This window comes from Tiliqua scincoides, chromosome 8 (assembly GCF_035046505.1).
Source record: "Tiliqua scincoides isolate rTilSci1 chromosome 8, rTilSci1.hap2, whole genome shotgun sequence".
Lineage (NCBI taxonomy): Eukaryota > Metazoa > Chordata > Lepidosauria > Squamata > Scincidae > Tiliqua > Tiliqua scincoides.
Window position 1 is genome coordinate 32014556 of NC_089828.1, and position 72089 is coordinate 32086644.

The window sequence follows — 72089 nt, forward strand, 5'->3', positions numbered from 1 at the left end:
AGATGAGAAGCATCCCTAACCTCAATTATCAGAATTTGGGAAACAATGATTTATCTAGAGTCATTCCACATATTTGTGACTTTGTGACTTCTGGAGCCATTATACCAATTCCCAGTTTGAACTGAGACTTACAGTCCAATCCTATGGGGGTCTTTACATCAGCAAATCTTGTGTTCCACTGTTGTGAAGCTGCAGAGATGTCATAAATGGTGTACCGCTGCTGTGCACATCAGAGCCAGCGGCTCTATGCATCCACCATTAACAGGTCCAACCTGAGTCTGGGCAGGTAAGGTGGGGGTGGGTTGTGGGTGGTTTGAGGGAGATCTGAGCTTGAAGGGGGGAAGGCAAGGAGCTGTTTTGGGGCTGGAGAAGGTGGTTCTTGGAGGCCACAGCGTTCACGAAACTCACAAAGGTGACCTTGTGACCAGTCACTCTATCCTAGCCTAGCCTACCTTGCAGGATTATTTTGAGGAGAAATGGGGGAGGAGAATTATATCTCCCACCCTGAGCTCTTTGGAGGAAGAGTTAGGTGAAAATGTCACAGAAATAACAGCAGAGAATTTGTGAAGCACAATGACAAATTGGCAAGCAAAAAGCTGTCAAAGGAAATCTATGAGAATACCAGTAGGGCAAAATGTACAGTTAGAGAAGGTCTTGTTTAAATAGTTATTTCTGGTATTTAAGTTGGCAAGAAAAGGGAGATGAGTTGATCACTGAGTCTACTAAGGTTATGGAGCAAAAATTTTAAACTTCCAACTACTTAAGACTGTCTGTTCCCCCTAAAGGTTGAGGCTCAAAAGTGAAGCCATGAATGGTTCACAGTTGGAGCACTGTGTGCTTCGGGACTGAAATTCCCGCTGTCATCAGAGCAAGTGGAAATGACACCCTGACTGCCGCACTTGGAGCTGCCCAGGTTCTGCAGCTCTTACCAGGATCCTTAGTATTTGCTACCTGACCAATCTCAGTTGTCTTCACCCTCTTTTGGCTTCTGTGTAGACCATTTTTGGCATGGTCTACACAGCATTCAAATCAGTGGGGCCAAACCTCCATCAAAAATATAGAGTTTCACTTAAATATTGAGGCCAGTCCACATGTTCACCATTGCTAACGGACTCCTGCTCATGGAATGGTGACTTGTGTGTATGAATGTGCCATCCTGACCACAGCACCACAGACATGCCTGACACATCGTCTTTTGCACATTTGGTTGTTGTGAGTCATCAAGTGCAACCAAGGATGCTTCTGAGACTCTCCTCTCACTTTCACCCTGGAATCTGGAATTCCCAGTTCCTTGGCCTCATTAGGAAACCTCCATTGTTATGTTCTGTTTGTTTTCATTTCCGGATTTTGCACTGCGCAATCCATGACTTGCCTCAGCTTTCAGTCCACTTGTGTCTTTCCCCCTGCTTGATTACCAATAGACAGGGTACATTGATAAAACACTACAAAAAAGCAACAAGTGTGGCTGTTCATCAGGTTTAACAATAATCTTTGTGTGTGGTGTTATACTGATGCATAGGAGCACATGAGTGCTGCTGCTAATTGTGCTAAAATACACCTTTTTAGGGGTAGTTCTCTTATATTTAGCAGAGGGAGAGCTATTATTGTTTCTATTAACCCCAGAACAGCATCTTTTCCAGTGAGTGTTTCCTGGTGTCTCTTTTGTGCTTTTCCCTCCCCCCATTTTCTGAGACATCATTTCATTTATTTTGTTACATAAAATGTTTTGAGAACTTTTTTTGGTTGTAAAGCAGATTTTTTCCCCAGTTTTTAACAATAATATTAAAAATAATGTGTGGTTCAGTAACTCACTTAGTAAAAATAACGATGTAATTTTACATCCAGTACATATGACCACATCCAGATAGCTTTTCTGTTATGTTTTATTAATACATACATATACACCTGTTATGGAGAGTGGGGAAAAAATGCCATTGAAAACTGAGATAAACTTTGCATGTGTTAATGTCATAATTAATTTTAGAAATGTTAGAGTGAACTCCCAGAATAAATAAATGAAAGGCAGGACCTTTTATCTGTCTTTTTTTGTATTGTATGACTGGCTCACTCAATTACTTTATAGGCAAAGGCCACAATGGAAGAACCTACTCTTGGATGAGGATGTCTGCTGCATCTCTGCATGAGTCACTTCTCAGATCTTCCTTCCTTTCAATTAACTTATACCAGGGATAGTTAATGCAGCCCTTTGGTTGTGGTCAGATCACTGAATGCAATCTGCTCTAGGAGGATCCCTGTATGATTCACTGCCCTGGTCTTGCCTTCCTTCAGTCTCTCTCTCTCTCTCTCTCTCTCTCTCTCTCTCACACACACACACACACACACACCACACACACACACAGAGAGAGAGAGAGAGAAAGAGAGAGAGAATAATTCTGCTGTCTCAATATCAGCTGTAATCGTATCATTCAAACAGTCCCACATTACGTTAAAATTATCCATCCTCACAGGAGGTTGCTTGTTGCAACTCAAGTCACTGTTTGGAGCTGATGTCCTTTCTGTCAAGAGGCAAGCACAAATCAGAGGTATGCAGAAACACAGGGGATTCACCCCTGAAGATAGCACCAGGAACCATTTATCACAGTCTATTTTAATTCAGAAAAAAAATGTCTCTTAATTCAGAAGTTTGGGAAACAGTGAGCTAAATAACAGGAAACCCCCCCCCCCTTTTTTTTTTTTTGCTGTAAGAACCTTAGAATAGACTCCGGTGCAGTCCAATCAAAATAACAATTTGTCTGTTGGTCAAATCCATCTCTTGGATTTCCTCTACTGTTCCCAAAATAGCCTTCCCAAATGTCAGCATCTTTGAGCATAACCATCACATGTGAAGGAAATCTCCCTTTGCATAACTTCCATCTCTATCTGAACTTTGAAATCGGGAGGGAGGATTTTTCTTTTCAAAAGATGCCAAACAATCGCCAACATTCAAACTTGGTTTTTTAAGAAATACCCTTTAATATATTTTTTTTAAACTTGCCATCCTCAGATGCTTTTTTGCAATGGCTCTTGTTCCCTGGAATAGATTCTGTTGCTAAGATACCAAGTTTGCATTTAATGAACTCTGGAAAATTAATGGCATTCGGCAGATAGTCCTTAAAGTGGAACCTATTTTAAGATGTTCTTTCTGACTCATTGGATGCTACTCTGCAGAAAAAATAAAAGCGCTCTCTCTTCCGCCTTCTTTCTTCTGGAAGTTGGTCTTTAACTACCTGTGCACCTAGTCCCTGGGAAAATGCCCACACATGATCACAGAACTGATTGCAGATTTGAGAGAAATAATTATATCTCTGCTTTGTGTGGCTGAGGGCGCAATCCTAACCCCTTATCTGGGTGCTTTCCAGCACCGACATAAGGGCAATGCAGCTCTGAGGTAAGGGAACAAACATTCCCTTACTTTGAGGAGGCCTCCGTGAGTGACCCCCAACTGCAGGATGCAGCACATGTCCCATTGGAAAGTCTCACATGTCCAGTGCTGGAAAGTTCTGACATAAGGGGTTAGGATTGCGCCCTATGGGATACTTCTGAAAATTCTCTTCCTCCACAATTCTCACTGAATTTTAGAGGTCCCGATTCCCTGCTGTTGTTTCCAAATGGAAACTGATGCATCAGAAATACATTGTTTTGTGTTTAATTTTCAATTTTTGGACATGTGCAGTTAGCCACAGCTTTTAGTTCCTACATGTCTTATCCCTGCAACAATGCATTGCTAAAACATTGGGAAAAAAGCCATCATAATGAGATCATATGCATATATGATCGCATCAAGATTTCTCTTTTTTACCTGGTATTTTGCCTATTAGGAGCACATGTATGCATCACTAAAACACTGCACAAAGTCTGTCTCGATGTAGCCTTGCATACAATCACATCCAGATTTCTTTTGTAATGTTTAATCAATGTGTACAGTGGTAATACAGAGTGGAAGGAGAACAAAACTCAAATTCACAATAGAGTAAATTGGGCATGCCCCAGTTAAACCAGAACATAGGAGGAATGGGATGCAGGACAGAGAGCAGTTCTGAGATAGGAAAGGGATAGAACAGGGCAGATCTGGTTATTCCGAGAAAAAGTCATCAAACAGTGCTGTACTACTGCCTATAGGTGGGATTTGAATCCAGCACACTTCCCGGGAACCAGCTCAGGAGTGCATTAAGGTCTGTGAGCCCTTAATTTCTGAGATGAGGTTACAGGCAAAAGGAGATGAAAGGGAGAATGAGATTCTCACTGATTACTGGTACTTTGCATGAATTGTACTGAACAGAAATTCTGCATTGCCATCAAAATTCTGCAGCAAAAAAGTAGGTTTCTGCCACAAATGAATCTCTTTTTCTTTTGTGTCATATTTTCCAATTCCTGCTAATCATGGTAGAGAGCAAAGAGCTTAGAGCACTGAAACCTCACTCCCATTGGAAATCTTATTCGAGAATCTCTTGGGCTTGTGAGATTTCACATAGCTTTGCCCACACATTTTCCCGTCTGTCTTTGGCATCTTGATGGCTAGAAACATGCTTTTAAAATACGGTTACTTTTAAACAGAAAGCTGTGGTTTTTCAGAATTCCAAATTCTACATCCAACAACAAATTCTGTGGTAACAGAACCATAAAAGACACACAACCCTAACTGCAAACATGGGAATTACGATGCCTAGATTCCAAGGGCTAAAGGGCTCCTGGCCCAGTCCTGAGATCATAAAAATGTAAGAAGAAAAATGTAAGAAATGTAAGCTTAGACTAAGGCTGCTGTCCCCTACGCACTTTCCTGGGAGTAAGCCTCACTGAACTCAATGGGATTTACTTCTGAGTAAACATGTATAGAATCATGTGGTAGTCCATCACCACATTTCCAAGAATGGCCAGCTAGACGCTTCAGGAAAGCCTACAAGCAGAGCATGAAGGCAATAGACCTTCCATGTTGCTGACCTCAACCAACTAAAATTCTGAGGTAAACTGCCAGTGCACAAGGAGGTTCCATTTAGCTGCAATTTAGTTGCAAGCAACATAAGAAGAGCCCTGCTGTATCTGATGGAAAGAACACCTAATCCAACATCCTGTTTCCAATAGTGGCCAGCTAGATGCACCCAGAGAGCTCACAAGCAGCGGACAAAGGAGTTGGCCCCCCACTGTTGTTTGGCCCAATAGCAACTGCTATTCAGAGTATAGTACTTCTGAATATGGAGGCTCAGTTTAGCCATCATGGTTAACAGTCATCAAAAGGCCTTTCTTTCTCATCTTTTGTGAATTTGTTTTGTCTCCTTTCGGAGTCTTAAGATGGTGGTTGTCACCAGCCTGTGGGGTAGTGAGGGCCCAATACTATCTAACTTTCCAGTGCCAATGCAGTTGGACAGATCAAAAGTTCTCTCACCTAGAGGAGGCCTCTGTGACTGCCTCCCAACTGCAGGATGCAGCGTACATCCTGTTGGCATGGTTGCATCAGCGCTGGAAAGTTGAATAGGATTGGGCTCTGAGTTCTATAGCTATGCAGTCCCACAAAGTAGTCATGGCTTGGACTGTAGTGCTGAAACAGGAAACCAAGGTGGCATCAGGAGTTTAGGAGGCTCTTGGATAACAGACCAGTGACTCCCCAAAGGAAGGAAGGAAGGAAGGAAGGAAGGAAGGAAGGACTAACTGGGCAAGCAACATAAATGTATGCTTTTCACAATGTATACATAGCCATACCTTATTTCTGTGGATATGTCTACCATGCAAATGAATTATAATTTTTATGGCCCAATCTTATGGGCCAGTTATGGCAGTGGACCTAGAGATCCGCTGCCATAAGTGACCTTGCAATGGCACAATGTTGCACCACCATGGTGCACTACAGAGCCATCAGTGGAAAAGGCTGGAGGCTCTCTGTGTGTGCCAGAGCTGCATGGACATTCCACTGGTTCAGGTGAAGTGGTGGAGGTGGCAGTTCAGGGTGCGGAGTGGGCTGAACTAGGGGGCAATTTGAGGAAGGGAGGATCTTGGCAGCCATCATACACACCGGATCCTATCCTCCTTTCGTGGCCTGAACCGAAAACCTTCCTCTTCTTGGACTTACAAATTAGCTGGCATGGATCTGAGGAGACCCACTGGCAATCAGACAGACTAATATCTTTTGTGTATCTCTTGCTGGCTGTCTGATCACACACACCCCCATACATGCAATGGGCAGTTTATTGGTGCCGCTGCATGCTATGGACTTGTGGGGAATAAGATTGGGCAATAATTTGCTGAATAATCAGAATAAAATTGAAAGCCAGAAAATGCAAGAACCTTTAAAAGCAACCAGCAACAACAAGAAGAAAAGCTCAAACATCATATTCTGGCTCTTGGTGGTAGAATGGATGGGAAGCACATGTCATTCCTTATGCCCAGGGCATGGATCTCACAAAACCAAAGATGAAGAAGGAAATTTGTGTGTGGGCTGTACCACTTCAGAGCCAATGTAGGGACTTTCATGATTGCATGCTTCTCCATGAAGAAATAGCCACATGCACAGAGACCTCACATTCTAGCACCCCAAAGTACTATTTATTGTTCTGCAGGAGATGGGGGGATTTTACACAGAGGGACATTCAAGGTCTTCGCTTACAGCAGGGCTATGCAGAAATGCCATGGATGGAACCTGGGACCTTCTATATAAGGTACAAAGCCAACACTCGACCCACAGAGCCACATGCTGGTTCCTCTAATGCTTTCCAAAAGTTGTAGGTATGAAGCTGCCGTTTACTGATTCAGACTCCTGCTCCATTCAAGCCTCTATTGTCTATGCAAAGTGGCAGCAGCTCTCAAGGGTCTTGCGCATGGAGAAGTGCCTTCCCCAGCCCAGAAACTGAGATCCTTTAATTGGACAACCAAGGCTGTAACCCTAACCAACTTTTCAGCACTGACATAAGGGCAATGAAACTCTGAGGTAAGGGAACAAGCATTGCCTTTCCTTGAGGAGGCCTCCATGACTGCCCCCCAACTGCAGGATGTAGCACATGCCCCACTGGCACAGATATGCCAGTGCTGGAAAATTGGTTAGGACTGCGCCCCAAATCTTCCAAACCTAGCAAAGTATGTGCTCCATTACTGATCAGCTGGCCAAAAACTGTCAATTCTTGCTCTTCTTTTTCGATTCTAAATTTTATTTTTATTTTTTTTTAATGGATCATCTAACATTATTTTGAGCATTATGGTGCATGCCAACTCGCATGCTTGGAGTCAATGAGTGAATTTGTAAAAGTAAGTGTTGATTCCAAGGATCTCAGAAATAATCTGTGGGGTGAGCCGAAAGTATTTGGGGAGTGGAATTGCACCCGACAACCTCCAGAGAAGAGCCAAACCCTGTTTGAGGATCAAATCTTTTGAGCCATCGGAGGTAAATCACAACATACTGAAACAATTCAATGATTTCCAGGCACATTCTGATGGTTTGCTTTCTACCCTGACAAACAGACCTGGAGCAGTTGGATCTGAATTGCCAGATCTGTCTCCAAGAAGGTTTAGAGTCCTCAGACAAATACATCCCTGCCTACCTGGCTTGCATCCATTGACTTACTCACGCATGCATCCCAGACCCTTAAAAATGGTTTTGCACAGGGAAGGAAAAGATGCTCCCTCATATCATGTTGTGTGGCTAATTTGTCAAGTCCACCCATGAGCCACTGTTCCTCAGTCGGATGATGTGAGAAAGTCTTGGGTTGCGAGATGCCCTGTTGAATAGTGGGAAGGTTTTTACATTCGGTTATCTAGCTTTATGACATCACATACACTCATACAGCTAGATAACCAAAGAAAAAAACCGACCCTTTTCTGTAGGCCTTTCCCGAGCTCTGATGTATATAGACACGCAGGCACACATAGAGACACACACAGACACACACCACATTAGGTCTTTCAGGAGGATGTTGTGCTGCTTCCAGGAGGACTGCGAGCAGATTATTCTCTTCCCTTCTCAAAAAGCCAAAAGAAGACCTGGGAAATGGTGGGCAGTGGGGAAGAAATGGGAGTTTCTTAGGCTACGTGCTCATGTTGGCGCATTCACAAATATGAGTGCTGTAGGGCACCTCCGAAAGCTCAAGACACCCTGTCATCTGAATGCCACGTGGACATGTGCCAAACAGGCTGACCCTCAAGGAATCACTTTGCCTCTTACACACACACACACCTCACAGATATGCCTCCTTTCCAGATCTGCAAAATCTTAAATTGTTTCTCACTCCTCTCATCCCTCGCCCTCTTAGCCACAGTATCCCACTCATTGCAATGCCTTGGTTGCCTTTACAGTAATTCTGCCCCCCCCCCCTCCAAATTACTGACACTACAAATGCTGAGTCATGAAGCACAGGCGGGGGACGGACGGACGGACGGACTGTGTATTCATCTTAAAGGAGCCATTCGGGATTTTGCAGGCTCGTCTCCCTATGTTTATCATTATTTCTCTCTCTTTGAAATTTTCACAGAAAATCTGGAAATTGAGACTTGAAGCTGGGCATTCAGCTTATATAACTGTCTTTTCATCTTCCATCTATTGTTTATTTCTTATTTTCTCTGTGATTTTTCTCCTTTCATCTCTTTGAATGGTGAAATATTCCATCCCAAAACTTATTTGCTTCTTTGCATTTATCTATAATTTTTGTTCTGCCTTCTTTCTATGAAGATGAATATTTCATTGCAAAGTTGACTTTCGTTGGAGATGTAAAGTAGAAAATAACTCCTCCACAACATATGTGATCAGCACGTTATGTTGAGATACCAGTTCTGCTACCTATCCGAACATAGCCAACAAAAGCCAAAGGCTATCCAAGAAGAATAGTCTGCAGTGCACCCTTCTCCTTACTAAACAATAAAACTTCTGACCACTTCCTACATTCAACATCTATCCATCTGTTTATCTGAAGAAACGCCAGTTTTGCGGAGTCACAAGCCTAGTAATGAAATACTGAGTATTTTGGAAGCGAAATTTCGAAGACAAGATTTCCGTAGACCAAATTATACTTTTGTGGGATTGTGAATCTTCAAATTGAGTATTAGTTACAATGCAATCTTATGCGTATTTACTCAATAGTAAGAGCCACTGAATTCAACTGGGTTTAGTCCCTGGTAAATAGGAATAAATTGCCATCTATTTTCTCAAAGCACAAGTTGAGCCTTTGGAAATTAAGGAAGGGGAAAGTTGTCAACTTTATATGAGATATTTAAAACCAACAAACCCAAATTATGAAGCCATTTTAAATTAACCTTGGACTCTTACATACTATAACCGTTGCAACATCAGCAATCATGTCTCTCATACAACTGGAATAGACTGAGCTCTTTTTTTTTTTTACATCTGATTTTGCATCTGGTTTTACTCTTTCCAGTTTTGCAAAGTTCAAAGCATCAAACAACACAAGAGGACTATTTAGGAAATAAAGTTATCCACTTACTTGATTCCCGCGTGTTTTATTTGCTTTTCCAAGAGAGTTTGCAATCATCATCATTTTTTAAAAAGAGAAATAAATTGAAGTTGTCTTCTTAACATCTTCCTTTCCGACCCATGGAACATCAAGTTGTAAAGAAGGAAAGAAAAAAAAAATTAAAAGAAAACTTAGCAAACTCTTTTTACCCCAGATCCTTTTCAGAATATGAGTTGTTGGCTGTGGCCGCTTGCCTCTCTGGCCCTAAATGGTTTCAGATCCTTCACGGCCCCTTCTCTAAACTTGATTGATTCAAAACAGCTTCGTTTGGGGTAGGCAGAAAAGAAAAAAAAAATCCCAGAACACAAGCCTGGGAAAAAAGAGGGTGGGGTGGGGGAGAGTGGGATGGAAATGGAGGGACAATGCCAGATTGGGACAAGACGACAGTCTCTCTATGCGGGACGGCCAGACAGGGTCAGAGGTCACCCACCAAAGCCACTGATGATGTCACTGCCATTTGGGGATGCCTATTGAGACACGGGTGAACAAGTTTCCATGGAACTGCATCCAAGGTAGAGGTCTGGGTGAAAATCCCTCGCCAGCCCCCGCATGGACCCCTTCTGTCCCCCCTTTCCCATCAAAGTTGTATCTGCTTCCTTTTAAGCTGTTCCCTCTTGTTTCAGCCACCCTGGCTGGGTGGTGATAGTGGTGCTGATGGGGATATTATCTTACAGAGCAAAGTTGTTAAGCAACATATTATAATCCATCTCAGTTGTTTGCTTAGTACTGGACCTTTAAACTTCACCATAAGAATACAGGATGTTAACTTGCTGTATCCGACCAAAGGTCCATCTGTTCCAGTATTCTGTTTCAAACAGTGGCTAGCCAGATACCTGGCATGATGATAACAGCCTTCTTCTGCTATTTACGCCCCCTTCACATATAGTATTCAGGGGTAGACTGGCTCTGAATACGGAAGTTCTGTTTAGCTATAGTAAGAACATAAAGAGAGCCCTGCTAAAAGGTCCGTCTAGCCCCAGCAACCTGTTTCCAATGGTAGTTAGTCAGATAACGCCAGGAATTCCACATGCAGGGTATGAAGCCTTCCCCTGTTCTTTGTCTCCAGCGCTTGCTATTTAGAGACAGACTGATTCCAAACTGGGATGTTCCATTTAGTTAAATAGGCAAGTAACTCTGAATCAATCTTTCTTTCTTTCTTTCTTTCTTTCTTTCTTTCTTTCTTTCTTTCTTTCTTTCTTTCTTTCTTTCTTTCTTTCTTTCTTTCTTTCTCTATACTATACTATACTATACTATACTATACTATACTATACTATACTATACTATACTATACTACCATCAGACTTGAGAAAGTACATTTATTCTTATTTGCCTGAAAACTGGAAATCTGGATAACTTTTCTTTACCAGGGTTTTTCTTTTGCAAAGGGTTTTTTGAGCCAAGCTCACCCCACCAGTTGTCATGCTCAACAAAAAGAAGCCCAAGTACGTTTGGTTGCATTTGCTTGCATCTGTCCCTTTTTATTGTGCCTTTCCCTTTCCAGTCTTTTCTGAGTGCTTTTGAGATGCCTCCAATATTTCCTTTGACATTAAACATGAATTGCAATTGTAAGATCTTTGGGGCAGGGACCTGGCCCTGCCTCTTTTTTGCTCTGCAGTGAGCCATGGCATGAGTGGCTAATCCTAATCTTACAAAGTTGATCCAAAGGTCCATGATACGGTCACTTGCTGAAACTCAGTCTGGTCAGTGCTCAGAGGAGAGACCACCTGGAGGCATCACATCTGCTGCTTCAAGTTTCATCGTGGAAGAAAATGTGGGGTGTAAATGCCGCAAAGGAGAAACAGCAAACGAACAATACTTTGTCTGTGTCTCATCCCATGACAAAAGAGCAGGAAAAATTGCAGCCTGTAAATCTTCTGACAGATTGACTGCTTTGTAAAGTTTGGATTTGGAATAATGTAGGTATTAAATCTGATGCCGACTAAGGAAGAAGGTGGTGAAGGACAGTGTGTGAAGATGGAAAGAGGGAGAATGTGAGAAAGACAGGCAGGGAGAATGGAAGAAAGACAATGGATGGAGAAAAATAAAGAAGTGGATATGGATGTGTGGTAGGGAGGCAAATAGCAACAGTCCTGAGCATGTGCAGTTACTGGAGAACCAGTCCCATTGAATTTCAAGGGCCTTCTGAGTACGTGCGCTAAGGACAGGGCTGTGAGAAATCCTCTGTATTCATTCATTAAAACGATTGTTTATTATTTATATAACACCTTCAATGGACATGAGAATGGGAGGACAGAGCCTTCGCCCCCCCCCCCAAGAGGCGTTCAATCAAGATCTGGGTCAAAAATAATATAGGGTGCAATCCTCACCCGCTTTCCAGCACCAACATAAGGGCAATGCAGCTCCGAGGTCAGGGAACAAACATTTCCTTACTTTGAGGAGGCCTCCTTGAAGTCCACCCAACTGCAAGATGCAGCACATGTCCCATATGCCAGCGTAGGAAAGTTGGTTAGGATTTGGGCCACAGTATCATAAATGACATTCTGGCATGTGGCTTGATACTCACAATGAAGAAAAAAAAATTCCTTTTTTTGCCTCTAATATTTCTTCCAGGACCAGAAAAAAAGTAAAACCTCCTTGCTCTTCCCCTCCCTCTGACCATCCCATTCATAAACTTCCTAGATCAGAGAAATTGATTCTGTAGGGTGAAAATTCTTCTTAAATCGCAGCATGATCTTTTCTCTTTTTGCACCATACCCCATTTTCGGAAAATTTTTTGTGTCATAAATAAACAGAAAGGATTATGTTTAAGTTGCCTTCCAAGCATCCAACTTAAATTAAAATAAAAATCTGTGCAGTATAAGATTCTACCCCCTTGCCATGCCCCCTATTGGGCCCAAATACCTCATAATGAAAATATTATTAAAAGTCAACCTTCCACTCATGTATAACATAGAAACATTTGCAATAGACCTCAGCTCAAAAAGAAAAAAACTAAATAAACTGTTTAATAAACAGCCATAGTCCATAAACCATTTACTCCAACATAGGTCCACTGAAATCAATATTTCAGGAAGGAAGGAAGGAAGTTAGATTGACTGATATATAGGTAGGTAGATAGGTAGATCAAGCAGAGAAGGAAGAAAAGAGATACATAAAAGGAAAACAAGAAAAAATATTCAAAGAAGGCAAAATGCTCAAGCACAATGGGCTAGTTTGGAAAACTGAATTTTAGATGAAAAATATTAGCTTTGGGACTAAATGAAAGGAATATATCATACAATATATTTTGAAAACACACACACACACACACACCCCACATAAATAACTGGGGGGGGGGGCAAGAAAATGCTCTAGTTTTAAACAATGACCTCTTATATTTTTGTACTATTTCTCCTTTATTTAAAAAGAGAAGAAGAGGGAAAGGAAGAGAAGAAAGGAAAGAATATAGAAGTGTTGGGAAAGTAAACTTCTGTGGCGTGTGAGATGTGCTAACAGAACAGCCGTTTCCAACCACTGTGCCGCGGAAAACTGGTGTGCTGTGAATGGTCCCCAGATGTGCCGGGGGTGGAGGGTCATTTATTAATAGAACCATTGGGGATATGAACCCCCCCACCAACAGCAAGGTGTGCCTTGTCAATTGTCCAAAAACCAATGGTGTGCCTTGACAATTTTAGTACCTTGTCAGTGTGCCATGAGACGAAAAAGGTCGAAAATCACTGTTCTAGAATGTAGAAGACAGTGTGCGTGCGTGCGTGCGTGCGTGTGTGTGTGTGGGAGAGAGAGGTTACATAAGACAGCACAACCACCACCATAAATGCTATAACTTTTATAAAACGCAGCACATTACGAAGCTAACATTTTAACCCGTTATACACCCAGTTTTCCCACATGCCCAGTTCACAGTGACAGCAGTCTGTAAACTAATCCTATCCACCCCCATGGCTTTGGGTGCTACACCACCATTTGATAGATAGGAAATGTACTTCTGTGAAAGAATTCCTTTCTCGTTCCTTCATTCCTTGCAGTTCTGGGACCCTGTTACAGTACACTCGCCCACCCAACATATTTCACCTACCTGATACAATTATTCTTTTTTCTATTCTTCCCAGCGGATTAACAGAAATATCGTTTTGTGCATTTTTTTACAAGATTCTCAAAATACAGTATTTTACAACAGTATTATCATTCTTACAATGATATGATGTATGACAATTTATCTGTTGCCAATGGGAAGAAAGAAATTTGAAAGGAAGGAAGGCTGGAAGGACAGACAGCCAGACAGACAGCTGAAAGAAAGCTTGTCTCAGTAGCCATAGGTCACTGTTTTCTCAGCTTCCCCCTTTTTAATCTGCAAGATGGAAATGATAAAACAGCAAGCTACTTTATATTGTTGTTTTAAGGCTAATTGAGCTAAGTTAATCCACTGTGTTTGCTAGCTGCAGAGTTTATTGGGAAAATGAGATCAGGCAGGTTAGACTACTGTAATGCATATTATATGGGGCTGCCCTTGAAGACTGTTTGGAAATTTCCATAAGTGCAAAATACAACAGTGAGGTACAGATTGAACTGGTACAGATACTAACATACGGCACCAGTATAGGAATGTACTTGGCTATTAGTTTGTTTCCAGGCACAATTCGACCTACAAAGCTCCAATGTTTATGGCCTGGGACCAGGGACAAACAACTGCTTCAGTGTGAATCAACCAGACTAATAAGCACTTCTTCAGATGTCCTTCAGATGCCCCACATCTCTGAGGTGCATTGGGTGGCAACTACAGACAGGTCCATTTAGGTTGTGGTGCTTTGAACTGGGGAATCTCACTTCAGGCATCTGGCTTTCTTGTTTACAGTATCCAGATACCTGCTGAAGACCTGTGTTCCCTTGGCCTTTAAAAATTGTAAATTGAATAACCTGGTTAGAGTTTTCCTAACCTCAATTTTTGTTTTATTTTGATTTTTGCAAATGTGTTTTTAATCAGAATTTAATTCTGTAACTGCAGAATTACATTTTGTAACGTAATTCTGAACACATTCTTCTGTTCTTTTCCTCTGTCATCTCCCTTGTGTTGAATTGCTGAGGGTTGACCTCTTGGGGAAGGGATCTGTCCTCTTGTATTGAAGTAAACATAGATTCTTCTCCTGTCTGCCCTGCCTCCATTCTCTCCCCTTCTTCTGTTCTTTCTCCCTGTTGATTTCGAGATTTGAAGCCCCTCCGTCAGTGGTTCCCAAACTTTTCTGATTGGCAGCAACTGTGACCTACTGGGCCACTGGCCACGGCTCCCCATTAGGGCTACAATCCTATACATTGTATAAGGTGTGGGGGGGTGTTCATGGGTATTCCACAGCTCCCCTGGCTGGTTTCCACAGTTCTCCGGGAAGACACAGCTCACTGTTTGGGAACCGCTGCCCTCTGGACATCAGGATAGAAGCCTTTGCTTTCAAACTGTTTGTATAGCACCATGCATGTAATAATAATAATAATAATAATAATAATAATAATAATAATGATGATGATGATGATGATGATGATGATGATGATGAGAATGAGAATGAGAATAGAGAACAAGAAATAATGAAGATTTGTGCACGCACGCACAAGCTGCCTCAGAAATCTTTTAAGATGGGTGTGTGAAAATATATCAGACAAATTGACGAATAAGTGGAAACAATAAGAACACTTTAAAAGTCAACTATTAGAAAAGTAGTTCACGGTGATGATTGTGTCCCGATTTCTTCAGTTCCCAAACCACACATGACGAAACCATGACTCAATCCCCCTGCCTGACTCCCCCATCTTCCATCTCTTGCCTTAATTAGGGGAGAAACCATAGCATAGTATGGTTTTGTGGCATAGTACTGGTTTTCCCTGCACAAAGTCCCGATTTCAATACTGGCTTAGATGGCCTAGTGGTTCAACTCAGTCAAAAGCACCTTCATGTCTTTATATACATCCCTATCCAAATTTAATCTGTAAATGCTATCTTTGGATTATGTTACTCTGTGAAATTCTAGATACTAAACGCTGCAACAAAATGAAGGGAAAAATAAATACTCTTTACACAGAAACAGTACTTTTTTTTTAATGTGGCAGTTTCCCATATCGTCTTGTACTGCTGGGTAATATAAGCAGAAAAGGGTAGACACTTGCCCCAAGCAGCATACAGTCTAAACATACTGTAGATAGTTGTCAAGACAACACAGGGAGAGAAGGGACCAAGATTGGAAACAAAGGACAAGTGTTGGAAATGGACAAATATAAGAGCATAGGATTCTGATGCTAAGGATACTTTTGAAATTCTCCTCACCTGACATTTGGAGTGCCAAATTACATGTTCTTCTTTCCCAAATGGAGCTGATGCACTTGGAACCTTCTATTTTTTAAAATGAACAATTGCTGAATTTTTTTTTACAGAGGCCTGTGCATGTATGGTTTGTCATCGTTTTTTAGCTCCTTCTTGACATTTGTGATTCCACCACTGCTCTACAGTACTGATCAGCCCACATGCATTGGTAAAACAAAGCAGTTATGACATTATTATCAGGCTTTTTTAATGTCATGTTTTAGCCAATGTGCAGGAACACATGCACACACATCAGCAAAATGCTTTGAAAAAACAATCCTGATGTGATTGTACACAATAATTTATTAAGATTCTTTTTCTGTGGTGTTTTACCACTGCATACCATATGTTTGCATTGGTGAAACACCTCACAAAAAGAATCTTGATGCATGCATACATTTTGCAGTATTTTAGCCACATACATATGCACACTGGTAATATGGAAAGGGAGAGAATATGACAGTGAAGAGAAGGAACTGAAATCTGTCACAAACTGTCTATGCTCCAATTCTGAAATTAATTTTAGAAAGTATCTTAGTTAAATTGAAATTAAGAGAAATTGAAATGTAACACACAGGCAAAGTGGAAAAATAATAAAAGAGTAACATTAAGGATGTCCTCTTATCTTTAAAAGATGCTGGATTTCTGACCTTAAATCAGCAGGATCTGTGTCCAAATCTCATACAGGTCACCTGCTCATGCAACTAATAGCCCAATCCTATGAGCCATTCATGAAAGCGCATCTCACGATCCACTGTTGTAAGTGTCCCAATGATGGTGCAAACATCGCACTGTCATCACACGCTGTGGGACCGCAAGCAGAAATGGTAAGAGCCTTTGTACGCTTGCCAGGACTGCCCAGATCTCTGCCAGTCCAGGTAAGGTGGTGGACAGGACAGTTCATAGATGGTTCTGGGTGGGGAGTGGGCCAAAATGGGAGGCAGTTTGAGGTCAGGAGGGGAAGGCCATAGTAGTGCACATCAAATCATATCCCTCTTTCCTGGCCTGGACCTGCCTCTTCCTCTCCCTGGACTTACACCAGTGAACAGCTGATCAGGCAACCTACCAGGAGATAAATAAAATATATTTTTGCTTCTCACTTGTTGTCTGTCTGTCTCCCCCCTCCCCAATAGCATGCAGTGTGCACTGTGTTTGTGTGGTTGCATGCCATAGGATTGATATGGAACAGGAACTTTCTTAAAGCACACGACTGTAGGGAAACAGAACACAGAAAGGTGAGCTTTGAAGAGGGGGATGGGTTGTAGGGCTGTTAAACTCTTATTTAGCCCTTTTCACAGTGTTGGGACATGTCATTTCTGACGGAAATTCTAATTAATATCTCCAGTTATAAAACACAAAATTGGAATCTTGCTTACAGACAGCCCAATCCAATCCATGCATTCCTGGGAGCAAGCCCCGTTGACTCTAATGGGACTTACTTCTGAGTAGACATGCAGGATTGGGCTGTTACTTAGCACAATGAAATAAGATATAAACACAGTAAATAAATAAAATAAGCTATAATGTGAAATCTCAGTGACATAAGATTGGTGGCAAGAAAATGGACCACGCAGACAGGCATGGATCAGGGGGGATTGTACTGTCCATGGTGCTGAAATTCACGTTCTCAGTCTTGCGTTTACCAAAGTCCTCAAACTGGGCACTGCACATTCCTAAAGCTCTCCCCAAGGGGTTTAAAACCCCATATCTTGCTGCTATGTAATGACCCATGCAGCCCCCTGTAATAAAATGTGAGCAATGCAGAATGAACACTTGTCATGAAATTCTCCCCTCTCCCTGTGTAGGTAAGACTAACATGAAAAGGAGCAGGTATCTCTCATTGTTTGTGAAATGCCATGTACAGGGATGGTGCTACATTAAAACATTGAATCACAACATAAACTAGGCTTAGGAATTGTCTCCATGACATGCTATTTTTCCATGAGGAGGAAGAATTTTAATATATAGGAGAATTTTAATATAATTTGAATATAAAGGAGAACATTCTATTATGTGATCCCACATGCACCCCCATCTGCACTCTGAAGTGGTACAGTTCCAGGAAGACCACATTACATGCAATCCCAGAATAAGCAAATGTAAGTACTGTATAACTGAAATAATCTCATATTCTTCCTTTGTTTAGTCCCTGCCTCAGTTTCCCAGATTTCCTCCATTGTTTCCCTGTGTCAAATTGAAGATTGTAAGCTCTTTGGGGCAGGGATCTGTTCTCTTTAACCGACAGAAACATATTTGCAATCCTCATTTACCCCTCTCCCATCTCTCTCCCCTTCCTCTGTTGCCGCCCTGGTCTCTATACAGTATTCTAGGTCATAAGCTCTTGGGGCAAGGACTTGCCCCTCTTATTCATAAATACTGTACATTTATAGCCACCTCTACAGTAACAGTAACAGAACCAGTTCTGTGCCACTTTGCACAGCTCCTAGCACATCACCATGTCTGGCATAGGATTTCAGCTTATAATGCACATGTCTAAGACTAAAACAATAACATGGGAACATGTGCCAGCAAATTTATAAAAGATAACAGGAGTCAAAGTAAGCAGCTGAAGATGGAACCATGTCAAAAAGCAGGTCTGTTGAAGGGGACTGGTCTAATCATGTTTGAGAGAAGGTTCTGCAGTTGTGGGGCTGCCACTGAGAAGGCCCAGTCTCTGGTTCCCACCAGCTGAATCTCTTTGAATCAAAAAACTGATTCCCATCAGCTGATCTTGAAGCTTGGACAGGTTCACAGAGAGTAGTCCTTAAAAAGTCATGCAGATATCTTCAATTTGCATTAGTTATAGAAGTCACTGAATCCATTTTTTCTTGGGACAGGGTTTCAATTATTTTTCCAGCATGAAATCTCACAAGCCCTTATTTTTATCCTAAGAATTAGAACTGCCCTCCATGTCATGGTTGTGTTTATGGAAGCTGCAGCTGATAGCAGCGGAAACTTATACAAGAAGGTGGACATTATGATATTATTTTAAATTGCCCAGGTAACCACGAACATTCAGTTGGCATTGTGCACTTGTTAAATATAAAATATTTGGATCAATGAATAGAGTAATGGATTAAAGATGTTCTGATCAACTAAGGACCCAATCCTATCCAATTTTCCAGTGCTGGTGCAGCCATGCCAATAGAGCATATGCTGCATCCTGTGGTGGGGGGCTATCATGGAGGCCGCCTCCAGGTAAGGGAATATTTGTTCCCTTTCCTCAAGACTACATTGCAGTTGCACCAGCACTGGAAAGTTGGATAGGAGGGCCCTAAGGCTGCAATCATTTCAAGAATAAGCGTCATTGAACACAATGGGACTTACTTCTACGTCCGAGTAAATATGACTAAGATTGTACTATAAGGTTCCCCCTGATTAACTGGGACAATAATAACAATAATAACAATAATAACAATAACAACAACAATAATAATAATGGTTATTTCAAATGCTTATAAAGATAGCAGATGGTAAGCACCAGCATAGAAGAGGGACTCCCTCCTGCCTGAGAGAAAAGGAGGATATTCATGAGATGTTGTTGTCTTTTGGGACACTCACAGTAGCATGTAACAACCCAACATTGAATTAAGCAATCCTGCAGTGCAGTCATCCTTGTTAGTGTGTATAGGACTGCATCCTTAAGCCCATTAATTTCAAATCACTGTTATCTTCTGATGGATTTATCTCTGTCTTTATATAACACACACACACACGCATGCACGCACACACACACACACACACACACAGTTATTGTGCACATCATACAAAAAACAAAATGCAATCAAACTCATTGAGGTTTCTTGGGCCCTTTCTCCCTCCATCTCTACCCTCCTCTTTGATATATGCCAATAACGGTTTACCAAAGCAAGCAAAGCAAGTCCTCCTCTTTGAATGATTTTGGTCCTAAAGTACGACTATAAATGTAAGGGTTTCTCCCTGCCCTCCCACCCCAGTCACAGGATGTGAATACTCTGATTTTGACCGACTGTTGTATTAATGAAACTCTTTCAGATGGTTTGGGATTAAGAGGGAGGCTAAGATTCAAACCCCCCACCCCACCCCACCTTTCAGTGTTGAATACACATTTTTGGGAGGGCACTAGAAGAGACCCGTACCAGTATCCATGTGTGTGTATTTATGTGTGTGAGTGTTGTAAATTCAAAGCTTCCCCTCATATAATCTCTCAGTTCATACTTATGTGTTGGGGGTGGGGTTGTTTCAGAGATATGAAAGATTCGAACAAGATGTTTTTCTCCAGTTCCTGAGCAAAACCATTTCGAGACTGCCTAAACATTGTGACAACATTTTCAGTTGGATGCAGAAATGTATTTGTCTTTAAGGCAGTTACAATAAATTCAGTTATCTCCTGGTTTACACACACACACACACATCCTCATAAGTGCATATCATAGAATGATAGAATTCATAAAGACTTCAATTTCAATTAAAAATAAAAGAGAGGTAGCTTAAAATTGGAATTACCTTCTTGTAGAATTGGTTACGATCCTGGGGATTTTTTCCTTTCATTTCAGCTTGCCTGGTAGAGGGGAATAAATATTTTTTTTAAAGGATGAAGAATTTTGCTTTGTTTGAAGTAAATAATCAACAAGAGAGAGGCATTTTCTTGCAAAACCTAGAGAGGGTTGCATAGAACGCAGTTTTGGGGGGGGGGGTCAACTCTCAAAGTGTATTAGAAGAATTAAAATGGGGCATTACAGGTTAATTAAAAACTTACTGTGGGTTCCTTTCATTTTTGTTCTGTTCTCAGCAATGTTACTGAACTGCTTTCCAACTGATTATAAGAAACATGCAGTGATTCGTGCTAAAGAGAATTGCTGGTTGAAAACAGAAATTTCATACATGTACCTTATATGTGTGCACCTGCGTATGAGTAACTAATATGAAACCTTTGGGCTAATAGAATCCCTCTCTCCTAAATTTCATTCAGAAGGGTGGCTCTTGCGTCAAGGGATAGGGAGGAAAAGAGAGATGAATCAATCTGACATTTAAAAAACACGCAAAATCGCTCACATATATACAAGAATGTTTGGTCAATTTCATTGACAATCAGCTCAAGAGATCAATTCGTTCGAGTGAATTCCCTTAATGGGAAGTTTACCTGGAGTTGTGGGAGGGGAGGGAAGGGGGGGCAAAGATGGGATTTAACAAAAATCTGATGTGGAAATGCATTTTCCTGTCTTTGTTTCTAATGTACTCACAAAGATAACACAGACAACTCAATTGTCTTTGAAGGACACAGGCATTTTATTTATTTATCAATTTATTTATTATTAAGAAGACAATGACAATGGATTAATGCCCTGATTTAATTTGGGGGGGGGGAGGGAGAGGGAAGTATGGCGATCTACTAAATTTCCAAGTAAAATTTCCCAAATTTTCACTCAAACTTGGTTAGGATTCTAAGTTTACAGAAGATGTTTTGAAATCTCATTCAAGTTCATGAGATGTAAGCATCTCTAGTTCTGGGCAGGCAAGATCATAACCCCAGTGTCCATTAACATGCACTCATAGAGACAGAAAGCCATATGGAATATCTACGCGTTTTGTTTAAACCAGCAGAGTGTAAAATAAAGAGGCGTTCCAGAGAAATTCAAATTCCAAGCAGAAAGAACATTTCCAGAGATAGTGCTGGTCTTTATTGGCATGTAGCTATATAAATTTATTGTACTGGCATACTCAGGAGGAAGTTCCTCTAAGTTGAATTTGAGCTGTTAATACTGTATAGTAGAATGACAGAGAAAGCTGCAAGCAGTATATTTTTCTCTCTGTGTTAATTAGCGAAAACAAAGTTTAGCACAGCTAAAGAAAAAACTTTCTCAAAAGATAAAAGTCAATTTAAGTCAGATCTGCTCATCTATCTATCTATCTATCTATCTATCTATCTGAAGGTGGGGTGAGGTGGGAATCAGAAGGGGAGTTCCTCTGAAAAAAATGTTCCTAGTGCTGAAGCAATAACTTGGGAGGGGAGAAGGGAGGAGAAATCAGATCACGAATCCTGATCTGCCTTCTTCTTGCCCTCCCTTCCGCTAATCGATAATCCACCTGCAGTATTTGAATGCAGCTTGTTAGACCAAAGGTAGAGGGGGGTGGAGGTTGCTTCCAGGAAGCTGATGACAAACATTAGAAAGATGCTGAAAAAAAGATGGCATAATTTCTTTGTACGCTTTTGTAACGACGATGATGATAATGATGATGATGATGGTGATTACGATGATGATGATGATGACGATGACATCGACGACGATGATTCTTTCCAAAGCAAAAAACAAAACAAAAAAAGAAGAAGAAAAATGGACAACATAACTGAAGCAAAGAACCTGGGGAAAAAACCAGTTCTAATACGGACTTTTCAGACCTGAATCCTTGTGATCAGGAGTCCTCAAGATTTAATAGAGGGAATTTTGAAAAGGAAAAAAGGAGGGGATGGGGAAAGTTGCCTTCTGGCTGCAGAAGGGAGCCAGTCAAATCTTCCAAAGTAGGGATCGAAAGTAGATTGTACTTTTTGGCAAGAAAATGATGCTTTAAAATAATCTCACAATGAAAAAAAGAAACCGTTTTGAAAGAGTAAACGGTTGTTGATGATGATGATGGGGAGAAAACCGCCCGTGGCAAGCGTTTACTGGCAGAAAGAAAAGAGTGGAGAACGAGGGTGTCCAAGATATTCCGAGAAGGAGGAGACGATCCTCTATAGGGCAACTTGGCGAGCAGAAGGGCCGAGGCCTCGAAGATCCTCATTATTCTGGATTATGCATACAGCGCCATCTGTGTGGCGTTTTCAGGGGAGGGAGGGGGTCCGCTGGAAAAGTTTGTGGGCAGAAAGAAAAAAAAAGGGGGGGGGTCTAAATAAATCTGAGAATGCTCGGGAGAGAAGCCGCCGCAGCCCCTCTGGCCAGGCAAAGTTTGCAAGCAGTGAAGCAAAAGGGACCTGGAGGGGAAGACCCAAGATAATGTTTTTTTCTCGGCAGGAATCCGGTTCCTTTTTCCCCTTGGAGGGATCTCCCCGAAGGAGGTGGATTTTGTGTATCTGCAGGAGCCTTTGGGCCTGCCCCGTCAGTTCTGGGTGCCCCCCTTCCTCCCTCTCTTCCTCCCTCCCTCCCCTTCCACCTTTAGTGGCCTAGAAAAGCCTGGGAAGGTTCTGATGAATTGTTTTTCCGCGGTGGAAATATTGGGGGTCTCCCCCCCTCTCCTCCACAAACAAGGAGGGGAAAAAAATGTCTCAGACGACCTCAAGTTCAACAGCAGGCAGGGCTGCATTTCCATGACAATGAGTCTGGGAACACGAAAATTCGACTCAAGCAGGGACGATGGAATTGGGGGGAGGTGAGGGCGAGTGGGGGGCGAGCGAGGCGTCCGGGGTTTCTCTATTCAGGCTCCACTCTGTGCCTTTCTCTTTTTTTTCCCAGGGTTCCAACAATCGACCCACTGTGCCAGGTCGAAGAAGCTGCTTTGGAAAACCCCCAGAAAGAAAATATGGGGCCATTGATCATGCCATTTTCAAGAGTGGGGGTTCCAGGCAGCCCCCCCACCCCCCTCCCACGCTGAGGGGGGGAGGAAATGAAATGTGGGGAGAGCTGGGAAGAATGAGTTCGAAATGACCCCGTTGAAAGAACATCTGTCAAAATGGGGAGCTCTCTGGGGCCGCCAAGGCAGACCCCACAAGCGTCCTGTGGCACCCGAAGGATGGTGTCCCTTCACCCGGTAGATCTAGGTACGTGAGGATAGCGATGGCTGCAGAAAGCACAAGGTTGCTGAGTGAACCCTTAGCAATCTAGAAGGGCTTTCTGTTCTTCAACCCCCCCAACATTGATGCCCCCAAAATATTGTGACAAACACAATCTGACCATCTTTCGCGAAGGTCTGCAACATGAAGACACCGTCCAGGCCCACTGAAGCGCTCTCAAGCAGTCTGGGTTCCAGAAGAGCGCAGCAACGCCCAAGGCGAGGCGTGTTTACTCAAGAGTAAGCGCCCTCCACTGCCAGAGGGCAAGCTGGCCAGCCATTGGGCAGCCTTCAGTACCTCTTTGCCCTAGAAGTCAAAGAGACTAGCAATTTCTTCAAGGGTGGTGGGGTCATGCCATAGGAAACCAGGCCGTCCCCTCCAAGCCCTCGGTGCCCCTCCCCGAAATTGGGGCTCGGGGGGACACCTGGAGGTCCAATGCGATCACTTACTTGTCAGTTTCCAGTCGTGCGTGTCATCCTTACTGGTCAGTTTCACCCTGGCTTGTCAGTTTCATCCACTGGTGGAAATCAGCAGTCCTTTCACAAGCAGGTTGAAGGTGAGAAAGAAATAAAAAAAAAGAAAAAAAGAAGCCACCCAATTCCTAGAATGACCCCCTCCTCTTTTGGGGTAGTGGGAGGGGGGATCAGGAGGGGGAGGAGGGTCAGTGGAAAACTTTCCTGAAGTTCCCCAGAGCTCGGAGTGCGCCACGTCCACTTTGGTACTTTGCAGAAAGTTCATCAAAGCGCTGGCTTGGATGCTTCAGCTTCTCCAAATCATGGAGGGAAAAATATATTCCCCCCCCCCCTCTAAAAATGCGGTTTCTTTTGCTTGGTTGAGCGGCAAAGAGGGGGAGAGGGGGGTGCCAAACTGAAATGGGGTAATGGTGGGTGGGATCCGAAAGAAGAGGAAGGTTCATTCCCCCCCCTTCTCCTGGCCAGACACATTTTCTCACAGATTCGAATCGGAGGGGGAGACGGAAGGAGAGGTTGGGGGGTGGGTGGGATGGTTGTTTACCCCCCTGATTCTCTCCCACCCACTCCAAAGCAGCTCTCAACGTGTCTTGCAAACTAAGCAGAAGCTGTTCCCAAAGACGTATTGTCCACAGTTTGAAAAGGTTCCCGATGGTGTGTGTGTGTGTGTGTGTCCCCAAGGCTGCATGAACTGAAAAGAGGAGGGGGTGAGGTGGGGGGGGTGAGCAGTTCTAGCGGAAGGAGAAATATTTGCTCTCTCTCCCCCTCCCACACTCTCGAGACAGGAGGGGAAAAAAAAAATCACCCATCAGGAACCCTTTAAAAAAAATCCACAAGGAAAGCGTTTTTTACAACACACCAACACGCAGCACGAATGAATCTGGGAAACACGTGAGGTCCAAAACACCAAAGAGAGTTGAGGTTGGGGAAAGGGTAGGGTGGGGGGTGGTCCTGGAGACGCTTCAAGTTCAAAAACTTTGGGGCATCTGACAGAGGGCGAGAAAACTCCACTTCCCTGTTTCATCTGGTTTGCATTCATATTTTCTCGGGGCGAGGGGGAGAAAAAAAAATACACAAACACCCAGATACGGTCCCCTGATACGGATCCAGGTCCATTGAAAAAGCCAACCAAAAACCATCTCCAAATATTCCAGGTTCCCGTCCGGACACCAAGTGGTTAAAAAGGCATCATGTGTGTTGGGTCATCTACGCCCCATCCCGCCATCTGCATCCGTAATGAGTTGGGTACCACTTTGGCAGAAGGATGCTCAAGACGACAAGAGAGAGAGAGAGAGAGAGAGAAGGAATGTTTAAAAAAATAATCATAATATAAGAATAGATCTTGGTTCCAGCTTCTCAGTTCCAGACCTGGGGGCTCCCGATCAGCAGCCCCCAGTTGTAGTCCAAAGCGTATTCCCCCCCCCCCCAGGAAAAAAAAAGATGCAGGAATGACATCCAGTAAGCCTGCTAGAGAAGCGGGCAATCCCCATCTCTCTCTTCTAGAGAGAGAGAGAGAAGCAACCCATCATCACGTCGACTTTACGTGGGGTTAACTACGTCTGTCTGCTGATCCCCCCCCCCCCCCAAAATTCCCAGCCTTTGGGCAACTGACATGGGAATGTCAATTGCCTCGTCAGTTTCACGAAGGGGGAGGTTCAAAGCAGTGCAGGTTGTGATGACGCCCCCCTCTCGGTATCTCCATATTTAAAATCGCAGAAGCCTGGGGAGGGGGTGGAAGGGGGATAGGGAGGTGCTGATTTTAAAAGGGGGGGGGGATTTTCTCCATATTTTACCACGCTGAGCCGTGACGTCTTCACGTTGCTGGCCGAGGATAGGCTGGTTTCTCCGTCCTGTTCTTTTTTTAATCGGAGATTTATTTCGACGTCTCCGCCGAGGCATGTGTAGTCATGAAGGGGAGCCTGTGGGAAAGGAAGCAGGGCTCTGTGGAAGGGTGGGTGCCTTGCGCCCTGAAAATACCTGCTGTGTGCTTTTTGGAAACACTTGTTGGCAACCCTCAGTCTCGAGAGACTCTGGTATCGCGCTCTGAAAGGTGGTTCTGGAACAGCGTCTAGTGTGGCTGAAAAGGCCAATTCGGGAGTGACAATCCCTTCCACACCGGGAGCAAGTGCAGTCTGTCCCTGGTCTGTCTCCCTGGCTATGGGCCTTCCTTCTTTGCCTCTTAGCCTCAGACTGTTGGCCAAGTGTCTCTTCAAACTGGGAAAGGCCATGCTGCACAGCCTACCTCCAAGCGGGCCGCTCAGAGGCCAGGGTTTCGCACCTGTTGAGGTCCACTCCTAAGGCCTTCAGATCCCTCTTGCAGATGTCCTTGTATCGCAGCTGTGGTCTACCTGTAGGGCGCTTCCTTGCACGAGTTCTCCATAGAGGAGATCCTTTGGGATCCGGCCATCATCCATTCTCACAACATGACCGAGCCAACACAGGCGTTTCTATTTCAGCAGTGCATACATGCTAGGGATTCCAGCTAATTCCAGGACTGTGTTGTTAGGAACTTTGTCCTGCCAGGTGATGCCTGGCAACACACACAATTTTCATTTTTTTGGTGCGTGTGTGTAAGGCCCCCCCCCCCCCCACATATATCCATCCATTCATCTATATATATAGAGAGAGGTCTATTAGAAGAGAGTGGTTAACCCTTTCCTAGCCTGTCATCCGATAGTTTGTCAAATCTTAAAAGCTGCAGTTACCTGAGGCCAGGTTACTCCTATTGAACTGAATGGGGCTTGCTTCCACGTAAAGCGTTCCTTGAAACGTGCTGTTCAGGGAGTAAAGGAGCGTGGGAACTCTTGCAGTTTTTACAACCGTGTAGGAGAGACTATTGGGGTGTGTGCGTACTTGCGAGCACAGGTGTAGTAAGGCGGAGAAAAGGTGGTAGCGTTCCCAATTCCTCTTCTACGCAACCCTAAAAGATACACGTGAACAACCTTCACGTCCTGCGTTGTGGTAGGCGATTCACGATCCGCTGTCAGTATCTCACACTCCCCCCCCCCACACCTTTTAAGATTACTCTTGAACCAGTGGCATAGCTAGAGGGGGTGCAAAGCGCTAAGTTTTGGAGGGAGCCTCCCCTTCAGAGCCATTCCAGGCCGGGGGGGGGGGAGAGAAGAACAGAGGCATACCAATGTCTCCGAAAGAGAAGGTCCTTTCGCACGCTGTGCTGAAGCTCCCTACAAAACTTAGTGCTTGGCCCCCCTCTAGCTACGCCACTGCCTCGAGGGATGTTTAGGGTGTCCTTTAGGCATCTTGAAACGATCAGTTTCCAAATATGGAATGGACCCTTTCTCTCCTTGGACCACGTGAAGATTATCTGTAGAAACTGGGGGGCAGGTTGCAAAAAATGAGTCCCTCCCCCCACAATGGAATATTGGGCCTGAGGTCCTTAGGGGGTTGGTTGCTTGCAAACCCCCCACCCCACTCCATCTCTCTCTCTCTCTCTCTCTCTCTCTCTCTCTCCAAATACTTCTAGTTTCAAGTAGGTTCTTCTAGGTTTCCATGCCTTCAAAAGCTTCCCATCCACAAGCTTCTCCAAACTATTTCTCCAACACCTGATCTTCAGGGAGCCGAGACCATCAACCTGGACATCTCCCCCATCTTTCAGAGGCACCCCTGTGTCCATTGGGGTTTTCAGTTGGGTGAATTTTAGTACATTTCCTGCAAAGGAGAGAAATGGATAAATACCCCCCCCCCCATTTACTCGGAAGGAAGTCCCACCGCAAGTGTGCACCAAGGGCGCAGCCTGCGTGGCCTCCCACTGAAATCCACAGGACCTCCAAGCGCCTCGGCTGGGCTGGAACCCCAGGAGAGCTCACCTGGAGGTGAAAGTGGTGGAACTGAAGCTAGATAGATAGATCGATCTACCATGCTTTGGGGAGGTTTCATTTGGAGGGCCAAATCTCCAGGTCCCTATTGGTGGGTGCACCTGGAAGCAAAGATGGACCTCATTTGAGGGTGCCTTTAGGAAAGTTTTGGATGGGATATCTGCCTGGGGGTGTCCCCAGTCTCATTTGGGGTGCTTGCAGTGAGAGCTGAGAGCTGGCATTGCGCCCTGGCTGGGCAAGATGTCTGATTGCCCTCCCCCTTTCCTACAGGCTCCTGAATGCATTGGGGTAATAGAAGTGCATTGAAAGTGGATGATAACTGAAGTGGAAACGGAGCCCTGGATAGGCTGAGATGGAGGTGCCCCCATTTATTTTTGAGCTGCCCGGTTTAGTCCTGGCCCCAGCAGCTCCTGGAAGCCCCCTCCTCAGGCCTGGCTCTCAGTTCTTCCCACATCAGTCTATTGGCATTGGGACATCCGTTCTGAGAGCAGCTTGAGCAAAGGAGGGCTGTGTCTTGCTTGACACGAGAGGAAGGAAGGAGGACTTTCTCTCTTCGACAGGGTGAAGCTGTGTGGTCCCAGCGTTGGTTTTGTTGCAAAGGTGCCAGAGGGCATTTCTAGGGAGGACACAGCCAGGCAGCCTTTCCAGAAGGCAGGAGGAAATGGCATTCCGGGGGGGGGGGGAGGCACGATTTTCAGCCTGTTTCATCTTCCTAGTTGACTCCTGAGTCACACACTACAGCTGGCAAAGTTAGCCGGCCATCCTGTGCACGCTCTCCTGAGAGTAAGCCCTACTGAAGACCATTGGGCTTACTTCTGAGTAGGCTTGTGCTCTTAGGTAACTTACGCAGAATACTTTCGGTGGGTGTTTTCCCTGGGAGGTGATCCTTATCGGTTTATTGGTGGGTTTTATTCCTGCTACAGTAACTGCTGCTCTCCCCTCTGCTGGTTTTCTGAGTCTAGCCTTGGAAGGGCTGAGGACGGTTGGCATCCTTCAGTCTCGGAAGACCAGGGTATCACGCTCTGAATGGTGGTTCTGGAACAGTGTCCTCTCCAGTGCCTGGATAAGGTAGATATGGAGGATAGACTGTTTCCCATGCAGCAAATCCCCACGTCGCTGAAATGGTCCAATGGAAAGGCAGAGGCCAATACGGTTGGTTCCAGCGGCGTCGCAGGAGTTGCCAGAACGTGGCTGTGTTCAGCCATGAACTGCCTCAGGGACTCCGGCTCCAGATTTTGCCTCGAGGTTGACTGCTGAAGCCTTTTCCACAACTGGATGTAGCCACAAGGCAGTGGAGGGTTGGGATCAGACTTTTCCTTCTCTCAGATGAGCTGCCTTCCCAGGCTAAGGAGTCCCATCTACCCTTGAGGGTTAACCTCACAATATTCCTCTCCATGGAGAGGAATAATTGTAGGCAACCTTTAGTCTTTCGAGACTGAAGGTTGCCTACAATAATTCCTCTCCATCAGTCCCACAATCTCCAGCAGCAAAAGTACAGCCACAGAGAGAAGGGGGGCTCCACCCCCTCATGCAAATGCAAACTTGGAGGTTCTGGGTTGCCAACTTCAATTTCTGACAAGGGCTCCTGTGCCTTGTAGAGCCAAGGCAGGCCAAAACCCAGCTAGTAAACTTTTCTGTAAGAGTTAGAGCCTCAGTATCTCTATCGAACAGATCCCAAAAGCCAGAAAATAAACTTGACAAGCAAGATTTTCAACATATAACATACGTTATAAATATAACACACACACATATATAACATATGTTACCATAACATATTATAGATTTTGAACAGATTTGCACCCCTGGCCCCCAGAGGCTGGTCCTCTGGTTCTCAAAACTTTAAATGTTATGAAATTAAAAGTTCAAATCTCTCTCTCTCTCTCTCTCTCTCTCTCTCTCTCTCTCTCTCTCTCTCTCTCTCTCTCTCTCACACACACACACACACACACACACACACTTTTAAACACATGATTAAACATTAATGTATGAAAGCATGATCCAAAAGCTTCATTATATACAAAAGAAACACACACAGAGAGAGAGAGAGAGAGAGAGAGAGAGAGAGAGTATGAATGATAAATCACTACTGTCACATTCAGAGCTTTGAAATGACCACTGTTCAAAGATAATTCATTTAAAATCTTTCCCTTTGCTCCAAAGATGTAGAGGTATTTCAGTTGCTGTACGTGTTGGGCAGAGGGAAAGGTGGATGAATGGGAGGAAAGAGAAGGGAGACTATATGTTATGAATGAGGAAGGAAGGAACTGATGTTATGAATGAGAGGGAGAGGAAGGAAGAAAGTGATGTGAGAAAAGAGAGAGGGTGGAGAAAAATGAAGTGATGGAATTGGATGGTGTGAAAGAAAGAAGAAAGGAGTAGGATACAGGGGCACCAACACTTCCCTGTTGTTTGTCCTCCATCATTTGGTATTTAGTGGTAGACTATCTCTGCCCAAGGAAGTTCTATTTAGACTTCAGGGTTGATAGCCATTAATAGACCTTGCCTCCTCCTCACTAATTCCTCTTTTCCAGCCATCTAAACCAGGTAAGAACACCTGAATAAGAAGCAGTCACACAGCCAACTTTTCCTCCCCAGTTTCCATAGGTATAATAGTGGAGTTCCAATTCTGACCGAGTCAAAACAATAGAGAAGGTTATAAATTGAATAAACAAGCAAATCAAGAAATGCATCCAGAATTTCCGAGGGCGGCTCAGCTGTCAATAGGCAAATAAGTCCGTTGGCTACAAAAACCTTCCCTTCTCTATTTTTATTGGCCCTGTAAACAGGAGCAGTGCCTTTGGAGGGGAGGGAGAAACCAGTCCCTTATAGAAAGTTTGGGATACTACCTTCAGTGCTGCTGGAGAAACTGGGTTAATGGTCCTGGAAGTTCATACCCTTCCAAAGGATGCCTGAACTAAGAGACTTTTTTAAATTTTAATTTTAATATTTTGTCTGAAAGACATCTTGGATTTCTCACCCTCCAGCATATTGCAGATAGCTATTATAATAATACATAGATAACAAGCTACTTTAAAAATGAAAGAGGTATATCTTCGGGATTAATTTGTATGTTTCAATTTCTGGTGTAGGGATGATGATGATGATAAGTCCTGTGTACTTATACAGTACAATATAAATAATATTGAAATAATATAGGCAACTTCTTTGAGTATAATTTGAATCCAGTCTCCTCTTTGAGTTCTGCTATATTATGATCTTGACGCAAAAACAAGAATCCTAGCAGATCATTTTATATTTGGTTAAACTCTGTTCTCACTGTCTAGGTGCTAATAATATCTTGCTAGCTAGCTCAAAAATGCAACCATAAAATCTGTGTCATTATTATTATTCGACTTTTTGAAAACAAACAACAACAAAAATTTCATCAAGTGACAGACACAAAATGAAAGAAATGAAAATATGGATCTTGTCCCAAAAGGGACTCCTGAAAAAAATATACCAGAGAAACAGTAGCAGAGAGTCATTGGAAAAGATGACGTCACACTGGGATGAACTGGGACAATTGCTCTTCACCTACTAAATCTAACAGAGCCACTAGTTAACCCAATATCTGCAGGCCAATAGGATATGTAAGGTTCAGTCCTACGCCTAAGAAAATCAGCTAACCCAAGTCCCCTTGTTTATAACATCTCAGGTTAATAGCATTCTTGGAATGACCCAAGGAAGAATGAAGAGGAAATGCAAGAAATGGGATGAAGTTTGGAGATTGATTGGTGATGGCACGTTGGCTGAAGTCTCTTCTTCCTTTGGGACAGCGGTGGAACCAAGGGGTTTCATCCAAACCCCACAACATATCCATAATGGATTGTTATTATTACTATTAAAAATGCTTAGGATTTACCTGTTCAGTGTGTGTTTTCCTAACCACGCATATATGATATACAAGCAGCAGATGCTTCATTGGACAAAATAAAGACCAAACACCCTACTGTTAAGAGTTTCAGATATTGATCTATTAAGCAGAAGGGAAATATTCTTAGACCTGTTTTTGCTCCCTGTTTCTCCCATTTTGTTTTGTTATGCTATTGCTATTATTGAAGATTTTTCAAGTTTACAAACCAAACAATAACCAAGACACCTGTACATGACAGGTTATAGGCAGTGGGTGCAATCCTAACTCCTTATGTCAGTGCTTTCCAGCACTGGCATAGCGGTGCCAATGGGACATGTGCTGCTTCCTGCAGTTGGGTGTCACTCACAGAGGCCTCCTCAAAGTAAGGGAATGTTTGTCCCCTTACCTCAGAGCTGCATTGCCCTTATGTCAGTTCTGGAAAGCACTGACATAAGGGGTTAGGATTGTGTCCAGTGTCAGATAGTACACAATGAGTTGCCACTCAAAGAGGTGCATGGCAGATGGATTTTTTTTAAAAGGAGCTTTTCTCCATCTTGCCTCTTAAAAAAATAATAAATCTATTTTTCTCACCTACAGTAAAGGGAGAAAACAAGTCAAATAAAAGAAAGGAAGGAGGGGTGTGTGTGTGTGTGTGTGTGGGTGTAAAATGGCTTGCATATATTTGGAATTCCCGGTGATGTTTTGATCAAAAATTCATTTAAAAAGAAGAAAGAAAGAAAGCTCTATTGCAGCTGCAGCTATGAATATTTGAGTGTTTTTTGCCAGCCAACAAGGATTGGTGGGCTAGATAAGAGAGGAAGAGGTGGGGGTGTGGGGAGAATCTACAGCATAAATAGGAACTGAAAAGCAAGGATGAGGTGAGAACACAAGGAAATGGACTCAGGTGGCATATGCATGCCTGCTACCCAGAATTACATGGAACAGTGTTCTGGTCCCCAGCCCTGAGAAATCACGATCCCAATTTTGGGGGCCTTTGGGGGACAGCCAGTTACAACATGGTTCATTGGAGTTGTTGTGATGCTCTAGAATCCAGTAGTCCCCTCCCCAAAATTGTCAGAAGTGAAATCTCTAAGTGGGCAGAATGGATACCTTTTCTCTCTCACACACATGTGTGTAAATGAACCCTAAAAAGACCCTGTGCAGTGCTTAACCAAGCTATGCGTGGAACCAGTACAAATCTGGCATCCATTCCAGTTCAGGTTATTTTTCCCCTCTCAGTTTTGGTTCAGACACTCACTTTAAAAAGAGGTTTGGTATTTGGACTGGCTATTTTGAAACAATTGAGCTCTATTTCGTGCAGAACAACATCAAACACTCATGAAAATGAATATGGCTTCACTTGAGGGAAAAAAATTATCATTTATTTTTGAACTCTTTGGTTTTGAATTTCTTAGAAAGGTTTTTACAAACATAACACAGGCAACAGGATTTAAGCAGAGCCGGAAAGCCAAACATGAATCATCTGTCTGAAAGCTGAATGCTAATTCTTCCACTGCTTATTTCAAACAGGCCACCGCTTTTTGTGTCTAGGGTTGGCTTCCAGTAAAAGACAACCATGAGATTTTAGACTCAAGATGTCCACTGAAAAACATCTTTGAACCAGTTCGGGTTCAGGTTTGGATCAATTCTCAGATCTGAACAATTGATCAGAATGTAGGGCCAATGATTCTGGCTTTTACCATGGTTCAGGACAGGTGAGTGAATGACTACAGTAGCCAGAGTAACCAGCAATATGAAAGGGCTTTGGGGGGGGGGGACAACACTTGGGCCATGATTCATGGAGGTATGTCCAGGTACACCTCTATTTTAATATATGATATTTGGGCATATGAGCACACTGACTTGGGGGCAAGTTCCACTGAATTCTGAGTACTTGGGAATGAACAGGCCTAGGATTGTGAGCCCAACAGATGACAAGACCCCATGCACTTTCCTGGAAGTCCCCTTCAAATAATTTAGTCATAAAAGAAAGTTTTCCTAGTGGGGTCATTGCCCAACGAAAGGCACCCTCGCTGATTGAGCAAGTGCACCTTAAGCCATCAACTCTGCATATTAAACCGATCCATGCAATTCTCCCTAAGAAAATGCCGCCACATATTGATTTGAGCATGGGCATGCTTTGTGGAGCAGGAAGCACCTTCTTGGAAGAGGCATTCCTTCCTGCGCAAGAGGCAAGGGGGAGAATGCCTCACTTTAGACAAAAAAGAGAGTCTATCATCTTAGACGAGGTCTTCCTGACTTCCAATATGAAAGTGGAGCGGGACATCTTAGAAGAGGCATTCCTTCTCGGTGTGAGAAAAGAGAAGAACATTTTCTCAGCAGGGAGCAGTTGGGGAGATTTTGAGCAGTAAGTAGCCCACAGGAAGGAAGAGCCCTGTTAGCCTTTTCTTGCTCTCCCTTCCTAGGAAGACAGATTTTGCTCAGCCAGTTGCTGAGCTCAACAGCAAGCCTTCAAAGCAAGGCCTTCAGTGCCTCGTCCCTACTATTTTTCATGGCTTCTCTGAATATATGAAGAGAAGCCCTCCAAATATTCCCCAAATCAATCATATTTGGAATTCCACCCTCTTTAAAATGGAATTATTACAATTATTTAGATGGATACCGGAATGGACGTATCTTCCAATCCCCACCATGAAATATAAACAGAACCCACAAAGAGCCAAGCTGTTCCTGGTCACATCGGGCCCATTCTGACCACGTTCCCATCAGTGTCTGGCATCATTTTTAACCAACTGGGAACCTTGTTGCATGAGTCGCAAGCAAAGTTTGTTTGCCATTGTGTGTCTGCGTGTGTAAAAATTCTTTTAGATGAGCTTTCTTTCTCACAGTCTCCCATGCGCACATACCCACAAGGGCCTTGTCTGCTAACCGCCCTCCCTGACATTCCTCCAGCTTTCTTCAAGGCCAGCCGGTTGCCATAGCAAAAACGGTACATACACAGGGAGTGTGGGAAAGCCTGATTAGCATATATGCAAATGAAGCATGCAAATTGCACACTCCATAAATCAGCACTGAGGCTGCTATTCAATCAGTGTCAAGCGAATTGGCTTGCAGGATGACCCACCCAGCCTTTTTTGTTTCTGTATTTTCCCCCCCTCCCCGGCAGGATCAAACAGGCAGTTATTTCCCCCTCCAAAGCATCCCCCGCCATGAGAGACATGGCATATTAAAATTAAGCCATCTGGACAGCCATCTCACATCCCAAGTGGCATTCACACACACCCCCACCTACTTCTTCATGCCAGGGTTGCCAGTGTAGCTTTTAGGAAGGAGCAGAGGCAAAAGGTTTTCGGGAGGAAACAGGATTGCAACTATATTCAAAAGCCTGCTCTTAGATAGATTTCCAGAATAAGTTATCCTTCCTCCCCCAGGTATTGTAGATATGAGAATATAAGCCCTGGGAAAAGACTCATTTTTGCTTCTAATATGCACAGTGTCTAGCACAAGTACTGTAATACCATACAGTTTATTTTAAGAGCACTGATTGCAATGACTTTTGTGATGGGATGAGCAGAATTTTGCTATCCCTTGGCCCAGAAATGCACTTCCTGCTGCTTTCCATTTCCCCTTTGTTCTGTTTTAAGTAGGCTAATTTATAACATTAATTTCAAAATTGGTCATTTGCTACAACCTGAGTTTCCTCCAGTTCTTCCGTACCTTCCCCTCACCCAGAATGACACACATATGAAAAATGACATGCATACTGCATGCAACACTGCAAAAATACAAGCAAACCTGATGTGATTGTATGTATGATTGGATTAAGAGTCTTTATGCATAGTGTTTTACTGATGGGTAATCAAAACACAAAACCACACTACTGCCTCCAGATTCTTAGCTTTGACGCTCTCCTGTCTTTTCTTCTTCAAAAAACATCCATGAGCCAATGCCAGCTCATCTATGAGGCCATCTTTGATGGCTGCCTCAGGCAGCAGGTTGGCAGGAGGTACCCACTGGGCAATGCTTCCTGTATTGGGGATGCAGTCACAGAGGCCTCCTCAAGGTATGGGAACATGTATTCCCTTACTTGGGGCTGCATTGCGGCTGCACTGGTGCTGGAAAGTTGGATAGGATTGGGCCCTCATTTGCCCCCACTGCCCCTCCTCTCAACCCCTGGATTGGAAAAGGAAGAGGGATATGGAGAAGAAGAGGAAGTGTGAAGGAGAGTAGTGGGCTAGAGCAGGTAACTCCAAATTTTTCAGTGCAAGGGTCACATGGTTTATTTTACACATTTTCATGCCCCCCATCATTTTTGTAAATGAATGAATGAAATTTAAATGAATAAATGAGTTTTATTTGGATCTTTTTTGTAATTAGTATGATATGATTCAGAACAAAAGAGAAATATGACAATTACAAGGAAAAAATGCAGTGTTTAAACTGTGAAATGTTATATAATGAGTAAAAATGTCAAATGTAAGCAAAAACAATTATCAATTAAAATATTTTAAGTTGCCATGGGCGAGATAAAATCTTGTGGGGGGCTGGATAATAATAATAATAATAATAATAATAATAATAATAATAATAATAATAATAATAATAATAATACAGGTATTTCTATACCACCTTTCTTGGTCCTCAGATTTCTCCTTAGACTTTATTCAAGGTGGTTTACATAGGTAGGCTGTTTAAGTCCCTGTAGGGATTTTTACAATTTGAAAGAAGGTTTCTATCTTTAAAGAAACCACAACATTCAGGTGTTTCTTTCTTGATCTGGTCGCACATTCTGGCCTCCATCCTCCCATGGAATAGCTCGGCTCAGCTTGTCAGCTGCTTCAAGGTCGCACGGTGCCGGTGGCCTCGAACTGGCGACCTTCGGATGTTATCTTCAGGCAAATGGAGGCTCAACCCTCTAGACCAGACCTCCTGCTCTCCTGGATATGGCCCCTGGGCCATAGTGTAGAGATCATGGGGCTAGAGCACCTGAGACACTCCATCCTCCTCTTTGTTTTCCAATCCAGGAAGTGGTAGGAGCTAATGGTGGCAAGTCACGAGATAACAGGGGTAGTATTTGGAACACCACCTCAGGCGCTGGGAGATCTTGGGCTGATCCTGCCCAGAGCTCACTGTCTCAGATGCATGAGATGATCACCTGAGTGGGTAGGAATCTAGATGTTCCTCAGCTCTCATCCTCTAGTACAGCCATTTTCAATCACTGGTGTGCCACGAATGGTTCCCAGGTGTGCCGCAGGGATTTGGGAGAGGGTCATGTATTAGTAGGGCCATTGGGAATATGAGCCCCCCCCCGCCCCAGCATCATGGTGTGCCTTGTTAATGGTCAAAAAACAGATGGTGTGCCTTGACCATTTTAGTGCCTTGCCAGTGTGCCATGAGATGAAAAAGTTAAAAATCACTGCTCTAGTACCTATGTACCTGAGCTACATCCATGTCATCATTACCAAATGGACATATGGAGAAGGCATCCTTGGGAAATTCCACAGGTGCTGCAAACCACTTCTAGCTCACCACAGTCCTGATCCTGGATCACTTCAGGAAGCAAGGTCATTTTCTGGACATCAATGTGATGGACACGGAAACCATAAACACGAACAGCCTGTGCATTTCTGCCAGAAGGCAGGAAACCTCCAAATGTATTGGGCCATGCATTTCATTGGTTCTAACATTATGTGCAAGAGTCATCAATGAGTTCTGAATGCTGTTGCTTCATTTGTTTAAATTGGAACTCATTCAGAACTCTTTGGTGGTGTGTTACTGTTTGTCCCCTTCCCCAAGAGCTTTCTGGCATGCATGGTCTTTATCTCCTATTGAAGCATGATTGCACCATTGAAATTTATCAGGAGATAGAAGACTCTGCATGCTGGGAAATGACATGCCAATGGGATGAAAATGTCAGAGGCATGCTGAAGAGAAGCTGGGTCTTCCACTGAAAGCAATGGGAAATGAAAACCAATGGGAATAACCAAAAACGAATGAAATAACACCTCAAATGAATGCAGTTACAACAAATTAATTGAGCATAGGTAGTTTCAATAGTGAAAATGAACTGAATAACTCCATTGTTTTTCTTTTCCACATCAACTTGTTTTGGAAAATTATGGATCACAAAAACCATAGGTACATGCTTCCAACATCGAGAGGCCAATGGAAGATTTGCCCTAGATCTCCCCTAGCGAGTTTTCCCTAGATCTTCCCTAGTGGGTACCCTGACGACAGGTATCCAGAGGTAGACTGCCTCTGATGACTGGAGGTTCCACTAAGCTGTCTTGGATAAGTGGCATCAGTAGACCTCTCCTTCTCTGGGAATGTGGCTAATCCCCCTTTCAAGCCTTTCTAAACCAGTGGCCAACACCACATTGTATGGCAGCAAATTCCATTATGGCAACATAAATTAATGGTGCATTGTGTGATGTAGTTGTTTGTCCTGAATTTATGGCCAGTCCATGTCACTGGGTGACCCTGAGTTCCAGTGTTATGGGAGTGGGAAGTAAACTCCTATCTACTTGCTTAAGAAACCTCTCATTGTTTCCCCCTTGACTTTTTCTTCCGATAATCAGAAGTCCCAAATACTTAAGCTTTTCTTCAAAGAGATGGTTCCCCAATTCCTTGATAATTTGGGTTGTAACTTTTTCCAACCATGACAATGCTTGTGAAAGGATGACTGTTATCTCTGCACCACATGAAGCAGATTCCAGGCCCTGCAAGCATTTGCCATGACTAACCTGTTTGTCTGTAAGGCACCACAAGGCCCTTTGTTGATTTGGTCACAACAGCCGAACACAGCTACTGTCTGGAATATTTTTTTTTTTAAATGCCCCCATCAAAAGGTAGGACCAACTCTGGACAAGGCCCATCAGTCTACAAATTTACAGATTGAATAGAACACAACTAACTCAGCACATACCACCATCTAGTGATCAATATTTAGTACTGCAACCCTGAACCCAGACTATTGACTTGTGCATAAATGAGTAGTCCAGTTTCAAGGCAAGAATTTGTTTGGATGTGAAACCTAATCGAAATTATTAGCATTGACATGATGCAGAAACAGTCTGCCTCTGGGCATGTGAATGGACAGTGGCCAACACCAGGAGTTGATGTGTCCAGGAGATGGACCAGGACCAACACCAGGAGATGATGTTATGTGTTCTCACATAGTGCCAGAACCAGGGGACATCCACTAAAATTGAGTTTTGGAAGGGTTAGGACAGACAAAAGAAAATATTTCTTTACTCAGCGAGTGGTTGGTCTGTGGAACTCCTTGCTGCAGGATGTGGTGACGGCATCTGGCCTGGATGCCTTTAAAAGGGGATTGGACAAGTTTCTGGAGGAAAAATCCATTATGGGTTACAAGCCATGATGTGTATGTGCAACGTCCTGGTTTTAGAAACAGGCTATGTCAGAATGCCAATGCAAGGGAGGGCACCAGGATGCAGGTCTCTTGTTATCTGGTGTGCTCCCTGGGGCATTTGGTGGGCCGCTGTGAGATACAGAAAGCTGGACTAGATGGGCCTATGGCCTGATCCGGTGGGGCTGTTCTTATGTCTTTAACCAATATTTTGGGTTGTGTTTTGGTAAGAGGAAAGTGGCAGTTTGGGACATTAGAGGACATGTGACCTGCCTCTGCCCCAGCAAGGGACCTCCGTCTATGAGAAAACAAAAAAGGTTTCTGAGAAGGGGGAGGTCATAGTGTTGGGTCTGGGTTCTTATAGTCCATGGACAAGATGCTATCAATTAATCTCTAGTCTTCTTTTAACCTTCAGACACATACAAAAATATTTCCCTTGAGCATGTACAAAGTGCTTTACAGTTTGTTCCAATACATTTTAGGTTAGAAGAAAGATGTTCCAGTCGGTCCTCTTGTTTCATATAGTCAGGCAATCTATGCCTGATTACACCAAAAGAGCCCTGCGATGAGCACAGGTGGAGGATTGCAGCCCACATAGATGCACCAGTGAAAACAGTTGTGGGAACTTATAGCGGATCCTCTCAGCAGCCTCTGGGTCCCAGTAAAGTATAATGGCTGACACTAGTCATACCTTTGGCTCCTGGTTACTGGAAGCACAGTTGAGAAAATACTTGTCAGTGTGGGACTTGAACCTACAGGAATGGGGGTGATGCACCTCCACTAAATTCTGGTCAGATATTAGGACTGCAACATCCAGCAGGAACTGCCATGAAGCCTCTCAGAAAGCAATAGGAAAGAACAGACATGTGATATGGCCCGATCATTTGACTGGTTGTCACGTGGGTGGGCCCTGAAGCACCACAGGCCTGGTAAAATCTATTGGCGTGTACTGGAGCTCCACCTCTGCAAACTCCAACTCTGATATGTGCATACTGAATGCGTGAAGCTGCCTTCCAAGGAGTCAGACCCTTGGTCCATCTATCTCAGCATCATTTGAATTGACTGGAAGTGACTCTCTGGGGCTTGGAGAGGTTTATCACAACACCTGCAGCACTTGGTCCTTTTAGGCAGTGGTGCTGGGAATTGAACCTGGAACCGTATGCATGTAAAGCAAGTGCTCCATCTTTGAGCTACAGCTCCCCACAGTTATATATAGCCAGGGGTGGCCAAACCGTGGCTCGTGATGTGATCTACACGTGGCTCTATGACAAACAATGTGTAGCTCTTGGAAATACGTTGGCTGAGCTCCTTCACAGTTATTATAAAAGGCAAATAAAATTTTTTCCAGCTTTATAATTTACCAGGTATAAACTGAGAGTCTACTGGAGTTCAAACATAAGCTTTATGTTCATGGTGAGTAAATATATTTAAGAATTTAAAAGCTTCTTAAAAATGTCAGCTCTCAAATCTCGCTTGCGTCTGAAGTGTAACCTTTGTGGCTCTTACGGTAAGCAAGTTTGGTCATCCCATAAATAGAATGAGTCAGTCAGGGCCGGCCCACCGCTGAGGCAGACTGAGGTGATCACCTCAGGTAGCAAATTGGTGGGTGGTATCCACATCTGTCCACCCATTCACCTGCACTACTTATCTGCTTCCTTTCCTTCCCTGGCTTGTTAAAGGAAGAGGGGGCAGAGCAAAAGAGGATGTGTGGAAAATAGAGTCTCATTCTAGTTCACCACTCTTCTCTGCACTTCTGTTTTGCCCCCCTTTTCTTTTCCAAGCCAGAGAATGGAAGGATAAGAGACTAGCACAGCCCACCCTGTAGTAGCGTGGGGGGGGGGGAAGAAAAGCATTTGGCACACTGCTTCCAACACCAGGAGGAATTGGGCCAGCTTTCTAGTTCGTCCTTCTAATTCTGAATGATCAACACTCACCAGAGTCTCACACAGAGGTCTTTCCTAGGCCTCCCAGCAAATGCTGAGCATTGACCCAAGAACCAGCTGCATATCAAATATCAATTCTGCTGCCAGACTATTTCAGCCCCTCCAATTGTGAACTTTTTCAGATGCTCACTAACCCAACTTCGCTTCTTATTTCCCTTCTGGCAAAATGTTGGTGTCAATGTAGCCGCAGGGTCATTTTTTTTCTTTTTCTCATCAAAGCACAAGAGAATTCTTTTTAATACAGCATGAGGAAAAACATCTGCAACTTTTGAGATAAAGTTTTCATTGCCATTTTTTTGGTCTCCCCCCCACCCCACCCCCAATCACTTGGTTTTTTCAAATCAGTTCTGAAGCAAGAGCCTTCCCAGCCTCTATATCACAAGCAGGGTGTGAAGACAACAGTTCTCCTTTATTTCTCCCTGTAGCTGGTATGCAGAGAGGCTGCTTCTGTACATGGAGGTTCTGTTTAGCTGTCACTGGCCAGTAGCCAGACAATAGATGTGAGTTTGTCAATCTTTTTTGAGAAATTCTAAGTTGCTGGCTGTGACTACAGCTTGTGGCAGTGAGTTCCATAAGTGAATCTTGTGTTATGGAATGAAGGGTTTCTGTTTGTCGTGCACCTCCAGGCAGTCAATTGTATTGGTCACTCCCCACCCCACCCAAATTCTAGTTTTACAAGAGGGAAGAATTTCTCTCTGCCCACTCTTTATATACCATTCATTATTCTCTATCAGTTGTCTCCTTTCTTCTCCCCCATCATGATCTACAGAGAGGAAGATTCATTCATTCATTCTCTTTCCCACATACATATAGAATGTTCCTCCACCCTATATATCCCAGATGTATGTGCAAACAAACTATTGGTCCCATTATCTCTGCCATTCCTCCACAGTAGGTTGCAACCGTGCTGGGACAGAGGGGTGCCGTTGTTCCTCGGCCAGGGGGCGGGAGAGGAGGAAGGAGTAATGATAGGCTTTGACATAATCCTCCCGGGGGTGGAGGTCCATGGGGACATCGCCAAGGGAGGGACGGACACACGGTGGGGGCTGTGGGGCAGTTGTGGTGCAGCTGACTGTAGGAGAAGCCCGCTCTGACTTGACATTGATGGGTGGGTGCAGGGGAGGGGAGCCAGAGGTCAGAGAAGACGGATCATTGATTCGGCCTGCAGCCCTGAAGGAAAAAGAGAGAGACATACAAGTTAAGAGTAAAATTTACTTAGATTGTAAGCTCCACAGGGCAGGGATCTATCTTTTTGTTTAGGTTACTCTGTAACATAACCCTGTAAATAGCAGTTTTATAATTTAATATACAAATGTTCCTCTATTGACCCTCCACAAAAAAGGCCTTTTCACCACTATGCTACACCAAAGTCCCATGATTAGCTGAGCTGCTGAAGCAAGATTGCACAACCAACACATTCTGACAAAGGGCAAATCACCCCACAAATCAGACCTCCATGACTTGTTGCAGAGTGCCTACTAATTTGGGATATGACAACAAGGGATGCAAAAGGCTGGTCTTCATTGATGCCATGCATTGTGCCAGCCACAAGGTGACAGCAAAACCCCACCAAAAACTTGAACCAGCTCCTTGGCCAAGTTGTGACAGGAGATAGCGGGCTTGTTCCGCCCCCCCCCCCCCAACAAGGAGAAAGTAATTTAAGAGCTTCCTGTAACATAGGCACACTTTTGGCGGCCTAGCAGTGTGAAAGGTTGCCTGAACGCAAACAGAATTAGAACTTGCCCCATCCCCCTTCCAATATTCTTAGGAAGTTGCAGGTCTCTGCCTTTGTTACTTTCTCATAGCCAACAATTGCCCTGCTTTATCTTACCCTAGTGGTGGGTGCCCAGAGACTGCCATATCTCGATGTTGCCAAGCAGCCACAGCACTCGCCTGAAGACCAAAGGGATGGGGGGTGCCATCCCCGGGGGCATACTCTGAAAAGCAATCCAAGAAAGCAAGCAAAGAGCAGGGTGTCAGAACTGGTGATCAAGAGGCAAGCAGGAAGGCAGGCACAGAAGTCAGTTGGCAAATATAAATAGCCAGTGCCAAGAACTCTGCTGAATAAGCAGGAGGCTGGGAGGCTATTTATACCAGACCTGGCCAAACCAGAGGCTACATACTGCCAGTCAGTCCCAGCAGCCTGAGCGGGGATCCTTGGGGGAGGGTGGCTTTTCGAGGTGGTTGGGGGTAAGTGGGGGGTAGAGCCAGAATTCGGCACTTATGCCACCTCTTTAAGTGGCACAGATCCAAGTAGACCCATTGGGGCTGCTGTGATGTTACACCAGGTAAGGGGAAGCAATTCCCCTTGCCCCAGGCTGAGCTAATTTCAGCCCCAACCCTGCCTTGGATGTGGTGCCTGCTCCAGGGCAAGTTAGGATTAGTCTCTAAGTAAGCAAATTAAAAGTTTACAATAAGTTTAAACATTTATTTAAAATAAAGAAGAACCCTCCTAACCCTCTCAAGCAGTTGCTGATCTGTTTAAAAAAAACTCCCCCAAATATCCCAAAGGCTGCTATCCTACTCACACTTACCTGGGAGTAAGCCTCAATGACTATCATTGTGAAACGTATATCCATAGTAGCCTGTTAAAATTACAGATCTGTAACAGTTCCCCAAATGCAGTCACTTACCGTGATAGCATCAAGTCTAATATATATATATATATATATATATATATATATATATATATATATATATATATATATATATATATATATATATATATATATATATATATATATATAAATATAACAAAATACACACTGAAATGAAATGAATGGGGACCCACCTGAAATTGGCTTGCAACCCACCTACTGGGTCTTAACCCACAATTTGAGAAACACGGCATTAGGGGGTTTTAGAATAGCTTCATAAGGGACACTAGGAAAAGCGGCTGCTATGAGGGACTCAACCTTGGACCTTACCTGACTGGCTGGAGGGAAGAAAGGGGTATCCTGGCAGTCCATGTCCTGGAAGACAGGCGGTTCCCGTGGCCAATACAGGACTCATGCTCTGAAGGTTGGGGTATAAAGAGCGCTGTGAGGAGATAACCAAGAAATCTTGGTCAGTTCTCGCAACTCTGTCTTGGGAGAGGTGCTTCTGATATACCAGTGCAGCAGCCCTGCTCCATTCCAGGTTCCTATGAAGAGCTCTAAGTGGTCATTTGAACCCATCCTGGGTTTTTATTATCATTTATGTAAGTATGGATTGATCAATGGATAGATACATTTAGTGCTAAGTGCTCTCATGCTGAGAGTTTTATTATTCTCTAATGTCTAAATTTCTGCCAGATTGCTCTTTTGGGGCATGAAGTGTCCCTATCTAGTTCCTCCATTTAATTTATTGCTCAGCTCTTAACAGCACTCAGTTCAAGCATCTGTGTTGGTGAGGTGCCAGCTCCAGTGTCCGGGGACCCCCTTGCATAATAGCATCTCCTATGTGCCTCCTTAACCTGGAAAGAGGGAAGGCCCTACACACCAGGAATCTGTGCAAGCCACCTCCAACCTCCTTAGGTCTGGACAATGGCAAATGTGAGTTTTTGTAAATACCCTATGCAAGCAGAAAAAGGGAGACTGCAGTTCAAAAACTAGCACTGCAGGACTCTGGGGGTGTTTTTGCCAAGCTTGGTGTTCCTTGCTGATGCTGCCGTCTTCAGAAGCCACTTCTGCATTCACGTCCAGTGGATACATGACAAGAGATGGACGCAAATGCTACTCACCGCCAATGTCATGTTGCCCCTGCTCACAGACAGGGATCCATCTGCCCGACGGGCATCAGCCCCCAGGTACAACGGAGGAGGAGTTTTGCTTGACAACGTGCGACCCAAGTTGCCATGTGAGAAGATTGGGTACCCAATACCTGCAGGGACAGAAATTGAGAAATGTGCTGGCTGAGGGTGGTGAATAGGGACATAGTTTTAAATGGTGATGAACCAGGATGGTGTAATGGTTTGGGAGTTGGACTTAGACCTGGAAGATCCAGGTTCAAATCCCCCTCAGCCATGAAGCCTCCTGGGTGACCTGGACCAGTCACCGTCTCTCAGCCTCACCTACCTCACAGGGTTGTTGTGAGGACAAAAGGAGGGGACTATGTACCCTGCTCTGGGCTCCCTGGAGGAAGGGCAATATGAAACTGTGAGGGTATAGATAAATTATTGCAGAAATCAATCTTGATGTGACTAAATATATGCCTTATCACCATTCTTTCTGTGCTGTGTTTTACTGATGCACACATATATACACACCCTGCTGAGCATTATAAAACACTGCACAAAGAATCCTGATATTTTAAGAAGATGGTTTTTTCCAGTGTTTTATCACTGTGCACATCTATAATTTGAAATTTAGAGTAGTGGTTGCTAATCTTTTTTGGGTCACAGTCCCCTCTGAGAGTCTGATGAAAGCTATGGACCCCCTCCCTTGAAACATGCCCATAAACACATACATAACATTTTATTTTGGACCATTAGAAGCTTATCCATTGACCCCATAGAGTCAACAGATCACTAGTTAAGAATCCCTGATGCAGAAGAAAGGAAAAGGTACATATAAATGGAAGAAGCTGAAGAGTGTGGCAAACCGTGCATGGATAGTGCCCTGTACAAAATTTGGAAATCTAAAAATGTGATTATATAGAGATTTTTAATGTAACTCCATGCCACTCTGAAAACAAAAGACCACCTAATAATTTAGAAATCCAGAATCCAAGAAGGATTTCACAATGCAACCATTTAGCTCTGGCCAAGCCCCACTTAGGACATACCTGATGAAAGGGGCCCTGGAGATCGCCCAGCAGGGACACCATGCTTGGAGAGGTTTGGCTTGAATGGCTGCAAACGGCTTTGTTGAAGAGGGGACCCTCCGGTGCTGCTGGTCCCACCCTCACTTCCAGAGGGGGGAGTTCCCATTGATGCTCCCTCTAGGCTAGACAGGGAAGTTGCAGACTGCAGACGGAAGGGTAGAGTTCAATCATAAGGACATACTGGAGGGTGTCAAGAGTTGAGCCTGCAACGCAGAGTCGGCCCATCCATGAGGCCAACTAAAGTGGTAGCCTCAGGCAACAGACTGGTAGGGGGCACCCAACTCTCTCTACCGACTTGCCTCCACTGCTTCTCCGCCTCCTTCCATTCCTTATACTGAAAGGGAAGGGCCTAGGAGAGGGGGGTAAAGAGGGTAATTTGTATCCGGACCCAGGGCAAAAAGGGGGGTGGGGCCCAGGAGCAAAAGGAGGAGGCCCAGAAATTTCCTGGGATCTGACATTTTCCTATCTACTCAGATTTGTTGCCCGTATGGGATGCTGGAGACATTACCATGACTGGGGATGCTGGGGATACTACTGATGCCACATGGGTGGGTAGACCTGGGCTCCAAAGACTTTTCCAGCTGTCTCTACCCTCCCTTCACCCTGCTTTGCCCCTCCCTGCACCTATTCTGGTCACCTGTCACCATCCTCCCCTGCTCTGTTTCACCCCCCCTTTGCAAAGGTGCCCAAAACAAATTTTGTACCCCCTGATAAAATTCCTCTCGGAGGCCCTGGGGAAGGGGGGGCAGAGAGGAAATGTGGAGAGAAGGAGAGTGCTGGAACATTGGCTAGTGGGAAGAGCAGAGCCAGCACATCATCGGGTAAGGGGGGGGGTCAGCATTTGACATGCCACCGCTTGGAGGTGTCAGGAGGTCTGGGGCTGGCCCTGTGGTAGTGGGTTCTACCCCGATAGCCAGGCAGCCCAATTTTATCTTGCACTGGAACAGGCAGGCCAAGTGGCCTGTGCTGTATCCAGCACAAGGTAGGTGCTGACTAGAGTGCAACTCGGAGTGAGGGGATCTTTTTCCCCTTACCCCAAATAACACTCCAGCCACCCCTATGGGGCTACTTGAATCTGCTCCAGTAAAATAGCTGGTGCAAATCTGAGCAGCCTGGTGTAATGCTGGGATGACTGGGGATGGGTGGATTAGAATTTGGCCTGGGCTGCTGCCACCGATCCCACCTCCCTCCCAGGCCTGATCCACCCACTAGTCTGCCCTTCCCCGCCCCACCCAAAAACACTGCCTCTGGTCCGCCCTCCTGTCATCCTCTCCCGCCCCCCATGCCGGCCTCCCTTTGCAGGCACAGAGACTGGATCTGGCCTTCTTCGGCTGGCACAAGTTCTTGCACTAGCTTCCCTGACTCTGGATTAGTCACAAATGTATTTTACAGCATGTTCGTGACACTCCTTGGCACAGGGGGTTGTGCCAGCCGAACACCGAGTCAGGATTGCGCTCTAAGGGATTTATCCTGTGTACCCCCAGTCTGCTTTGGTGAAAAATTAGAACTGCAGGGAGACAAACCAGAAAGCCTCTTAATAACAGCAGAATAGATCATCTGAGACCCCCAACCACTCTAAGAGCTTCTAGACTGAACATGAGACCCAGTTGGAACAAAGGGAGACACATTCTTATTATCTGTTATATATATGTAAAGGGGTGTTGGTTTTAATTCTGTGTATTTTGTTTTGTTGTCTGTGTCTAGCTGGTCGGATGACCGTAAATAAAGTATCTATCTTATTATCTGTGACATGGGTGGCTAAGCATCAGTCTACTCATGGTTTACTACCCCATAGTACACCAACTGGTTGCAAATTTACAAAACCAGAATGCATACTCAGGATCTCTGAAAAGTTATAGTGTAATAAATCTGGATCAAGCAATCCCAAGTTTAAAAACATAAGAAGCAGGCCTGGACTAAATTTTTATAGGTGAACAGTCTGAATTTAAAGAAGAAGAAGAAAAATTAAAGTTTCATTTTCCCTGGGACTTCCCAAACCCCCTCCCATCTTGATTCCCCCCACCCCCGCACTCTGCTTCTCTCAGCTTTGGTGCAAGTTTGGTATTTAGTTAAGTGATAGGAAAGGCCTCTACCTGAAACCCTGGAGAGCTGCTGATCTATTCTAGACAATACTGATCAAGATGTGCTTGTAGTTGGACTCAGTCGAACTTTGCCTGGTGATCTATCAGAAATTGGTAGAAAGGGTGATTTTTCTGTCCGGCTGTGATCTAACTCATAAGTTTAGTTATTAACTCATAAATTAAGTTAGCTCTGTCCTGCTGGTTCAGACCAAAGGTTCATCTAATCTTCCATCCTTTCTGAGAATCCAAGACACCATCAAGCACTAAGTTGTCCACCAGAAATTGGCCAAGGAGTGTTCATCCCCAACCTCCTGTTTACCACTAGTTTACAGACCATCTCTTTCCTTTTTGAGTTATGCTTCTGTCCATTTAAAACTGCACAGGAGTTGGAGTTAATGGTGGGGGAAGAGGATGAAGCACAACCTGTTGAATACCTGGGGCAGTCCAGGACAATGGTCCCATGCCATTTGCTTCCTGGAAAAGCAGCTACTCACACAAAGTTTGGGCCTTGCCAATGTCAGGTCCACACCCTCACCAAGCTGTTTCAGTTTCCCAGCAGAGTCCATAGTCTCTTCAAGATCCAGCTCTGGGCCAGTCAACCCTAAACCCTTTCGTTTCAGGGTCTACAAAACAGACATGGGAAAGGGTTGACATTTGGAAAAAAAGATCTGGAAAAAAAATAAATAACCCCCCAAACCCAAAAGCAGGGATTTCACATCAAATAAACTTATGAAGATAAAAATTTAGAGACAAGTAGATTTCTAAAATGAATCCTGGAACGGGAGCACAGTTAACCACAGTTTTCAGTTTTTTCTATTCACTAGAATTGTCTTTTGTAATTTCTATGACTGATAAGCACGTGTGCCTTGATAAAACACTGGGAAAAAGCAATCCTGATGTGATCATATTACAATATCCTTTTGTGCAGTGTTTTATTAATACGCCAATGTGTTCCTGCACATTGGCAAAACAACACACAAAAATACTGTCATACTTGATACACCTATACCGATCATCGCATTAAGATTGGTTTTTGGGTGTGTTTTCAACAGCACACTTGTGCACATTTGGTAACGCACAGAAGCAGAAAAAGGCAAAAATGAACTGAAGGAACTGAGAGCGCTGGCGGTGGTGTAGCTGGAGGGGGGCAGGGCACCCAGTCTGGCCGGGGCAAGCGGCCCCTCCCTTCGGAACAATTCCCAGCGGGGGGAGTAAAACGGAGCCATATGGCTCCATTTTACTCCCCCCGCCGGGAACGGTTCTGAAGGGAGGGGCCGCTTGCCCCGGCCAGACTGGGTGCTCCGCCCCCCTCCAGCTATGCCACCAAGCACTGGCACTCTGCACATGCACAGTGCAAGACTGAGAAATTTAAGAACTAGGTGTAGGATCAGTTTGGAAACCAGGCCAAGGAATCCAGAACTCCATAAACCAGGGAAAAATGCAGAGGATGGGAACTTCAGAAGCATCCCTAAACTTTCACCTCCAGGATATCCGAGTTGGTCCGGCTCTCGTGTGGCTCACTGTACTCTGTATACTTTAGAAGGACTTTGTCCATGTCTGTGCTGGCATACTGGAAGAGGCGGTTGGTGCTGTTGAAAATGATGAGGGCTATCTCACAATCGCACAGGACGCTGAGTTCATATGCCTTTTTCATGAGCCCAAATTTCCTCTTGGTGAATGTGACCTTGAAAGAGGAAGAAATAGCAGGGATGAATGACAGGCGATGGTTCCCTTGAGCAGAAAGGATGGATGCTCCGAACAAGGATTCACTGCTGCTGATGTGGACTCACAAGGAAGTCATCCAATGAACCCCTTTCAGAAATATTTAATTTCTAATTGTTTTGGGGGTTCTATCCCTTTTCCCTTCCTTCCTTACAGGCAGCCATCAGGCAATAATTAGATGTTGGAAGGAAGGGAAAAGGATTGCCCAGGACAATTGGAAAACAAACGTAACAGGAAAGAGAGCCTGTTGTTATTATTGCCTAATGAAAGAGGTCTGAGACAATTAATTAATGACTTCAATCTGCATCCATTCTCATCCAGATAAAAACATCATTACGGGGTAGAAAAATGATACTTTATTTTTAGTTGTGACAGGAGTTCAGTAGCTGCAGCACTGTCTGTGTTGCTCTGCGTACCTGTCGGTTCCTTTGGTCCACAATCCGACTGATCTGTATCTTTTTCCGGCCCATTACGGTTTGTCGAGAATGGAAGTTTCTTTGCGGAGGAAAGAAAAACAGTGTTGTGAACACATAGCTCTGGAACACATCAGAACCTGATAGGAGAGAGAGAGGGGGCAGCTCCAGGTGAAGAATTTAAACTGACCAGAGAGTCACAGCTCTCAGTCAAGGAACCAGGCAAGGTCTCAATTCAGTAAAAGGGGTCTCAGGAGCTCCTACACAAAGCTGTCTTTCCAATTATTCTTTGGTGGGAGGAGAGGGAACTTTGGCAGTTTCAAATCAGTTTCAAAATGAATCACCAAATAATAGAATTGGAATGAATCCACAAGGTCATCTAGTCCAACTCCCTGCCTGTAGCAAAAAAATTCTCCTAGACTCTGAGCTTCTCCAGCAGTTGCCTGTGGAGCCTCTGCTTGAAGGTCTCCAGCAGCAACTGTTACCCTGCACATGCCTGATCTTGTCTGATCTCGGAAGCTAAGCAGGGTCAGGCCTGGTTAGTACTTGGATGGGAGACTGCCTAGGAATACCGGGTGCTGTAGGCTTATACCATAGTCTTTCGAGACTGAAGGTTGCCAACCAGTAAGGCAGAATCCACCACCTCCCTCTGCAATCTGTTCCACTGCATGCAATCGCCCTGGAAAGTGTAAAGTGGCCACAGGGTGGCAGCATCCTCTCACTGAATGAGCCGTACTGCATTCAGATGGAGGGGTCAGTGAGAAACCGCAGCTGTTAATGCTGCCCCCAAATGCCTGCATTAAGTCTTCAAACAAGCTCCAGAACCAGACAAACTGGTATCTACCAGTTTGAATACATTACTGTTCATGTCAACCTGAAATGAAAACACCTTTAACACTGTTTATTAAATACACTCACATGTTCTAAAGGTGAACATGCTCAGCGATATAAATTAAAAAAAATGGATGGATACATTACTAGAACTGAAAATTTTTTTAAAAGTTAATCAGCTAGGGCAGCAATCCTAACCAACTTTCCAGCACTGTCATAAGGGCAATGCATCTCTGAGGTAAGGTAACAAATATTGCCTTACCTTGAGGAGGCCTCCATGACTGCCCCCCAACTGCAGGATGTAGCGCATGCCCCACTGGCACAGCTATGCCAGTGCTTGAAAGTTGGTTAGGATTGTGCCCTTAGTTAATAAATTAAAATGTTTCCAATCTATTGAAAAAGCATCTCCAATTACTTATATAATTTTTAGTATTAAGTACTGTACCTATAAACCCTGCAGATGGCACGTACTGTCTTAGAAGAGGCATGCCTCCTTCTCTCACATACTTGAAGGAATACCTCTTCTGAAATGGCACATACTGCGGCATCTGAAAGAACAGTACTAGAAGAGGCGTTCCCCCTCTCACATTGGAGAGAATGCCTGTTGTAAGATGAAGCACTCCTGTCACCCACAGGGTATGATATTTTTTTTCTAGAAAGAGATATTCCCCCATCTCTCTCCCAAAGGAAAGTCTCTTCTATGGTGCCACCTGCAGTGACATATGTATGTACTATCTTTAAGCAAATAAAGTATTTTTCGTTCAAAAAGCTTGCCTTATTCATATGCAGATGTATGAAGATTTAATTGATTCAGTGATCCATTAGCAAAGATTTGTTTAATCGGCTGACACATTAAAATATTTTACCACTAGCTTTTATGTCCATTTCATAAGTCTATGAAGCCACCTTATTTACAGAAGACAGGACACATGAAGTCTTGCCAATGTCACCAGTGAGAATCTGTTGACTGAGCTACATTTGAACCCAGGTCTCCTCCGTCCATATCCAACTCTCCAACTACTACCCTGCACTGCCTCTCTACTCAGAGCTGCTGTAGGACCCAACATTTGAAGGTCTCATTGACAGCCTAAGGACCGGATATCTCAAGCAGGAAAGCAAGACCTACACAAGTGACCAGTCCTGTTTCTGTATGAAAATTCCAAGTCTCCCTAGCTTTTCAAAATCCCTCCCGCTGCCTTACCTCACTCTGTTGTGCTCTCATCTTTGCTTCTGGCCCAAGAACATCGTGGACTATATTTAACCCATCAGAACTAATTTTGAAAGATGGAAGGAAATTATGACGGGGTTCCCATGACCTGAGGCCAGTGCCAATTTCTGCCGCCGCCCACGTAAGGCGCTAAAAGGAACACGGCCAGACATTTACAGAAACCTTGGTAGTGGGAAGGGGAAATTGAGAAATATTCCCGCGGGGAAGCCCCATCCCTCCAGTTCCGAAGAAGAGCATTTCCGCTGCAAAGGTCTGATTCGAGATTACAATTGGTGGCAGCAGTGACTTATCATGAGGACCGAGGTGGGAATTTCACCTCCGACACTGAGGCAGGCTTGAGGAGCTCCATGTCTATCCGGTGCTCAAATTACAAGGGTCTATAGGGGCCACCCCCCTACCTTTAGAGCATTGAGAAAGTTACAGTGAGGCAGGGGGGTTGATTTGGTTAGAATTGGTGTATAGCAGCTAAGAACCTGAGCTTCGAATTGGGACTTCCCAAGTTCAACTCTTGCCTTGAACTCACTTTGTGGTGCGAAGCAAGCCGCTTCCTCTCAGCCTCAGTCTTCTTCATCTGCAATATGGGGAGAATATTCTTGCTCACCTTACACGATCTGTACTTGGGTAGAGTTGGGCGCACTCAGCATGCGTTAGGCAAATGCTAATTATTCTTGAGGGGCGTCAAAGGGTGAGGCTTGTGGGTTTAACGAGGGGCTCCCAACCCTTCCCCCCCACACACACACTGCACCTGGCCACAGGCAGCACATTGTGCAACTCAGCAGTACATCTGCTAGGATTCAACATCGGACCCAGAAGAGCAGAACATGAAACAGGCAGAAAGTGGTTTCCTGACCATCTCAGCATCGCCTGACAAATTTCTTTCTGGGAAGTCCTTCCACAGTCAGCAGTCCCCGACATCCTTTGGGGTGGAGAGTGAACCTGTGACCTTTGCATACAAATCCCTGAGCAACAGGCCTACCATGAACCAAATAAAGTCACCTTGTATCTAATCAGATCATCGATCCACCTAGCAAAGGACTATCTGCTCCGACTGGCTCTCCTGAGAATGGGGTAGAGAGAGGCCTTTTCAAGTCCTGTAACCCAACATCTTTTCACTGGACCTGGGGAGGAACCATTAATACACCTTGACCAATATTATCCTTGACTTATGGATAATATGATTTTGATCTTTCAAGGTGCATCCCAGCCCTGCTGCTTGAGAACCTTTCAAATGGAGTTCCAAGGGACCAAACCTGGGATTCCCTGCATTCAGAGCTTGGCTTCTGTCCACTTTGAAACCTAGGAGGAGGATAAGAGCCACTGCAGGTCAGTGCAAGGTGAAATCCATGACTGTATACTCTTATTCAAAAGTAAGGTTCAGCATTTGATACCAGCCTGTACCTGAATCCCTGCTAGCTCTATAGGGTATACACTTGATAACGTAGGTAGGCAAAAGCTTATGTAAGGAGCCAGCTGGTTTCATCAGCCACCTCCTCCCAGGGAAGCTCATTAGAGAAGACAGGAAAGAGAACCAGGAGGGAAGGAGGGAGGTCTCCACTACAATACGTCTATGATGATCAATCATTGAATTAAATCCTTTAAAAAAAAATAATTCAAGGATCAGGCTGCCCAGTCAGATTAGGCAGAAAATATGTCAGGTTTCCCTGGGTATAAAAAACAGAGAGCATAGCAGTGCACACTGGTCAGCCTCCCAACAGCTTTCCCATACCAAAAAGTTAATAGGCTCTGTACGATGTGGTGCACGAAAGCCAACATGTACACATGGACTAGGTTAGCTTCTGAAATTCCCCTCGGAGTTCTGAATTACAGTACATGGTCTCGTTTCCCTAGTGGAACTGATGCATTCGAAATTCTCCATTGCTTTGAAAATTTGTACAAGGAGCACCAAGCATACGTGGTTCAGTGCAATTTTCTGTGCCTTCAGTTCATTAGCGTCTCCCACACCACATTGCCAATAACACACATGAGCATGGATGAAACATTCCCAAAGCAAACTTTCTGTGTGGTGTGTTGCCAGTGCTCAGGAGAGCAAATGCACATCAGAGGATCGTGATGCTACCACACATATGATCCTATTATTTATTTATTTTGGACGCTTGCGCCCTGCCTTTCCCCCACACTGGGGTGCCCAAGACAGCTAACAAAATGTGTAAATATACAATCTCATCAGAAAAACAATATAAAGTTAAACATTAAAAATGCCTCAATAACGTATAAAAAGATTCGCTTGAATAATTACCAAGATTGTGAGACTTTTCTGGGACAGGAAATCACTTGGAAGTTTGATTTTCTGTGTAAACGGCTTTGTGAACTTTGTTGTTCAAATGTGATATATAAATATACTTATTATTAATCATAATACATGCACATTGTTAAAACAGGAGGAAAAAAAACGTGTCTGTACATGTAGATGTATCAAGTATGGTTCCATTTTTGTACTGTGTTTTACTAAGGTGTTTTACTAAGGTGTTCATGTGTACATCAGTAAAACACTGCAGAAAAATAATCCGACACTCATATCAAGACAGCTTTTTTGCAGTGTTTATTAATGCACATTGGGAGCACCAAGAAGGGAAAAGATGCTGCTAGTAAATGGAAGGAACTGAAAACTGTGGTGGAAGGAAAAGGAGGAACTGAAACAAGGATAGTAATTGTGCAAAACAAGAAAAAAAACAGCAAAATTTGCTCAGTGTATTACACAGGACCATGCGCATTTTGCTGTCATAAAAATTAGAGCTATACCTGGGTATATTTGGGGTGCTGAATAAAAAAATGGCATTGGGTTTGCCCAGTTAGCTCTAGTTTTGGGGGGATGGCATAGCCACCATATATGCTGATTCAAGCAGCTTCCTTGTGAGGCAGCAATGGTGTTGGCTTCCTCATGAGGAAGCTGCTTGAATCAGCATACAAGGTGGCTATGCCGTACTCCCAAAACTAGAACCAATCAGGCAAAATTGATACTGTGTTTGGGTTCATCACCCCCAAAATATCCACATATTGCAACTTGGCAACTAAACAAAGTGTGTGTGCGTGTGTGTTATTTATACTGATTACAGAATTTGGAGTTCTTAAAATTTGGATTATCTGGTTGCAGACTTTTATTCTCCCCCTGACACAAGTATGCGCAAGATGCTCCATTTCTACATGGTAGAAAGAATATGCCCCTTGCTTCCACATGATTTAGACCCAAGCATGACAATTTTGACTCAAAGGTCAAAGGTCAACATCTGAAAATGAGCAAGGCTGGGGATTCAGCCAGCCTGAAAATGGCATCCTCAGAGAAAGAAAAGAAAAACAGGGTGATTGGTAAGGCATAGGCACTCTTGCAACTATTGTCAGGGCACTTCAAACCCTGTTCTGGAGTAGTGTTAGAGATCTTCTGCAACAACCCCTCTGGTTTCTAAAATCCAGGCTGGCACTGACCATGTACTTTCAAGTGAATCTTTGCTTCCATGAGATGCAAAGCAGCTTGCTTTATTAAACCAACCCTGAAATTCTCAAGAAACCTGTAGTCAATATTTTGTTTATCTGCAGAGGGGCTGCTTCTGTTGGTTGGCACCTGTACCATCAGCCAGCCCCCGGATTCATCTGCAGCTTTTCTCTTGGGGGTAGGGGAGAGGGCTGGGTGACCACCTGCCAGGAGATGGAAGACTCTGCAGTACATGAGGATGGTTGCATCTCTGGGTCGACATCCTAACCATCAGCCCCCACCCCATCCATCTGCAACTCCTTCTGCCTTCTCCCTCTGGAGGGAAAATTCTGGAACTCGGACTGTATCATCAGTTGCCAAGGGACAGAAGAGGCAACTCCATCATGCAGTAATATACACCTAATTGGGCTGTCTTTCCATCTATACAGAATTTTGTTGTGCAAGCTATTTCAGGAGCCAATCTTGGCTGAAAAGCAGGGTGTAACTCTACCACATTCTGAGCTTTTTCTACACTCCTGCAGAATCTATACACATGCACACATGGATACGGTACACGCAAGGGCAATTGGCATATCATAGGAACATAACAGAAGCCCATTCAAAACATCATTAAGTTGGACTGCCCTATTCATACAGTATCCAAACATATGCCCCCCAGAAGCCCCCAAGCAACAACTCTCTTTTGCTGTTGCTCTGCACAGCATCTAATATTCCAAGGTAGACAATTTCTGAACATGGAGGTTCCACATAGCCTGCTTGACTAACAGCCACTGGTAGATCTCTCCTCCATCACAAGGGTATCTAAGCCTCTTTTTAAGACATTGCACAGAGAGGCGGAACCAAGAAACTTCTAGAAACTGAAATGAGGTATGAAAACAAATATTTCTTGCACACAGCCTTCTTGGGAGTTTCAGTAACTGTAACTAGGAGGATTGTTCGGGAGGATACCACGGAAAGGCACCAGTTCAGGTGAAGACAGCCAAAGTTTTTAGGTTCTAGCAGAAAAATAACAATAGACCAATTTGAGTTGAATTTGGTCCCTGGAATAAAGGAAATAAGGGACAACAACAAACAGTCTGAGTGAATTTAAAGGAAATACATATTCTAATTTGGGGCAATCCAAACTAAAGAGACAAATCCACACAAAATTTAGCAATGGTAAGCAAGCACCTTAAACTACTTTTAAAAGAATTAAAACATACCTCCCTATTTGGAGGAAGTCTATCCCCACTAGATGTAGAGGACAAACAACGTTGAGAGGGGGGCTGTTGCCTTCATGCCCTGCCTGTGGGCTTCTCAGAAGCACCTAGCTCGTAACTGTTAGAAACAGGGTGTTGAACCCAGTGGCCCTTTGTTCTGATCTAGTGGCGTTCTCAGTGTTGTGAAATCTTTACCACCAAGGTGGGGACACACAAGAAAAGCCCTCCATAAATAATAACCCTGCACACAGAAAACCAGCACATCAGGGAGAAAGCTACGCTAAAACCTGATGTGCTAGTTTTCCATCTACATGGATTTTTAAAATATTTGCACACATGCGCACGCATTTAGTCATGTGAGTCTCCCCTTCCCGCCCCGCCGGAAGCTTGAAGTGTTACAGCACAGACACAGGTTTAGCACCTCCAGCAAGAACTAGACCTTATGTTCTCACATTCTGCCCCTCATTGTAGCTGAACCAGAAGTGTGCAGTGACGCATGGAAAAAAAGAACATGCTTCTGACGACTTTTCGCCCAGCCCAGAGCTCTCATTACAGCGCCAAGGAGGACGTTTAGAGGCTGTAGCGCTGTGAATGACCCATCACCGGATATAAGAGCATAAGATGTCCATCTTGGCATAGAGGCCTGTCGCTTTCACAAATGCACACACAGTTCTGTTAACCAGGGACCGATACACTTATGAAAAACACACAAAAAGTTCAATGCAAAATCCAGAAAGTAAGAACACCAAGATCAAAGACATGGTCTTCATGGGTGGACAAGACTATGGGTGGAAGCCTACCTAGCTTCCAATAAGCTCACAAGCGTGGTATGAAATCAACACCCTCCCTTGTTTGTCTGCAGATCTGGGTGTTCAGAGACAGACTTCTGCACACATAGGCTCTGTCTAGCTATCATGACTACTAGGTATGGGGAGATTCATCTAAGAAAAATTGCCATGCTGGTTCAGGCCAGTGTGGATCCATCTTGCCCAGCATCCCACTTCTAAAAGCAGCCAACCAAATGGCTGAAGGACACAAATGCATAAAAATTGCAGACCACCATGGCTTGTCTCCAAGCTCTCCTATTCACAGGTTGACGGTCTCTGCACAAGGAGGTTCCATTCAACTACCACGGCTAATAAGCATGCCATTGACCCATCCTACTCAAACACTAGACTGAAAGCCTTTGGGAAAGATATTATATTATTATTATTATTAGTATTTATATACCGCTTTTCAACTAAAAGTTCACAAAGTGGTTTACAGAGAAAAATCAAATAACTAAATGGCTCCCTGTCCCAAAAGGGCTCACAATCTAAAAAGATGCAAATGAATACCAGCAGACAGCCACTAGAACAGACACTGCTGGGGGGAGGTGGGCCAGTTACTCTCCCCCTGCTAAAAAAAGGAGCACCCACTTGAAAAAAGTGCCTCTTACCCAATTAGCAGGGGTTCTCTCATTCTTTATAAGGTATCAGGTACTCGGACGGCATGAAAATTATTATTATTTGCCTAATCACTTTTAAAAGTCATCTATTCTGCAATACTTGCATCCAGTCATCGGGGTTGCAAAAATGTCCTTTCCCCCAACACTGGTTACACCAGTGTTTCTCAAACTGTTAGGTGGGTCATGAGCCAATTTCAGAAGGGTTCAATTCAATGTGTATTTTATTTTTAATGTATTAGACTTGATGCTACCATGGTATATGTGACTGCCTTTGGAGAAATTACAGATCTCTTAACAAGCTACTATGTGTATACTTTTAACAATGATAGTCAATGGGTCTTACCCCTGGGTAAGTGTGGATAGTATTGTAGGGGAAGTTTGGAGAATTTTTATTGAGTGTTGAGTGTTGAGTGTTTTGAGTGTTGGGAGAGTTAGAACAGACAAGAGAAAATATTTCTTTACTCAGCGTGTGGTTGGTCTGTGGAACTCCTTGCCACAGGATATGGTGATGGCGTCTAGCCTGGATGCCTTTAAAAGTGGATTGGACAAGTTTCTGGAGGAAAAATCCATTACAGGGTACAAGCCATGATGTGTATGTGCAACCTCCTGATTTTAGAAATGGGTTATGTCAGAATGCCAGATGCAAGGGAGGGCACCAGGATGAGGTCTCTTGTTATCTGGTTTATTCCCTGGGGCATTTGGTGGGCCGCTGTGAGATACAGGAAGCTGGACTAGATGGGCCTATGGCCTGATCCAGTGGGGCTGTTCTTATGTTCTTATGTTTATGTTCTTATTAAACAGATCAGCAACTGTTTGGGCGGGTTAGGAGGATCATTTGTAATTTTAAATAAAGTTTTAAACTTATACTTAATTAAATGATTTGACTTGATTTTGTCATATGGGGTGTGTTAAAAATGATCCTGCTTGATGATGTCCCTTCGGGCCATGACATCACTTGACATCACCCAAAAGATTGTCATTCTAAAATGTGGGTCCTGGTGCTAAAAAGTTTGAGAAATGCTGGGCTAGACACATTTCTGGGTTTGGGAAGAAAGTAAAAAAATCAACAGCATCCCAACCTCCCTGCCTCTTCAGATGAATTCTAGCAAAACAGGGCACTGCAGAAGGAGTGAGGTTACTATTATTTTTTTCCCCCGTATCTGAAATCCCAAATCCATTCTTGAGGGATAGCCAAAGAGGTTCATTCTCATCAGCCTTTTCCTGGAGTGTTTCAAAAAGCCAAACCCTGGGAAGAATAATGTGGAAACAACAGCTGAAAATAAGAACATCAAGCCCAGCCAAGGACCAAAATAAAACAGGCAGCAGGAAACCGCTGAGCCAGCGTGGCCGTCACCGCAAGAATAGGTAGTCAGGAAGGGGTTCCCACCTCTAGGAATGAATACAAGGGACCGTATGGAATAGGGCAGAAAGTTCCTGTGTCTTTAACACTGACATCTGGGATGGGCAGCCAAGCAGCTTTTACTGCCCCAGCAGGGCAGGGGTATGAAATGGGGCATCTGTCAGAATTCCTTACGCAATGCCAAAATGGGCAGTTCTCAGACTGTGTGCCAGAAAACACTAGAGAAACTGCGCCTACCATGTTCCGCACAATGCACTGAAGAGCCCGGACAATGCAGTCACATCCCTAGATTGTTCAGTCATTCCTGATGCAGAGGGGCTGCAGGGTTGGCCACCCTGGGAGGAGGCTGCCTGTTGCATCTCTAAATCAGGAGCAGTCTAACGGAGACTCACGCAGAGTACAGTCATCCTTAGTATGATATATTTGCAGGGAGTACCAGAATACCAGACACACTTCCATGGGAATAAGCCCCTGAGCTCAGCAGGACTTACCCACAAGTCAGCATGCATAGAATTGGAACATAGAAGTCAAAAATGGTTTGCTCCTGGAGACTTTCTGTCTACTCTTCAACGCCCTTTTAGATGACCGCAGCCTTGATCTCTTGCTGTCTCTGAAGCCTGGAGCTTCATGTCCAAAACGTATCTGTGATATTCCCTTGTCCCTATACACCGCTGTGCTATATAGTATAGTATCCCCCCTCATCCATGAAGCTTCCTAAGGTGACCTTGGGTCAGTCATTTTCTCTCAGTCTCACCTACCTCACAGGGTTGTTGTGAGGACTAAAGGAGGGAAGCAGCTGTGTACACCACCCTGAGCTCTTTGGAGGAAGGGCAGTATAAAAATGTGATAAATAAATAAATAGTATAGTATAGTAAAGTATAGTATAATTTGATCACCCCATTGATATTGCTGATGAAGGGTAGTATATAAAATGCGTGAAATACACAAACAAAAGATTAACCTAGTGTGATTTTTCAAGGAATTCTTGTTCTTTTAAGGAATTCATCATTTTAAGTTGCTAAAGGACACTCTTTTGGGGGGAGGGTGTCAACACTAGTTTGGCAAACTGACTTCCTTTGTTTTTAAATCTTAAAATGTGTAATAGCACCACATTAAGTTGATGTGTTCAGAAGTGAGACAGTCAACAGCACATTTGCATATTGACTTTAAATCTATTTTGAGATTATAGGAGGATTGTCTTCATACATTTTGTATATTTGCAGTGTATATATAGTTGTTTCATACCCCCCCTCCTCCACTTCTATATATATGCTATTTTTTGCCACGTACACAGAATTGAACTGGCACATCTAGAGCGTGGCTAATTTCTGGAGTGACAAAGAGCGAAAGTCTCAGTTTATTTTGGGGTGTACTAGTTCCCCCTTTTGTGTTTTCATATAGCCCTACTCTACACAGAGGACAGGGGAAACTGTTTCAGCACAACTGGAAAAATTCCACCAAGGCCTGGACAAGAACGAACAAACCAAAAATCTAAATCACTCATGGTAGCTAAATGGAACTTCCATACACAGAGGCAATCTACCAGAGCAGCCTTTATGCCCTGCCCTGCCCTGCCCTGCCCTACCCGTGACCTTCCTGGAGACATATGACAATCCACTGTTAGAGACAGGATGCTGGATTAGAAAGGACCTCTAGTCTAACCCAACAGGGCACATTTCTTGTTCTTATAAAGGCTGAATGATTGAACGTCAGATCTATTGATGACTATAAATTGTGATGTGCATTGAACCTCCATGTACAGAGGCAGTCTACCTTGTCATCCCCTTAATGTTTCTCCTGCAGCCAGTATTCAAAGGTAGACTGCCTCTGTACATGGAGGTTCAATGCACATCACAATTTACCTGTTACAAGGGATCATAAGGTGTTTTCCTATCTTCCTGAATGGACACATCCTTAGAGCATTCTATCAGCATACTTCGCCATAGCAGCTAAATGGAACCTCCATTTATAGAGAGAGTCTATCACCGATTGTCAGTTACTAGAGACAAACAGGGGAGGGCTGTCGTCCTCCTGCTGTGCTTGTGGGCTTCCCAGAAGCATCTGGCAGCCTCTGTCAGAAAGAAGACGCTAGACTACACAGGCCTTTAGTGGCAATTCATTTCATATATGGGATTCACTGCTGCAAGATGCAATGATGGCCACTCACTTACGAGGACAGGGCAAATCCATAGAAGCTACTAGGATACTTCTGGGTACAATTCAAAGTGTTGGTTATTACCTTGAAAAACTTACATGGCTTGGGAACCCAACTATCTCAAGAACCGCCTCTCCCTACCCATGCCTATACTGTAATATCTTTGGGGGGGGGAGGTCTCCTGGGGGTTCCATTTTCCTCAGAAGCACAGTTTGTGATAACCTGTGACAGGGCTTTCTCACTGTGAAACATGGCAGGATACCTTGTTGTCAGCCTTCCACCACAACTGAAGACTTGCTTTTTTCAGCAGGCTTTGGCTGCCCTGTTATAAACGTCATCATATGTGCATTAGTCCCACTCTTTGCTTTGAGTTTTAATTGCTGCTGACAATGTGTAACATACTCTGATATGTTACTGTGTCATTCTTATATTTTATACTTTGGAAGCCACCCCAGATCCTAGGAGAAAAGCTGGACAGACCTTTTATAAATAAATAAGTAAATAAATAAATAAATAAGCAAGCAAGCAAGCAGCAAGCAAGCAAGCAAGTCTTTCCACGGCTATTCATCACAATAGCTGAACTGAGCCTCCATGTTCAGAGGCAGTCTATTTCTATCCTTACTGGACTCTGGGGACAAACTATAGCTACCACCTTCACGCCTTGCCTGAGAGTGCCCAGATGCAAGGGTGAGGCCGGGGGTTCAAATGTGAATGTGGCTTGATAGACCAGGCCCAAAATCATACCGACACACATGCGAGAAGCACTTAGTTCAGCCAGCCCAGGTTCCAAAAAGGCAAACCACAAAATTTGTTAAATTAATTCTCTTTGCGGCTGAAACACCACGTCTAAAGTTAGCAGCTCTGGGAAACTTTCCACCACTGAAAGCGTCAGTCTCTTGAGGGTGAGGCCTTGCCGGAAATTAATTTCAGGTGGGTAGCAGGGAAGCCAGCAGAGAATTCGCTTATAACTCTCTCCATGGGGAAGATGCAGGTATGAAGTCTTTCTTCAAGTGTGAGCAGACAGAACGGGGAACGAAAGACTCTGAAAGGTTGCCGGAAAATGGCCATTCTACCGTCCTGAGTGGAAGTTCCTTCACGACTGCAGCAGCAGGGTAGCCCTCAAGATGTGGGGCTGGCTGCTGGCTTAAATGGCTTCAAAAGACGGGTAGAGACGGAAGGGTCAACTGAGAGCTGAATGGAGCCTCTTTGTTCAGAGGTCATCTACCTTAGAACACCAGGTGCTGGGGAACAGCAGTAGGAGGGAGCCACTGACTTCATTTTTTATACCCTGCTTGTAAGTTTTCTGGAGGCAACTGATTGGCCACTGTTGGCCAGATGGTGCTGGACATGATGTGTCTTTCTTCTAACCCAGGGGTGCCCAAACCCCGGCCCTGGGGCCACTTGCGGCCCTCAAGGCCTCTCAATGCAGCCCTCAGGGAGCCCCCAGTATCCAATGAGCCTCTGGCCCTCCGGAGATTTGTTGGAGCCCACACTGGCCAGACGCAACTGAGGGCAACTGTTTGACCTCTCGCGTGAGCTGTGGCATGAGGGCTCCCTCCACTGCTTGCTGTTTCACGTCTGTGATGTAGTTGCAGCAGCAAAGGAAAGGTCAGTCTTGCTTTGTGCAAGGCCTTTTATAGGCCTTGAGCTATTGTAAGACCTGCATTCCTTCATATAAGTTCATCTTTAATGTATTCATTTAGGTAAACTTATGTCAATTTATTCAAATTTTAAATGTAAATTAATTCTCCCCCCCCCCCCCGGCCCTTGACACAGTGTCAGAGAGATGATGTGGCCCATCTGCCAAAAACTTTGGACACCCCTGTTCTAACCCAGCAGAACTATTCTAGGATAGTTCTGCTGGGATGACTAAAATGGAACCTCCAGGTACAGGGGGAGCCTACCTCCAAATATCAGTTGTGGGAGGAAAAAAGGCAGGAGAGGGTCATTGGCTTAACACCCCTCTTGGGAGCTTTCTGGAGGCATCAGGTTGGAAACAGAATGCTGGACAAATTAGTCTTTTAGTCTGATCCAGCAGAGCTAATCCACACATTTTAGATGGGCCTGTAAGCACCTATCTGCCATGATAACTAAATGGAACCTCCATAGACAGAAGCACTCTATCTCAAAATACCAAATGCTAGGGACAGAGCCTTCAAGCCTTGCTTGGAAGTGTCTGGCTGCCCACAAACGCAATCAGGGTACAGTTGGCCTTCGGTATCTGTGGACCCCTAGTTCCGGGACCCTCTGCAGATACAGGTTTCTGAGGATAATTGGATCCATGGGGCCCAAAAATCCTGAAGTGCCTGTCAGAAGGCTCCCAGAGGCTTTATGAAGCCCAGGAAGGCATCATTTGGCCTCCTCGCACCTCAAAACATGTCTCGGACATGACTGGAAGGCATTTCCGGTCACATTTGGAAGGTCACGTAAGGCTGTGACGGGACATCCACTCAAATTGAGTGCTGGGAGAGTTAGAACAGACAAAAGAAAATATTTCTTTACTCAGCGTGTGGTTGGTCTGTGGAACTCCTTGCCACAGGATGTGGTGATGGCGACTGGCCTGGACGCCTTTAAAAGGGGATTGGACAAGTTTCTGGAGGAAAAATCCATTACGGGTTACAAGCCATGATGTGTATGCGCAACCTCCTGATTTTAGAAATGGGTTATGTCAGAATGCCAGATGCAAGGGAGGGCACCAGGATGCAGGTGTCTTGTTATCTGGTGTGCTCTTTGGGGCATTTGGTGGGCCACTGTGAGATACAGGAAGCTGGACTAGATGGGCCTTGGGCCCGATCCAGTGGGGATGTTCTTATGTTCTTATGCTGTCCAGTGTGGGTCACCAACTGCATTGGGTCAGATCCGTAGGTGCTGAACCTATGCATAAGGAGAGCCTACCTTACTGTACTAGATGGATCTTTGATCTCATTCAGCAGGAATGTTTTTATGAGTGATACTCAATGACCCCAAGATCTCTTTCTTAGTTAGCTACTGCCATTTCAGATCCTGAACTACAGTATATGTTGGGGTGGCCAAACTTGCTTAACCATAAGAGCCACATGTGATCAACCTCAGGCACTTGAGAGCCGCAATATTTAAGAAGCATTTAAATTCTTAAATATATTTATTTGGGGTCACCTGACATTGGTTGATGAACGCACGATGCCGCGAAGAATGGAATAAATGTTGGAGCCCGCGCGGAGGAAGCCAATGCTGACATCGCGAGGAACGGGTCGTTTAAGTATCTAAGTAAGGAAGTATTTATTCACCAGGAACATTAAACATGTTTTAACCCAGTGGACTCTCAGTTTATACCCGGGAATTATAAAGCTTGAAAATTTCTTATTTACCTTTTCATTGTGATGCAAAAAGGAGCTCAGTCAACATATTTCCGTGGACTGCACATTATATGTCAAAGAGCTGCATGTAGCTCGTGAGCCATGGTTTGACCACCCCGGTAGATGTGGTTTGGATTTGTTATTTCTCCAATATCCATCACTTTAGGCTTATTTACAAGGAAACACATTTATTGAATTACGGTGCTTATCAATCATAATTCTAATTATTATTTACTTATTTCGATAGTGCCATTGGTGAGTTAAGGTTTTACAAAAAGAGGAAGACAGGCCCCTATCCTGCAGGATTTACCATCAAAAGGTCACAGTCATTGGACATTTCATTGCCTGTTCACCTGTTTTATTTTAGATAAACTCCTCATGGGATAGGGACCGGACTTCTTGTTTGTTACTCTCTTTAGTGCCAGGCGCACCACCAGAAAGAAGGCGGATAAGGAAAAAGAACAATCATATTTAACTCCTTTGCTTACTCTCTAGGAGGCCATGCCATTCCTGGGTGCTGATGCTTCTCTTTACTATTTCATTGTCTGTTTCCAACTATATTTGTCTTGAGAAGATTTTGTTTTGAAAAGACAGGATAAGAACACATTGAAAGAATGATTGAAGAAATGAATTCAGTGCCCCTCCTACCAAACACACCACATACCGAAAATCTGCCACAAGGACAAGTAGGCAGCCCAGCAGGAATAAAACTCTGGAGATCATGCACAAGCATGGTGGATCATTATTTAAAGTGGCCCCCATAGTCCCCAGATTTTCTCTTTTTCTAAAAGAAGGAGGGATTGGATTACGGAAAGAAGATTTGAGATTAACAATCAAAAGTGTCTCCTCTAGGGAAAGCCCAAGAAGATGAGAAGATTTGGGGAAAGAATTAGTATGTTTTAATTTCCACACATCCCCCCCCCCCAGCACCAGAGGGTTGCATCATCTTTTCGATTTTCCCCCCTTGTGTCCTTGAAGGAGATTTGGAGATATGGTGTTGTTGGGTAGATCCAGGAAACTATTATGTAGTTCTCCTTAGGTGCAGTTTACGAAAAGGATATCGCCAAGCAGGAGAAGTTATGGCAAAAGGCAAGCCAAAACATCCTTGGATGATTACGGCATCTTCCCTATGAGGAAAGGAGAATGCGTTGAGGGCTTTATAGCTTTGAAAAATGCTGACAAAGAAGAGGGGGCATTACAGAAGTTTATAAAATGAAGGATGATGTGCAGAGAGTTGATAGAGGTATAGTTTTGGTCTGGGCCAGCAGGGCTATTACCGTGACTGTTAGGAATGGAGACTCTGTTCAGAGGCAGTGTAACTCCAAATACTAATTGCTGGAAGCATCAATGGGGGAAGGACTGTTGTGGCATCCTGGAAACTTCCCATTGGTTGCTGTTGGAAAAGTTCTTAGACTAGAAGTCAGAACCTTTATTGGCATAAGTGCTTAGATTAGAATATATGAACCCTTGGTCTGATCTAGAAGGGGTCTTCTTATAGTCTCTCATTTTCACGTTTATGTTATACTAGCTAATTAGGGTCACTTGATTATGTTGACTGTCAGTAGGCTTATCACAGATAAAAGGAAGCACTCCCCAATATCTAATACCATGCACCTTCAATCAACAGATGTTGGGGACAAATTACAAGGGAGGGCTGTTGCTTTTGTGCCCTGCTTGTGGGTTCTCTGGAGGTACCTGGAGGGAACAAGGAAGATGCTAATCAAATGGACCCACTTTAGTTTGATTCAGAAGAGGATATATAAATAGAACCTCCATGTACAGAAGCAATCTACCTCGGAATCCCAACTGGTAATCAGGAATAGGAACACTGGGGGTAGGCAAGAGTGGGAGAAGGTTGTTCTCTGCGTGCTCTTCTTGCAGGCTTCCCAGGCACATCTGGATGGCCACTGCAGAATAAGATCAGATGGGCTTCTCAGGGGATTTTTTTTTTTTTGTACATTTGTGATTGGTAATGTAGAGATAGTGAAAAAGATACAAAGGAACTGAAAGTTGTGGTAAAGGATGCACGTGCAGCGTCCCTAACAAAATTTGAGATTTAAAAAATAATCAGAATGACGGAGGATTCCAAACACATCAGTGCAACTTTAAAAACAACAGCCAATCATTCAGTGCTCCAGCATACAGACAGAGATTTGGTTGAAGATAATTTCAGAAGATTCTGTACAAAAAAGGCAGTTTGAAGGAACAACAGGTGGAGAGAGACGAGGCAAGGAAGAGGCACGAGACAGGAGAAGAGGCCCCATCCTTTGAGTCAGTCCACTTTGTCCTACTGAAAGATTGATGCATGTCCAAAACCAGGAACTGCAGTTGCTGTGTTCTAAGGGCACACTATGTTTTATCTGCTCTGGTCCAAGTGCTTTGCCTGTGCTCCACCTGACCTGTTGTGCAGTTGTGCGCCACCAGTTGTGATCGCTACTCACAACTAAACTGTCCCCTCCTTCTGAGATCTGCCAGATGGGCTCTGCCAGGACCGACCGACTTTAAGCCACTTGGACCAATTTTTCCCAGTTGGGACCAACACCCCACGCTAGGGTAATCTACTCTAGTCAAATACACAAATGCTATACAACATAGCAATTGTAATGTTATGCCATGCTCTAGTTCCAAAATCCCATTTCCAGGACCATAGAGATATAAGGTACATAATGAATTTTACTTATATCTCTAAGATCCTAGAGCCCGTGACTGTGAATCTGGGGCCTGCAGAAATTTTTCCAGTTTGGCCCTGCAGCTCCTTAGGCAAGCCCTGGTCCCTGCTCAGAGATCCATCTTTTGGTGAGGCAATTTAGAAACCATAAGGAGCATGGCCTTGTCAGCAGTGGCCCCAACAATGTGCAACATCCTCCTTTAGTTGGCAAACAGCCCCATCATCACTGCTTTTGGGAAACGGACAATAACTCAACAGTCTTCTTTTTGGCAGTAGAGGCTGCCTTCTGATATATTAAGAGTGGCAGTGTCAGAAAAAAACAACATTGAAGAGGTGAACTCAGACATGGGGAGCTCTATCCCATACGCTAGATTTCTAAAAGAGAAATAGCGGCATATTTCACATTAACACTCCTATCCTAAATACAAGTAAATCCTCCTGATTTTGTTTTTATATTGTTAACTGCATGATCAATTTATTTTGAAAAGTGGATGATAAATATTGTAAAGGAAAGAAAAGTCATTCCCAGAGATGGTCAGATCAAAATCAGGTTGGTGACAACAAACTGTAAGCTTTACAAGTACTGTATGCACTCACAGGACCAGCAGCTTAAACGGCTTTAAACAAGGAGAGGGTAATCCTTCATAAACAAAGAATTTTGAATAAGCAAAGAAGAAGAGAGGTATATCAACGGCTGTCAGACATAATAGCTAAATGGAACCTCCAGGTTCAGAGGCAGTCTATCTCTGAACACCAAGTGATCTGGACATAATGACAAGACCAGCACCTTCACGCTCTTTGTGGGCTTCTCAGAATCATCAGGCTGTCCGTTGCTGGAGGCAGAGTGCTGGACTTGCCAGACCTCATTTCTGATCCAGCAGGGCTTGAGTTCTTACAGGGCCAAGTTCAGGTTTTAGGGGGCCTTGCCTTCCACAGGCCACCTCACCTGTGTGAGTCCCAAAAGAGTCATTGCATCACCAACACACAAAGGCTATAAACATGCAGGTGGTCTTCGGGATCTGGAGTGGGCACTGAAAGCCCTGGGCTCTCAGCAGCTGCCCAACAATACTGTCTCCTGATGCCAGCCCTGTGTTCTTATATGTATTTGTGGCAGGTGAATCTATCAATTGATCAAAATAGGAAAACAGAACCCGGAGCGTTCCCTCCCCTCAAATGGAACTGATGCCAGCAGCGGAAGCAGATCAAAAGATGGAACTGTCAGGCCTGAAAGACTGTCAGAGAACGTTCCCGCCTGCTTCCTCGCAAACACTCTCTTGGGCCCCTATGGTTACAAATGGGTCCCATCACCTGTTTTTAGCATCAAGACTCAGCACTAAAAGATGCAGAGTTAGGACAGATGAAAGTACCTCTGGGCATGTGCAGAGACCACTTCCCTCAGCACTACTGCAGAGAGTCTCCAAAGGAGCAAGAGCTTTCCGACTAGAAAGCGGTGGTTTCACATGGGTTTCTAAGGCACTGGCATCTCTTTCCAGAAATTAATTTCTTAGAATTTGCAAAGAAATCAGAAGGCAAGTTCTGGACACAGAACTTTTCATTACCAGGATTCAAAATCCATCTGTTCTCTCATTTCCCCTCCCTTCCCCATATCCCCCCCACCTCAACACCACATCTCAAACTTAACCTTTGGGATCAATACCAGTGGCTATTGAACAGTATGGAGATCATTTGCATTTCAAATACCCCAAAACCACAAGCCTAAACCACATCAAGAATCACATTCAGAATCACAGAATGACCACTCAAGGGGATTCATAGCAGGCAGGCCAAATGTCTTGGAAACAGAACCAGATAATGGCCAGAGAAGAAGTGCAGACAGTGAACATTTTCTTTTATTGACCTTTGTATATATATACTGAATTAAATTTGTAAGTTTGTAAATTTATATATAACTTTGTATATGTAATCATACCAATAAACATGCTTCTTTTATGGGGGCGGCTTCTCGGACAGCCCCCCCCCTGCAGCCTGGCACCCGGGGCCGGGGGCCTCCCCAGCCAATCTCTTCATGTGCCACTGATCTGAACAGGTCAGCAACCTCTCAGCTTTCTGGGTTCAAAGCCACTTGATTGGGAAGTCACAGACCAAAATCACTCAGATCCAAACCCCTCCATGTTCTCTAGATTCCTTGTTTTTAACCCTGAATCCAAACTTTTCACATCACAACCCTTCCCAACTATCAGACTCCCAGATTTGAATCTTAAAGCCCCCCAGTGTCTTTCAAAGTGGGTATGATACAAGTCCAATAAATTATTATTAATTATTATCAGCATTATTATTAGCATGTTATACTCAGCAACACAAACTAGCACAGATTCCAGTAGCTGATCTTGCGGGTGGATGTCAGATAGGCAACTGAATGGCTTAATTAATCATCATCATCTAACAATTAGGATTTTTCTAACTCTTCAAAAGTGCTTCACCTATGTTATTATTATTTATTTTATTTTATTTTTCACATTTTTATACTGCCCTTCCTCCAAAGAGCTCAGGGCAGTGTACACAGCTGCTCCCCTCCTTTTTTCCTCACAACAACCCTGTGAGGTAGGTAATTCCCACAACGATGTAGTAAATAGGCCCGTATCATTACTTCCATTATTTGGGGGTGGAGTGGGATTGAGCCGGCATAGACTGCCACATAGTGAGTTTATAGCATAAGCAACATTTGAACCCAGGACTTCCCACTCACTAGCGCAGTCTCAGTCTGCCATAACACTACTCCAGCCTGTTTTTTCAAGAATAGGACATATGGTTGGAGCCCTTTTGGGACAGGGAGCCATTTAGTTATTTGATTTTTCTCTGTAAACCGCTTTGTGAACTTTTAGTTGAAAAGCAGTACATAAATACTGTTGTTAATAATAATAATAATAATAATAATAATAATAATAATAATAATAATAATAATAATAATAATAATGGTGTTGTGCTGGCATATCTCATGAGAAAGTCCAGATTTCAATCACTGCAGGCTGCCTGAAGAAAACAGTGCCGCACCTCTGAGCATGTACAGAGTGCTTTCCCCACTTCCCACTGAGTAGCCCAGCCAGCCCTTACAAAAATTTAAGGAGCAGCTGGTATGTGGACCTCATCCTCTCTGGCTTGCCAAATCCGATGCAGCCCCATCATTACTCCCATTTTTAACCCTTTCCATTCCAGCCCATTCATTCTCTTGACTGTCTCTCCCCCGCGGGTGGTTACCTTCCACACCTGCGCTCACGTGTGCTGCTGGTCCCTCTCTTCTCTTCTCTTCTCTTCTCCCAAGGAACTGCAGGCTCTGCGACTCAGCAGCAGATGCTCCGTCCAAGCTCCGAGGCAGGCGCTGCTCTTCTCCTCGCAAACACCATTGCACTGGTTGCAAAATAATAACGATGAGGATGATCTCTTACTACTACTTTGCAAAGCTCCCTTTGCAACCGCCGTATCCCAAACTCGCCCCACGCCTAGTCTGAGCCTGAGGACTTGGCTGGGTCGGAAAGGTTCCAATTTTTGCATAGCCACACCCCCTCCTTCCTGATTGGGCAAGCAGCGCCGGCTCTTTTGCATACGCAAGCTCTTCGGTGAATGGAAAAAGGCACGCGCCCCTCCTTCCAAGTGACCGCTGGTTACGCGCGCAACGTAAGAGGAACGCTGAGTTCCTTACTCTACTGACAGCCAGGGACAAACCTCTGTTCGCACTTGCTTGCAGACTGGCTATGTTTGTTGTAGAAGTCCTTTTTTTTTTAAACACCCCCCCCCCCCAAATGGAGAGACAGACTTGCAGAATAATGGATTCTAAGGATTTTTAGACTAAAGATGGTGTGGTCATTCTGGTGTGGACCTTACACCTGGAAGATCCAGGTTCAAATCCCTGCTCAGCCATGAAGCTTTTTGGGTGACCTTGGGCTTGGCCTACCTCACAGGGTTGTTGTGAAGGTATAAAACGAGGGAAGGGACCCTGAACATCACCCTGAGCTCCCTGGAGGAAGGGCAGTACAAAAATATTTTAAAAATGTGTTTCTCTGCCATGTAAATATATTACATTGTGTATATACCATATGTAAGTGGTTCATTTCCAGATTTCAAATATAGCAATTATATTACCATCACACTATCTGCTGTATTAAGGGCCTGCTGTTTGGAAGGCACAAAATGCACGTAACAATTATAAAAAGAAATAATTTTTAAAAATAAGAATAATGATCATGCAAATAATTGCTTTTTTTTTTTTTTTTTTGTCTGACTGAACTGCTTTGGGCATTCTGTTGTAGGAAAGGAAAACAGGTATAGATATTTTAAGCCATTTCTACCCAACATTGCATATACATGATACAGATCAAATGTGGGCTGGGCAGAAATGGGTTTTAATAAAACAGGGAGTTGAATTAAACCGCAAAACTGGTCCTGAAAAGGTTTCTTTCTTTTTTCCCTTACAATTTTATGTTTCACATATATAGAACAGAGCCAAATTCCACAAAG

At 44.1% G+C, this 72089-nt stretch overlaps 1 protein-coding gene and 1 pseudogene across 1 annotated transcript; one reads left to right on the forward strand and one right to left on the reverse strand.

Moving 5' to 3' along the window:
• Positions 1-41795: 41795 nt before the first annotated feature.
• MEF2B (myocyte enhancer factor 2B) lies at positions 41796-50002 on the reverse strand. The gene is made up of 6 exons (XM_066635555.1): positions 49949-50002; positions 49291-49494; positions 48346-48433; positions 44648-44787; positions 43854-43861; positions 41796-42096 (listed from the first exon to the last, which is right to left on the reverse strand). The coding sequence occupies exons 1-6, from the start codon at positions 50000-50002 to the stop codon at positions 41796-41798; spliced, it is 795 nt and encodes a 264-aa protein (XP_066491652.1).
• A 410-nt stretch (positions 50003-50412) lies between these two features.
• On the forward strand, positions 50413-50532 carry LOC136659732 (5S ribosomal RNA; annotated as a pseudogene).
• The last annotated feature ends 21557 nt before the right edge of the window (positions 50533-72089 follow it).

Bases quoted from the DNA above. Each gene is read 5' to 3' on its own strand.
- MEF2B (XM_066635555.1), bottom strand. From the start codon at position 50,002: ATGGGCCGGAAAAAGATACAGATCAGTCGGATTGTGGACCAAAGGAAC. The intron at 48,434-49,290 runs GTGAAAGTTTAG...TCTGTTTTGTAG, and splicing joins CCAACTCGGATATCCTGGAG to ACCCTGAAACGAAAGGGTTT. The intron at 44,788-48,345 runs GTGAGGGTGTGG...CTGTCCCTGCAG, and splicing joins TGGGAAACTGAAACAGCTTG to GTATTGGGTACCCAATCTTC.